Genomic DNA, 68,804 nt, shown 5'->3' on the forward strand with positions numbered 1-68,804 from the left:
TAAGGCAAGATTGATTGCGTCAACGGAAAGATCATGAGTACATATTTGACGAGAAAGGCACTATCACCACTAGGTGGATAAATCTGGGTTTTTATTTCTGAGAAATGATGATTGTTGTTTATGAATAAAGTCGTGTGTTATAAGTTTGTCAATTTTATCAACAAGATACGGAACAAATTCATCAACAGGTTTAATAATCGTTTCTAAATTACAGCGATCAGTATTCAACCACTGCTGAAATATAATTTCTTCTTTGTCATTTGATTCTAATATCAATGTAAGTTCCTCTTCAATGTGTTCATTACAAGCACACTTTTCACAAGCACGGAAAAAGCAATTTTCTGTTCTGGTGGAAATATCGCAAAGCATTTTTTGTATTATTTCATCTTGTGACACAATTCTTATACTGTTGAACATTAAATTTACATTTTCATGAATAGTACATATGCATACATTATGTATACCAGTAGAATCAAGTAAAATACAATGCTTTGGTCGCAACTGTGTAAATACTGTGAAACCAATATTCACAGTTTTGTACATATCTACAAAAATCATATAAGCCTCTTTGAGCGACATCATCAAAAGTCGTTTTTGAACTTGTTATTTTTTTTCCATTTCGAACCTCAGAAACAAAATCATTTGTTCCTGGCATTGGCCTGCTGATATCATTATCATCAAAAAATTCTCTTACTATTTGTTTTGTATCGTCATCAATACCATGCCCCCTTCTTTTTTCGGTGGTACAAAGAATACCCTGTTCATAAACAAGATCCTTCACCTGCCTCGCCATATACATTGGTGCGTTAAACTCTCTTGTGATTTTAATTACCGACCAAGACTTAGGAAGTACAGATAGTATTTTAATCTGTTCGCTTCTGTCAGTTGTAGGGTGATTGAACTTATCCTTTAACTGCATAATTATCTCGTCATACGCCTCCACTTTGCCAACATCCGTTGAATCTATTCCAAAGATATTTTTTCGAACTGCTTTCGTAATCTGCAATGATTTGTTTATGCGATATTCCATACTTCTCATGTTTCTAGATGAGATTGGCGATAAACTCAATGTTTCAGCAATGGTATTAAACTTCTCAATATTATGGGGACCCTGTAGTTGATCTGTTGACGGAATTGACTCCAATGATGGAATAGATGGTACCATATCTGTAAGATAAAAGTTAAGGTTAACAATATAATAATGAATACAGTGGAAAGTTAATGATAGTTATTTATGCAACGAGTTGCAAAAATGATTTTTTTTCGCACAAGTAGTACATTTATCCAACGAGGCTTGCCGGGTTGGATAAATACGAAGAATACTGAAAAATGTAGTTTTGCAACGAGCTGCAAAATGAGTTATATAAAAGAAGCTAACACGTTGAAGGCTTACTTACCCAGCTCATGTTCGATTTGTTGACCACTCGTTGACGGTTCTGGTTCTGGAACATCATGATGTTGCTGCCCACTAAATGATGGTTGCATAGTTTCGTCGTTTCCATCCGATCGGCGTTTTTTTCGTATTCGGGCTTCTGTTGTGACTTATCAATCCACGACATGACTCACAAATACTCATCGATTCGTCGATTTCATGTGTATATCCCATGGAATGAATTTTATCTATCAATCTTAATGACATGCCCCGTAGATTATGACGGTTGCACTTTGGATTGTTTATTTTTGCACTGCACAGTGTTCGAAATCGATGATTTTACGATCAAAATTAAATAACTTTTTTTAGGTTAGTTCTAGAGGTTTGGCGTGTTCTACAAAGTTTTTCTGCATGTTAAAAGGCGTCTTTTGGTAATAAATGATTAATCCCCCTAGAAGTGAGATAAAAAATTTATTTTTTCGAAATATTTTTTTAGAGGTTTGACGTCTTCGGCAAAGTTGTAGCCCATGATAAGAGAACAAAAATCGTAGAACATGTCAAAGCTCCATCTCTTACGGTTTTCAAGATATGGAGCGTTTTGTGCGAAGTACCCCTAAAACTAGTTTTTTCAGTGTAGCTTCAACAGATAAAATCCTACAGTTTTGTGACCTTCTACAAACTTGTTCAGGACGTCAAAATACACATTTCTTCCAAAGATATCAAGTCATTATATCTTAAGAGAAAAAAGTTATAGGCAAATTTATCATATTTTAAGGTGTACTTTCACCTTAAGTAACTATTTCCGGTGCAAAATGGCGCAGATGGCTCAATCGGTAGTTGAAAGATTAGACTTTTTACTACCACTTGGGGGTGGAAACCCTCGTGGGCAATAGTGGGAAAGGTGGTTTAAATACATGACAAAAACTAATTATTTTGCCTGTAATACAAGAAAAATAAATAAAAAATTAATAATTTAGGATCCCGCAGTAATTTTTACTGCATTGCGTAATTTCCAGCAATATTTTACAACATTTTTGAGCATGATTTATTTATTTATTTACTTAAATTAGCGACACTTTACGCCAAAGGTACATTCGTGTCGTTTTTCAGCATTGTTTTTACCTAACAGAATATTTTATTCATGCTTTTGAATTCATTTTGTTAACTATCTGATGATCAGGCAATTTCTGATAAAGTTACTTTAAAATTACCTATTTGAAGTTTTTTTGGGGCAATATTCAAATTATGTAGCGCTAGAAATAGGAAGAAGGAAATATTAAACAGTTTAAGATGTGCAACAAAACACAGAGTAGAATTTTTTTTCATCTATTTATATTTATATTTGTATTTATGCTTTTTCGGTAATCCACGAGTTTTACTTACACCTGGGAAGCAATTGAAATATATCAGATATAAGTCAATAAAATACAGGGTGTGAGAAATAATGCGATGTTTTTTTTTATTTCAAATATTATTTTTAATCTCTTGACGTTAACCAATTACATGTTTTGACGTCCCATCGTCTGCATCATGAGTTGATTGAAGTATTTTTCATATTTTTTACAGCACTTTTCACAAAAATCGAGTTGAAAATATTTTTTTTATCAAATTGATCATTTGATATAAAAAGATCTACTTTATTTTCACCAGAAAATCGTCAAAATATGTATTGAAGAATGTAAAATCACAACTACCTTAATAAGAACTGCAAAGGTATTTATCAAAACGCATTTGATATTCTAACCACCGTAGCCATTCAATTGTATGACTATTGGGTAGAGGGTAGGTAGTCATTCGTTTGGGCATAGATATGTTGTCATAAGTTTGAAGAAATTCAATACTTTTATTTAGAACTAGTTTTAGTTATAACTCTCGGGAACAATATTTTGTCCTTATGTTTTAATTTTTAGTGATAAAAACTCACTGGTTTTTGTAGAAACGTTGTAAAATATTGCCGGAAGAAACACAGTGCAGTAAAAATTACTGTGGGCTTCTTAATTATTTTTTTTAAATTTATTTTTCTTGTATTACAGGCAAAATAATTAGTTTTTGTCATGTATTTAAACCACCTTTCCCACTATTGCCCACGAGGGTTTCCACCCCCAAGTGGTAGTAAAAAGTCTAATCTTTCAACTACCGATTGAGCCATCTGCGCCATTTTGCACCGGAAATAGTTACTTAAGGTGAAAGTACACCTTAAAATATGATAAATTTGCCTATAACTTTTTTCTCTTAAGATATAATGACTTGATATCTTTGGAAGAAATGTGTATTTTGACGTCCTGAACAAGTTTGTAGAAGGTCACAAAACTGTAGGATTTCATCTGTTGAAGCTACACTGAAAAAAACTAGTTTTAGGGGTACTTCGCACAAAACGCTCCATATCTTGAAAACCGTAAGAGATGGAGCTTTGACATGTTCTACGATTTTTGTTCTCTTATCATGGGCTACAACTTTGCCGAAGACGTCAAACCTCTAAAAAAATATTTCGAAAAAATAAAATTTTTATCTCACTTCTAGGGGGATTAATCATTTATTACATTTTATCAAAAGACGCCTTTTAACATGCAGAAAAACTTTGTAGAACACGCCAAACCTCTAGAACTAACCTAAAAAAAGTTATTTAATTTTGATCGTAAAATCATCGATTTCGAACACTGTGCACTGCACTTGAATTTGTTGAATTTTGATTTATACGATTGATCCATTACTTTTCAGAACTGCCTTTAATAACCAAAGAGAAGTAACACGTTGAATGATACCGATTCATTTTCTTGTTTTGTTCATATTTACTTTAGGTACAACTCTTGATTTGTTTTTTTTTTCGATAAGGTAGTTCGAATCTAATAAATAGCCTTACCTAATATTAGGTAAGAACATGGGGTAGAAACGTTTGGGTAGAAATTACAGCAGAACGTATGAAATGCGTGTTCTAATTGTATATTGTTTTGTACTTCTAGAGTGCTGCTGCGTGAATATGGGTGCATTGCATTGTCGCATATGACCCAATAAGTTTCATTGCATTTTGAGATTACTAGATAACCTTCACTGGTTTAGTTTGTTTTTAAAAAAAGACACTGAAAAAATAATAATTTGGACATGAAAAAGTTTTTGTTAGAAAAACTTTTTTTCCTTAAAAGTGCCCATCTTGTGATGTATGGACGGTTGGTAGGGAACATAATTACCTGTCTTGAGACAAAATTTCATCAAAATCAAAAATGGTGTTTTTTTAAATCAACTTTGAATTTTTAGAAATGATTTTTTTCAGTGTAGGGCTCATTTTGGATTTTTTTCAGTATTTTTATCTTAAAATTTGACTTATTTTGTGATAATCACCCATACAACACTTTTTTGTAGGAGTAGTCATTTTTTGATTAAAAACATTTTTAAAAAATCCATAAAAAAAAGTTTAGCCCTTTTCAAAAGTCAGTCCAGATAAATTTTGAAGAAACTAAGTATGCAAAGTGGCTTATCTAGTCTTGGTGTACATACCCAGAAAGTTTCATTGTAATCTGAGAGGGTGCTGCCAACTCCGAATACGATTTGGGGCGAAATTCGTCAGTTTTGGTTTTAAAATAATAACAAATTTTGTTACAATTTTGTTATGGTTATTCAAATATAAGAATCCTTCCAACAAAATTATATCAAATTGTGTTATTTCTTACAACGGTTGTGATAATTTTGTTATTATCTTGTTAGGAGCTTATGGTCGGGGTGCCATGTTGTAGATGAGTGTGTGAAAGAACTAATTTTGATCTTGAATAGTAGTTTTCAGATCTTACAATTTTCGGTTGTTATAGATGAATGTGTGAAAGAACTGATTTTGATCTTGACTAGTAATTTTCAGATCTTTTGATTTCTGGATGTTGCACATGGAAATGTGAAGAGCTAAATTTGATCTTAAGCAGCGTTTTTCAAATTGTCCAATAATAAATGTTCGGTTGCAGCATATCAATACAGTTTCAACTTAAAATTGGCAAACTGAATACTAGGGTGCAAAATGTTCATAGTCATTGACTGAAAACAGCACGAATTTGAATGATTCTGCACTGAATATTCAAAACAAACAAATTCATTTTCGGTCTCCCTCTTCACACAGTCAGTCAATTCGTAGTCCTTGAATATGAAGCCGATCGAGAAACATCTTCATAATTTCCTACGTTTATGGCTACGATTCCTTCCAAAATTATTCCATATACACATAAGATCTGTGTAAAGCACCGCTAAATGTAATCGAAACGTTAACATTTTATCAGCAATTTAACATTTTGTAAGATGTTCACAAATATTCGTTGACTTTCATTCAGTTGACAAACGAGTATCGAGCAGCTGAATATGAATATGCAGGCAAGTGAATGAACATTGCCGCTCGGTGAACTTCATCTCGTCTGCTCGAAAATTTTGCGCCCTGCTAGTATGACACTCTTAGACCAATACCAAATATTTGACCACTTTTGACAATTAAATTTTGACCAAGGTGTACCGGGCAAACAAAAATATTTGTCACTCTCGAAAAAAACTAGGGGTGGGTAATGTCCGAGATAAAACCGCAATGTTGACGTAGGACAAAGGCTGGAACGGTCAAAACCAACACACGCTGTCAAAATTCGAATGGGTGGAGTGATGTGTTGTGCTGTAAAATTGTTATGTATGATCCCCTTCGCTGAACACATTCATTGACTAGTTCAAGCATTATTTTATTTTGAAGGTAAATGATCAATCAACCGTGAACCCAACATACAGAAGGTGGCCAAAACCGGAAGGATACGGAGGGCGGGATATGTTGCACGAATGCCATACAGCAGCCCTGAAAAGTTGGTGTTTGCTAACCATCTGGTTGACACAAGAAAGCGTGGAGCGCGGACAGTGCGTTGGGCGGACCAGGTGCAGCACTGGGGGCGACCGAGGATGCACTGAACGGAAACATCCTCCTTGGAACGAATGAATTATCATTCATACTCATCCAAAATAGAATACTCCTTCTTCCGTATGACGGCTCCACCCGAATGACGCATCTCCGCGTCTTCGAATGATCGTCAGTTACAGTCTAACAATTGCAATGCTTACAGAATGCTTCGTCATTCAAACATCGGATGCGTTTCAGCCGAACGAGGATCATCCGCATACTGGATGATGCTCGATTCACTCGTGCCCCATAACATAACGCGTATCATTCTGTTATCATATGCGTTTCTGAATAGAGACCATCTGTTGTTTGATTCTCTTCGAGTGGTCCTGGCGCGGGTATTGTTTCGTACTCTTGTTAGAAATTTTCGGTTTTGTCCGGCAGCCATTGTTAGCGTAACTTTGAAAATTAGGGGCAGTTCGTTTTTTTTTATTAATAAATTCGTTTTTGTGTATTAATATTATTCCCGTGTAATTGCCGCTATACTTAAGGGGAATCTTCATGGAAAACCCGGTAGAACCCGACTTTGGCGCACGTTTCGATTTTTTAAAAATTAATGGAAAGTGATATAAAAAATCTAAAAAAATCAGTTTTTAGCTAAGATCCTAAGGATTATGTTCGTAAAAAAATATTTGATTTTACTCAAAATTTGAAAAAGTTGGACTCTCGAGAACACCAACATTTTGACGTAGGACTACGTCTCTCTTTTCTATACCGGGTGTCATTCTAAATTTTCAGAAATCAGCCGCGTTACGTTTAAAGTGGAGATTTTGAGCGTTAATAGCTCAGCCATTTCTTGTTGAATTTTCAAAATTTTGGCACCAATCGATTGCAAATCTTTACACCAATTATGTCCAATAATAATATTTGCTGTTTTTCAATAACAAATTATTGAAAAATTGGGAAAAGTGAACCCATGTTTATTCCAGCCAATCACGATCGAGCACATTTTGGAGCACATTTTGGATGCTCCCGTCGAATATAAAAGCTACTGCTTCTTCGCATTTTCCCTCATTTGCCTTTGTCGTCTCGAGGTGAACGCATCGAACGAGAGCTGCCCACTTTCTTCGTTTGCGTTTTCGCTCATTATTCTTTGACGGCCGTGTTGGCTCGGCGTCGGTGGTTGTCGGCAAGGGTGCTGTTGCACATTCGCCTTCTAACCGTCTAACGCGGCAGACGAAGGAAAGAATACGTTTCATCGATTGCTCGGCGGTGGTGGCAGAGGCAGCAAAATCCACAGAAAGATCAGCGACATACGAATTTGCGAGTTGCGTCGCTGTCCTCGGGGCTCGGTCCTTTCGCCGATTGATTGGCGGTGGCGCATTGATGATAGCATCAGGAACATCCAGGGCAACAAGCGGCGGGCCAATTTTCGACGGCGTTCAGCATTCAGCACGGAGGAATCCAACACGCATTGCGTGGCATGATAAATTCATGTCATTTTTTGTCTAAAATCTTTCAATATTCAATCGGTTCTTTTCAGGACCATAGAAAATTATTCATCAAGAGTTGTGAATCAGATAATTATTTCATTCCATCATGGATCGGTAAAAGTGTGGTGCAACCGAAAAGTGAAAGATTGAATGCTTGGTGGCCCCGCAAGAATGATTATGCCGGCCACTAATGGTTCCATCCGGAATTTATCAACCCTATCCGAACAATTTTTCGTGAAACATCGATAAATTATAACGTTGTTCGAGTTAAAATGATCTTAACCTTACAATATTTTGATTACTTTATTCGTTAAATGGAAATTTTCTCATTTCTCGGTTGATTAACCGTTTCAAGCGTCTGGTGCATGCGGGGCGGGTCATGCAAATAAAATATACTGAAAAGCCAGCCGAATGGGAGGAGCTTCATCTGCTAATCTTGGGCATAAAAGCTGCTCCCTCTGATTTCTTTCGTCATTTTCGTTGGATCAGTCAAGCAGGGTGGATGTCACCTCCACACCTGAGCACTACCTATCGGCGACTCTCGGCTATCGTGCTGATAGCGTCATGAATCTTATCCACGGCAGAAAGCGGCCTACCAATTTTCGGTGGCATCCTGCAGGATTAGCACGGAGAAAACCAACACGCATTGCGTGGCAAGGCGGTTTCATGCCATTTTCTTCCTGAAATCGTTACTTTATCAAACGGTCCTTATCAGGATCATCAAAAAATGATTCTTCAAGAGTTGTAAATCAGATAATTTTACTCCATCAATCGAGAAAAGTGTGGTTCACCCGAAAAATGAATGATTGAATTCCGGCCACTAATGGTTCCACCCAGAATTCAGCAACGCATTACCCTATCAGAACTATTTTCCGTAAAACATTGTTTAACTCTACCAATTTTCGAATTAAAATGATCTAAATCATCCAATATTTTGTTTACTTTAATGCTTAATGAATTTTTTTTTCCATTTCTGGGTTGATTAATCGTTTGAAGCGTCAGAAGCAGGCGGGGCGGGCCATGCAAATGAAATATTCTGGAAAGCCAGCCGAATGGGAGGAGCTGCATCTGCTAATCTAGGGGTATAAAAGCTGTTCCCTCTAATTTCTTTCTGGATTCCGCCAGACTGAAAAAATGTCGAATGTCGGGTTAAAGTCGGGTCAATTTTTATCGAATGTTGGGCCACTGTTGGACCAACATCGATCAACTATTGGGTCTATGTTAGGTTTGGTGGCTAAAATCAAAATAGGTGAATGATAGGTTGATGTCGGGTTTGACGTCATCAACTATGGTAAAAGCTTTAAACCTACAACACCACAAATTTATGCTTCCTAGCTGGGGCTCAATTGAATGATGTGCCTTGACTGAGGCTGGAGCTGAAAATTAGTAAAAGCTCGAGATCAGTCTTACCCAACCAATCCCAATCAAGCATAGTTCTGTGAGGCGACACGACGAAACTTATATAAGTGGTGCACACACTCATTTCGATCATTTCATCGGCACACACAGCAGCGGACGGACAGCACCGAGCGGCAGCAAGATCCCAAAAAAGATCCGCTTCAACGGATGAGCAAGCGGGTGGCACCGCCCTCTGTCCAATGAAGCCTCGATTCTTTTCGGATCAATCGGTGGTGGCGGCATGGGTGGCAATGAATTATACCAAAATGGTTCTTTTAAGGGCCCCAAAGCTTCCGAAAGAGTTATTTGGAGCATTATTCAATTGTTTCTAAAAATTCAACTAATTCTAATTTTTATAGTTTAGTTTATCGATAAAGTTTAATTTTTATACTAAATATACACCGCTGTATATTTGGTATTTGAAATTCCAAATTTACTGTCAATGTCATTCCAATCGAGTAGGATACCTGTCAAATGCGCTTTAAGGTTGAAGGATTCGTCATTGACATAATCGTCATCATTGAAAGTTCGAAAGCAGTTTTCTCATTCTAAACTGAAATTTCTGCAGTGAAAATAAGTTCACTGTTCTCCAATCTTCAGCCGCAATACAGTGAATACATTTTCACTGCGGAAATTTCAGCTTTGTACGAGAAAACTGCTTTCGAATTTTCAATGATGACGATTATTTCAATGACGAATCCTTCAACTTTAAAGGCATTGCTCGGCAGCATCATCGTCATGATACAGGAATCATCATTACCAGCAACAATCGCCAGATTTCGAGTCTTTAGCATATAGTGATTTTACTCTGGCCGTTATTTTTGCTGAATAGATACACGTTTACTTCATCTGTGAGCCCCAAATTCTTTATTATGCGTTAAAAATTAGTCCTACGTCAACATTGCGGTTATGTCTCAGACATTACACACTCCTAGTTTTTGGTAGGAAAACCGCTCCCATGCCGCAAATTTTTGTGTTTGCACAACGATTTCTCCCGTAAAAAAAGGTAGGTAATAGAATCATATTAACTAAACATTGCGCATTAACATCAAAGTCTTTAATAATTTCAGGGGAAATTCGACACTCGGTCTAATCATGATTTGGATCACGGCTCACGGGCGATGGGCTCAGTCCGGAAAGACGACAATGGATCATCCTTTCTTGCTTGACATCGTTGGGCCTCGCGTTTGGCCATTTGTACAGCGACGGAACTTGGCATTATTCTCGGTATTATGTATTATAAAGCAAATAATTTACACCACGTGCATGTTATGTTTATTAATTTTTGTATTCCGCAAAGGAAATAAATAATACAATTGAATGAACATGCCTCTCGTTTCTCTGATCGTACGTCCTTTCAAATTTTTCTGTATAAAATCAAAACCATATTTAATTTCATTACAATTTCAATCTTGTTTCATTTACTCGACGAATGAAACACATTCGATACGAACAAGATCTTCAGCCGGATTTCAATGTCGTTGTCGTACTGACATCGAATGACAAGCATACGCTTGCTCACCATCCAATCGAATCGAAGCGTATGCTCGTCATCCGATTTTCGACTTATTTTCGTTAAGGGGCGCGACCGTATCAGTTGTCATATTCTTAAAGGATGGGGTGTTGGTTCAGTGTGGAGAGTGGCAGCCACAAACCGAGTATTGTGGCGTTACTATTGTTGATTATGTCCTATTATGTCTTGTCTTAAATGTGATGTTGAGCAAAACAATGTATGTAACTAAGGCCGTGGCGTTATTAAACCGGGTTTAGTGGTTAAGCAAAGGTGAAGAAATGTAAGAACAAGTTGATCCTGATTTATACCTGCTTTTTGTTGTTTTTGCTAAGATTGGTCCATTTTTTAAGCACTGGAGAAGAAATCAATTATTTAGCAAGGTGTTAGGGAGTCAAACATATCTTTGCTCGTAGTGCTACATTCAATTATTTCTATTCTTTATTAAGGCATACAGTTTCGTTCGAGTTATCAAATTAAGTCCTCCTTTCGATAAGCTCTAAAGTGACCCTGGTCAATGATAGCTAACAATTCGTCGATTTGTAGTCATCCTTCTTGGGCCACGTCTTCGTACGATTTTATTGCGTGCTTACCTGCAACAGTAATACAATTTGAATTAATACCCGAACACTTATCGTGTTGACGCAATCCTACTCATATCATTGGTGTCATACACAACTACGTAGGACGGTCGGTGCAATGCGGTCTGATACTTCCGGTGTGCCGTAACTTCGAAGCACTCTTGCTCTGTACTCACTTCATTGTAGTACACAAACATGGCGGTGTTGTTGAAGACTCGATCGGTTTTCTACGGATAGATAGCAGCATGTAGTTTACAGTAGGAGGAAGGCCAAACATGGGACGTACTTTAACACGACGATCATGATCTTTGAGTGCGTTCTCGTTCACTACAAATCCACCCGGAAGGAAAACCTCCACTAGGACAACTCCAGAAGTTACATAATCATCTATCTGTGTCTCTATGTAGCTCAAGCACACTTGCAGGTTTTGAATCTTGGAAGTGCTGGTATCGAGTACCTTTACATCCAGGTTAAATGAAGCCCTTTGTTTTTGGATGTTCAATTCGTATTGATAATGCACTTGAAGGAAACCAATACCGATACCTTCGATTTCAATTTCAAGCTTGCGTACGTCATTAGGTAAATCGTATAAATTGGGTATTAGAGCGTTCGAATGCTCCACTGTGAATTGTGCAAGCATATGGTCACTTTTCAAGCGAACCGTGTAATATGTTTCTCTCCTATCTAGATACACAGCTATTTTTCCAAGTGCTTTCAGTGCCGCAAAAGAGCTGGGAACGCCGGAAAACGCTCCAGTAGAGTATCGTTCCTTCAACCAATTCATGACCTGAATAGCATCATAGTGCATATTCTGTGCTAGAAAAGACAAAAGGGCGTATCCAGTAATTTCCACTTGTAACTCTCCCTCCCAGTAGAGTTTTTCGCCCTCTTTATGGGATTCTTCGACCAATTTATTTAAATAGTCCTGTCGTTTAGCATGCCCCGTCAAAGATAGAGCATAAGTGGCCAATGCTATGTCATATGTGTTTGTGAGTGAATGAAAGTTTTTAGCCAAACAGTTTGTTGCTTTCTCCACGAGTTCACCAAATTGGATAGCGGTTACATTATTCTCCTGGATGGCAGCAACTACGAACGCCGTGAGGGCAAAGGAAGATGAATTATTCTGGATAGGCTCGTAGATAATTTCTCCAACTTCTTCAAAGCATCCGTTTTGTTTTTGTTTTTCTTTTACCCAAGAAAAAGCATCTGTGATTATGGTTTGGTCAATTTCAATATGTTTGGTTGCCATGCTTAAAGCATTGGCAACTAGTGCCGTCAGAAAGATGCTTGGTTTCTTCTGTGGTAGATCCAATTGGCCAAATGCTCCGTTGGGATGTCTGTACTTCAGTTGTTTTGTGTATCCAGTGGATAGATAGTGTATGGCTTCTTGTTCTACGAGAGGATCCTTTCTGATTGTTTCCTTGATGTAATCCAGGACAACTACGTTGGGAATAATTGCCAAAAGATTTGAACTCGCGGTATCAGTTGGGATTGCGAATAAACTGCTCAAATTCTGTGCCATGTTTGTCATAAACGAAGCTGAAACAACTAAAACAATATTGCTTAGTTTTACACTGAATATTAAGGTATTTGCACAAAAGTTCACGCGGCCTATTGCTTAAGGAAACGACGCGCCGCGATTTTTGCTCACTTTCACTTGATTTTTATTTTTATGCATCCTCAAGCGCGGTGTGTCATTGGAACACAGCAAGGCCGCGTGAAATTTTGTATTCTCAAAATTTGACATTACTGACGTGACGAACTAACGTATTCTCGGCCGTTTTTCTTTTCGTCAAGGGTTTTTTTTTGAAACCGATTGCAGGGCTGTTACAGATGGCGCGGATTTTGCGTTTTTCACGGTTTTTGCGTTTCGCGCGGATTTCGCGCGTTTTTGCTAATTTCGGCGCGGATTTTGCGGAAATGGTTTTCAAATGCACTTACCGTCAAACGGGATTACTTGCAACACGATGACATACACTAAATGTGAATCATTTTCTAATAATAATGAAAACTAGTATGCCCTACTATTTCGGTTATAGCGATTATGTGTATCAAAGATCGATTTAGTATAAAAATTAGCTTTGAGTCTTTGTTTATGGTTTAGTTATACTGTTAAAACGGATTGCTCATTTTATGCCATAAAAAACTAGGGGTGGGTAATGTCTGAGACATAACCGCAATGTTGACGTAGGACAAAGGCTGGAATGAGGTTCCGACTTTTATATATTAAAATGGGCCCTTTAATTTGAAGTCTTAAATCAGCTGATTTTTCGTGTCATTGTTGTCCGACCTTCGTAAATAAATGCATAACGGATTTATCACATAAAAGGCCTACACAATGTATGCTGGCAAAATTCAATTCGGCGGAGTGATGTGTTGATTAAAGTTGTTACCTATGTGATCCATTTCACTGAACGCATTCATAAGATGTTTATTAGTTAAACCTTCCGTAACTCGCGCGGTTGGCCATCACTTGAGGGTTGAGTATTATTTTATTTTGAAGATATATGTTCAACCGTTATTTGAAAGAATTTTCATCGAAAGGAAAGAATGATTATAATATTGAAAGGCGTTAAGCCATAGCTTCCCAAACATCATATTGCGATCGCAACAATCATTAAAATAACTAAAATTGCCGCTATGAAATGAACAGATGGCGCAACCGTCGCCATGTGTATTTGACACAACTCAATTGCTGTTAACGAAATTTTAGATAATTTTGATTGCAGTTTCATGAAATATTCTAGATTTAACAATACGTTGTATAGTTACGCGAACAACAATTAGAGGCCGGCTATACTGTTGCTAAGTTTTCAGTCTGTCGCTTTTAATTATCCGATTCATAACTCTGGAGGAATAATTTTCACTGGTCCTGAAAAGGACCTTTTAAATAACAGGAGATTTCGGCAAGACAATTGAAAATTATCCGCACTGAATGCTGGAAGCCATCGAAAACTGCCATCGCTTACTGCCGTGGATGAGATACCTGGTTCTATCAGCTAAATAGCCGAGTCATCGCAGGATTGGTGCGCAGCTGCGGAGGTGACATCCGTTCCCTTTGACTGATCCAACGAAAATGACGGAAGAAAACAGAGGTCACTGCTTTTATTCCCCTTGATTAGTAGATTAGGCTCCTCCCATTTGGCTGGCTTTCCAGTTTATTTTGTTTGCATGACCCGCCCCGAATGCTCCAGACGCATCAAGCAACTAACCAACCGAGAAATGAGCAAATTTTCATTGAACGGATTGGATAATTTCGATTCACCACCAGCGGGTAACCAAACGATCAAGCGCAAACCGACATTCGGTTCTTCAGATTTGTGCTCTAGAAAATTCTAGGTGTGGCTTCGTCATATATTCACCTTCGAACATTTTCGAAAAATGTTTAAACTTAATTTTATTTAAACAATGTTTCACGCAAAATAGTTCGGATAGAATAATGCGTTGTAAAATTCCGGGTGGAACCATTAGGCCATTAGTGACCGGCTTCATCATTATTGCTGGGCCACCAAGTATTCAATCTTTCACTTCTCAATTGCACCACACTTTTCTCGTTCGATGGAATGAAATTAGCTGATTCACAAACTCTTAAGGAATAATTAACGGTGGTCCTGAACAAGACCGTTTGATTAATTGACGATTTTAGGAACGAAATGGCATGAATTCACCATGTCACGCAATGCGTGTTGGTTTTCTCCGTGCTGAATGATAAACGCCACCGAAAACTGGACCGCCGTGGATTACAATAATGACCAGTTTCACTATTGCTGGCAACGATGCTCTGTCTTTTGCTTTTTGGTTGCACTACTACATCTCGATCGATGTTGGAAATTATCCAAAACTCTTGAGGAATCATTTTCGATGGTCCTGAAAAGGACCGGTTTGAATAATGGACGATTTTGATGCATTCACCATGCCATGCAATGCGTGTTGGTTTTCGCTGCGGAGTGCGGAGAATGCTGGACGCCGTCGAAAATTGGCCCACCGCCGCTGCCATGGATGCGATTCCAAGTGCTATCATCAGCACGATAGCCGAGAGTAGTCGCTGGGTTGTTGTGCTGCTGCCTTGCTGGAGGTGACATCCACCTCCAACCTCCTTGACTGATCCAACGAAAATGACGAAAGAAAACAGAGAACACTGCTTTTATACCCCTAGATTGGCAGATGAAGCTCCTCCCATTCGGCTGGCTTTTCAGTTAATTTCGTTTGCATGACCCGCCCCTTATGCTCCAGACGCATCAAACGATTAATCAACCGAGAAATGAGAAAATTTCCATTGAACGGATAATGTAACCAAAATATTAGATGATTTAGATCATTTTAATTTGGAAAATGAATTGAAACATTTTCACGCAAAATGGTCCGGATATGATAATGCGTTGCCAAAGTCCGGGTGGAACAATTAGACGTCATAATTGTTGCTGGCTGAGTCACCAAGCATTCAAAATCATTCACTTTTCGGCTGTACTACTTACACTTTTCCCGTTCGTTGGAATGGAATTATTCGATTCACAGCTCTTGAAAAATCATTTTCGATGGTCCTTAAAAGGACCGTTTGGATAATGAATAATTTTAGGAAGAAAATTAAATGAATTCACTATGCCACTATGCGTGTTTGTTTTCTCCGCACTAAATGCTGAACGCCACCGAAAACTGGCCCGCCGCTTGCTGCCGCGCATGCGATTAATGACCGGCTTTGCTTTTACTGAGAAACGCCGCTCTGTCCTTGCATTGCACTACACCTTTCTCGATCGAGGGTGGAAATTCATCCAATTAACTCTTGAGAAATCTTTTTCGATGGCTCTGAAAAGAACCGTTTGAATAATGGACGATTTTGATGAATTTACAATGCCACGCAATTCGTGTTGGTTTTCTCCGCGCTCAACGCTAGACGCAATCGAAAACTGGCCCGCCGCTTGCTGTTGTGAATGAGATTCCTGGTGCTATCAGTACGATAGCCAAGTGTCGTCGCTGAGTCGATGTGCCGCTGCCCAGCTCGAGGTGTCACCTCGACGGTGGTCGAAATGGAACTGACGATCAGCTCTCGCATGATCGCATTCCTTCCTGCATCGTAGTTGCCCCCACGATGCGCACCAATCAGAGAGCGTTGGTATACTGAACGAGAAAATTTGTCCGCTACCCATATTTATAGATTTCAGCGATTTCAATGTCTAACTTTAAAACAACTTTTTAACTATTTATCAATGATTTTTAGGTTCACCGAATATTACAAATTGAACGCGGGAGTTTCATCTCTCGGATAACGGGATTTGTTTATCATTTCGTTCAGTGGGAAAGGTACTGTGAGCGTTTAAAATCTTTCACTCAAACGTAACGCTCTTGGTTTCATAAATTTTGAAATGACACCGGGTATAGAAAACAGAGACGTAGTCCTACGTCAAAACAAGTATGAAAATCGTGCTTGACCTCTCCCTTATGGTAAGTGCGATAAGTCTGATGACCCTGCTTGCAGTTAGGGTACCTAATAGTAAACTTATCTAAACGATAAAAGTTTGATAAACTTATCGAATAAGTAATGCAAAAAATCATTGTTATATTCGACAACCACTATGGGGTAACTTGCAACAGTTGAATTTGACGAAACCTTCTATTATTTATCTTCATTTCACGATATATTTGACAGAAATAACCGAAATGGATCATTTATTGATTACGTAACTCGTTCAGTTTCAAATGACAATTTATTTTTTTTTTGCACGTGACCTTCAAACAATGTGAGGAAATACCACATTTTGAAGTTTCATTCATGTTTCATCATGTTAAAAGTTCAATTTTTGTTCATGAACGCTGTAAAGCAATCACCAACATCAATTCTGAACCTAGATGGAGTAAATTATTTCAGTTTAATACCCATATTAGCGAGTTTGACATTTACAAAGTAGAATAGGTGTGTTTTAATCATGTTAATTTAGCTGAAATTGTCAAACACCACTTCAAACTGAAGGCTACTTGAAGATGACTCACTCTACCTTTTCAAGAAATGACAATAATCATTGTTGACATTTTGTAATGAGTGCTAAGTCACGAGAATCATATACATTTTGTGTTTGAGGGACGTGAGACCTGTTGCTAAAAGATATACTCTCGCTTGCAATAACTATCAATCCTTTCGTGAAAAATTATATGTCAATTGGTTAGTGTACATCTTTTCATGGTATGTTTCATGCATAGCATCAAAAATTTACAATACAACTAAAAACTAGAATGTTAGTGCTGCTTAATGATAGCTAACTTAGCTTCATGTCCTATGTTGCAAGTTACCCCACAGATGGGGAAACTTGCAACAATCATGTATTTCGCACCTCCTGATTAGGTGGCAACGTATTTTGGTAAACCAAGTGCTGCATAGTAATCTACTCGGGGTAATTAGCGTACACGATGCTTCACAGGATGTTTCAAATGTTTAGATTTTCAATGATATTGCTTCAAAGTCGAAAAGTGTCTCAAGTTACCCCATTTGACGGTACATCAAACATTTAGACAAGTAGCTCAACGAAACCAGAAAAAAAGGCTTTTAAATTAGTGTTATGGAATGTTGTGCTTAATTAAAATCAATGTTAATAGTCCCTAGCTTGGAGTGCTAAAGTTACACTGCAATAAACACATTTGTTAAACTGAGAAGATCCTCTACTGAATTTCTTAGTCAAAATATTGAGTCTTAATTGATTTCTGTCTTAACCCCGAAATCAATGTTTGGCTAAAATTTTGGATAGAATGGCTAGATTTCTGAAATAGTTGTTTCTTGGTGCTTCTTTTTTATGGAATTTGCAAAGAGATGTCTACCGGAAGTGTTAGAGAAACGTTTTGTTGAGTTTTGTAGTTAAATTTAACAGAATCTTGTAAAGAAAATCATTGGTTTTGTAGACTGTGTGTGTCGTAAGAAATCAAAATAAAAAAGTACAGGTAAGACGTCCTGGAGCTTTTTATGATTACATTCTTAGATAATTCCATGGGAAAGACTTTAAAAACTCTGGATAGAATAAATATTATTCATTAGAAATTTCTAGCGATTTTTTAAACATGCAAGAATTGCTTGGTTCATTATGGATCAGTTTCAAACTGACGGAATTGACGAAATTCCAGAATCAGTTATTACTACTTGCGAAACAATTTGTCTTGCTAAAACTATGATTTCCGATCGGAGCACCTGTTGTGAGGGGTACAGTTATCCAAGGGTTTCCTGGTAGATTTTTTTTCTGCAAAATACTCGAAAAAAATGTTGAAGCTTTCGAAACCCTTAAAATAAGAACATTTTGCTGAAATATCCATCCAATCCTAATTTCCAAGGGTGTGGTGTGACCAGAAACTCTTATCATAAATGATCCAATGAATTTATACTTTTTCAAGTATCTCTTGCTTAATGTTCAGAACATTGTATAAACATCGCCCAAAGGAATAAAATTTAGTGGTGACTGGTGATTCAATCAGAAATTTCACCAGTATTACTCCATTTGTTTCTGCAAAAAGTAATCCTTGAATTTCTTTAAAAGTTTTTCAAAATTCTCAAATAATCTTTTGGGATTTCAGGATTTTACTCATATGATTATTTCAAAAGTTCAAAAGCTGCCTTTTTATCGTAAAATAGTTGCACTGGTTGATAAGCAATCAAACAATTATTGATCCAAAACTTATTACTGTATTGCAATTAAAACAACAAGCCTGTTCGCAATATGTTTAAACTTTTGTTTGAAGTAGAAGTGCTTATACTAAGTCATGGATTAGTAATTAAAAATCAACTTATTAATCACTCTTAAAAAAATAGGGATTTACATGTGCCGTACTGCCTATGATCGCTTATCAGTCCCATATTTGCTGGGTTTCCTATTCATATGGGACAGTTATGCGATCATAGGCAGCGTTAACCATCAACGTACGTATGTAAACATTTCATGACTGAATGGCAAATTTGACTCAATTTTACATCCATCATGTATGTTTGAGTATGTTCTGATCAGATAGGTAGAAACAGTTTTACATTTATCGTCTTTCTCACAACTCGGTGATATAGCCGAGAGGTATAGTACATGCCCCTCAATCAGCGGACCAGAGTTCGAATCCAGTTCATTATTTTACTTACATATGTTTTATTTCTCGCTTCGGCTCTAGCGATTGCTAGCTCGACTTTATTTGTAATAAAAGACGTAAATTTGTGTCAAACGAGCCGCTCCTTTTATGTGCATCCAAGTGAACTTAAATTTACATGTCGAGTCAAGTACAAGACACTGAAGACGACCTTACAGTTGAGGTCGAAATACGTATCTGTCAAAGGATGCAAATTCTTAGTGGAATTCAAAGGAACCGTACTTAACCCGATTTTCTTTTATTTACAGATATTCCCCTAACAAGCCCAGGTTAATCATCATTAAATTTACATGTTTTTGCCTTTCTCGTACACCAAGGTGTACCGAAAGGCTATATGTTCACTCCAAAAACGAAAATTTGCTAGAGCCCCCGGAGGGGTCAAGTGTTATATACCAATCGACTCAGCTCGACGAGTTAAGATGATGTCTGTGTGTATGTATGTGTGTGTGTATGTATGTGTGTGCGTGTGTATGTGTGTGTGTGTACAAAAAGGTCACCTCATTTTTAGATAGTAAATATGAACCGATTTCAACGACCGATGGTTCATTCGACGGGGTACATTGTCCCATTGTTTCCTATTGAAAATGGTTCAGATCGGTCCAGCCGTTCCGGAGTTATGGCCATTTAGGTGTTCCGGACCGGTAGCCCAGGAAGAGGCCAGATATGAAAATGCAACAAACCCATGCATGCGACCCATCAAACCACGGCATTTTCGATTATCTGATGAACGGGATGAAGGAAAATAGTCTCTGACTATATCTGAACCGGTAGTGTTCCGGAACCGGTTCCGGGTGTCCCGCCGGAAGTGGCCAAATAAGAAAGTGAACATAACCCATGCATGCGACACGTCAAATAGCGGATTTTTCGATAACCAGTTGAATGGTAAGCAGGAAAATAGTTTCAGACCATGTTTGAACCGGTAGTGTTCCGGAACCGGTTCCGGATGTCCTGCTGGAAGTGGCCAATTCAAAATGTGTACCAAACCCAGGCATGCGACACATCAAAGAGCGGCTTTTCGATAACCAGATGAACGGTAAGCAGGAAAATAGTTTCAAACCTCGTTTAAACCGGTAGTGTTCCGGAACCGGTTCCGGATGTCCTGCCGGAATTGGGCAATTAAAAAAGTGAACCAAACCCAGGCATGTGACGCGTCAAACAGCGGCTTTTTCGATAACCAAATGAACGGTAAGCAGGAAAATAGTTTCAGACTATATCTGAACCGGTTGTGTTCCGGAACCGGTTCCAGCTGTCCCGCTGGAAGTGGTCAATTAAAAAAGTGAACCAAGCCCATGCATGTGACACATGGAAGAGCGGGGTTTTTCGATAACCAGATGAACGGTAAGCAAGAAAACAGTCTCATACCGTATCTAAACCGGTTGTGTTCCGGAACCGTTAAAAAACTAAACCAACCCCATGCATGCGAAACATCAAATCATCAAAAATGTTCGTTAACCAGTTACACGGGCAGCAAAAAAATAGTCTCTGACCACACTTAAGATTACCGGCAGTGTTGCAGAATCAGGGTTGGATCCATTGCTGAAATTACGCAGGTGAACAAATTCGATGCAAGCGATTAATATGTGTTAAAGAACAAAATCTTGATAAAAATTTAAGCGATCTTGTCAAATTACCGTAATCCGGGGTCAAATTGATCACTTTGAAACAACTTTTGCAGATAACATGATTGCCTGTTCAAATATTGCCATAAGAATATCTGTTAAACCAGTACCCTGTGGATCTCCATGGAACCATGTGACAGAATTTTGTTCAACAAATTAAAACTTTGAGTTAAATAACTCCAAATATCAAAATATTGGAAAAGCCGCTTTGGGGCGAAATTGATCAGTTTACAATTAAGCATCGGTTGAAATTGAAAATTTACTTCTCCGCTTAATTTTGCTCTTCTAAAACCGAATAACGCGTCTAAAATCTTACAACTTGTAAAATTAATACTTTAAATTCAAAATTAAATTTTGAAATATCCCTTCAAACGCCTAAAGGTAGGCAATTTCACATGAAATAAATGAATTTTATCACAATAAATGACTATTTCCTCATAAAATGAACTTTTTATAACTATTTCATGCTCTGATTAGCTGCATAACATCCCAACCAAGGCTCCACAAAAATGTTAAAAAAGAGAATCTACGGGAAGTCTTATAAGCAATTGATTGTTTTGTAGCAATGATTTCAGCTAAATGAAAAATACATTGCAAATTCCTTGAAAAAATTACGCAAAACTAACTTTTTTCTTAAAAATTAAAAGTCTACACTCATCTCTAGACATCTACGAATCAGATGACGTAAAAAGTTTAAGATCATTACGACGCTTAAGAGTTCCTAGTATGAAATTACAATGCACAATGGGTCCAGAGCCGTGTTTACGAAGACAAAAATGTTTGTGCTTAAACCATAAATTTTAGATACATGGTGTCTTTGGGAAACTTTCTTCTTATTTTTCGACCTTTTTTCTCATTATTGTGAAATTAGGGTGGTCCCTCTAGTTTCGCTGATCCAAACATCTGCTTTTTAATAGTTTTATGTACGTTCACAAAATGTTCTACAAAGTTGTTAAAGAACATATTTGGAGCAAGTTTGCCGAAGAAACCATTATTCTATCTCTTATGATTCCTAACTTATATTTTTTTAAAAGATTCATGTTAGGGTGATCCATGAATTTCAGTTTTCCTGAAATAACTTTTCATGCGTTCGTTTCTCGTGAATACTTTGTTCCGAGCACTTTTAGAGCTATCAACGACGCATATTTTTTCCAAAGAGCTCAAAGTTCTATCCTTCATAGTTAAAAAGATATTGGCATTTTTCTTCGAAAAATCACTTTTTTTCAAAATGTCATATCTCAAAAAGGAGCATATGGATTTTCAATATCCCGGTTGCATTGGAAAGATCGTACTCTGTTCTATTTATGGTGAAAAAACTGTAGGTACCTTTTTTGTTTAAAGCTTTTTATTGAATTTTGAAAATACGATTTTTTTCATGGAAAAGCAGTTGTAACTTTGAAAATCGATGAGATACAAACTTGGCGTCTTCGACAAAATTATGAGTTTTTGGCTGCTATAAAAGTGCCCAGAACAAAGTATTGCGAAAAAATCAACACATAAAATTATATTGAGTAAAAACAGATTTTCATATGGAAAGCGGAACAATTTCAGCAAACTCTACTAGTCTTTGTTAGATAGATCAAAGTAACCATGTCGAAAATGTTTAAATTTGCTTATAATCTATAATTCGTCAATGAACTCAACTTAAAATGTGACTTTGAGCTGATTTCCATCAATTTAATTTCAATTTCATCACTTCAATGTATGGATAGTGAAATTGTAAATCACTAGTATATGTTTATGTTAACGTAAAAGCCTATCAAAGTTACATGATTTACAATATCTTATCACCATTGTGCCTAAATGGGGATGACAGTACAAATAAACATTGGTTCTACAATGAAATGGATGACCATTTACCAAGCTACTTTGATCTATCTAACAAAGACGAGTTGAATTTGCTTGAAATGTGTCATTTTTCATATGAAAATCTGTTTTTACTCAATATAATTTTATGTGTTGATTTTTTCGCAATACTTTGTTCTGGGCACTTTTATAGCAGCCAAAATCTCAGAATTTTGTCGAAGACGCCAAGTTTGTATCTTATCAATTTTCAAAGTTACAACTGCTTTTCTATGAAAAAAATCGTATTTCAAAATTCAATAAAAAGCTTTAAACAAAAAAGGTACCTACAGTTTTTTTACCATAAATAGAACAAAGTACGATCTCTCCAATGCAACCGGGAGATTGAAAATCCATTTGCTCCTTTTTGAGATATGACATTTTGAAAAAAAGTGATTTTTCGAAGAAAAATGTCAATATCTTTTTAACTATGAAAGTTAGAACTTTGGGCTCTTTGGAAAAAATATGCGTCGTTGATAGCTCTAAAAGTGCTCGGAATAAAGTATTCACGAGAAACGAACGCATGAAAAGTTATTTCAGGAAAACTGAAATTCGTGGATCACCCTAACATGAATCTTTAAAAAATTATAAGTTCGGAACCATAAGAGATAGAATAATGGTTTCTTCGGCAAACTTGCTCCAAATAAGTTCTTTAACAACTTTGTAGAACATTTTGTGAACATACATAAAACTATTAAAAAGCAGATGTTTGGATCAGCGAAACTAGAGGGACCACCCTAATTTCACAATAATGAGAAAAAAGGTCGAAAAATAAGAAGAAAGTTTCCCAAAGACACCATGTATCTAAAACTTATGGTTTAGGCACAAACATTTTTGTCTTCGTAAACACGGCTCTGGACCCATTGTGCAATGTAGTACCCGAGTGATCAATTTCACCCCGCTGATCAATTTGACCCCGGTTTACGGTACATCATTTTAGATTCCTGAGGCGTCATTTTACAGTAGGATGGATCAACGTTGTATGGAAAAATTTAAATTTTATAGCACCAATCCCCTTCTGCGTCTAAAATTACTGCGAACAATTTTGATGCAACTGGTTGAGTCCTCGCGCTCTGTAACACGGTAGAAATTTGAATGGGCTTTAATAGGGGAAATTTCGATTGCTTGCACTTTTTCTTTGTCAAATTTTACATGAATCTTATAACTAATGATAATAAAATAAAGACTAAAGAGGACAGATCGGTGAAGTACTAGATTTGTAGTAATGAGCTGAATTTTAGTATGGTGAGAAGGTCAATTCTCCGTTTCTGCAATGAAATGGTGCAAAAAGCGTGGGTATTATGATTCCTTGTCAAATTTGATGCTGTTTGAGCAAAACTTTGGGTAACAGTGTTGTTGTTTTCTCCATTTCTTGCAACATAAACAACATAGTTATCGAAAGTTTTGCTCAAACAGCGTCAAATTCGGCAAGGAATCATAATACCCACGCATTTTGCACCGTTTTATTGCAGAAACAGACAACTGATCTTCTCACCATACTAAAATTCAGCTCATTACTACAAATCTAGTACTACACCGAACGTGCCCCAGTGCGCAGAAAAAAAATGCCGAAATGTCTTGATAATGATCAGCATCCAGTGCTAGTGAAGGTGGTCAAGCAGTCAACTGAGAGATTTGAAATTTTTTAGCTCGGCCTATACGTTTAACATAGCGTCGGAATATGAGCCATCAATAAGTTTCCAAATTCGATTATGGCTTTGATAAAATTCTTTTGCTTTTCTGAATAAGGCTGACACAAATTTTGATTTTCTCTTAAGTCCAGAGGGGTCCCCCCTTGGAAATTTTGGTCAGAATTCAACATCCTGAAGAAGTGCACAAATAAATAAACCAACAGATTTATCAATTTTAAAGTGAAATTAGATTCTTCCAGATTTTTTTTATCAAATCCGATGAGTTAAGGCGAAACTGGAAGCCTTTCCTCATTTTTTTTTGGTTTTTGATGTACTATTAAATAACGAAGCAATATTTTCAAAATCAGTATTCGTGCACATATAGAGTGTGGATCAGGGTTTCTTCTGATTTTTTTACGCGGCATAAAATGTTTTTCGTTTTTGCAGAAACCATGTTTGAACAAACTTTCACAAAAAATGGTTTCTGCAAAAACGAAAAACATTTTATGCCGCGTAACAAAATCAGAATATACCCTGATCCATACTCAACATGTGCACGAAAACCGATTTTGAAAATATTGCTTCGTTATTTAAAAAAAAATCAAAAACCAAAAAAAATAGGAAATGCTTCCAGTTTCGCCTTAAGCGGTTTTGCTTAATTTTTTTAAGAATTTTTTCATCAAATACATTTATTATTTAACAACTCCACCCCTCATTGACGAGTCAACGAGCACTGTGACAAAAGAAGAAAATGAGATTTATTCCGTTCTAGAGTATTCTCAGGATTCAGGAACACTTCAGCTTATGGCCGGAAAAAATGTTGAGTACATATTCGACGAGAAAGGCACTATCACCACTAGGTGGATTAACCTGGGTTTTTTCTAAGAGTGATTGATCAATTGATTTTCTCTTAAAAATTTTGGCTTTTAGTAAGTTTGAGTCATCAAAGCCATATGTTTTGTACTGGCGCGGATTTGATGACCTTGGCGCGGATTTCAAATGGTTTGGCGCGGATTTTGCGGTTTTCAAATCGACACTTTTGTAACAGCCCTGCGATTGAGCTCAGAGTTGGCTTCACATTTTTCCCAACCAAGCTGAATTATACGACCAAGTTTCAGGTAATTTGGCCTCATGACGAAGAGAACAAACCTGCCGAAAATACCCAAAGGCAACTTACGATTTATTTCTGCTTGAATGTTGACAGATCTCTGATCCGCAGCCCACGGAATATTGAGGAATACGTTAAACTTTTGCGATCTATACAAATCAAGGCTGATAAATTCTGTTTGCGAACGGGAGTGCAACCGGCTCTCTGGTGTTACACGAAGTATGTGATAAAGTTCATCAGTTTTCAAATAGCATGCGGCTTTGATCTTTATTGCGATATCTCCCAGTTTTTTGGCTTTAATCAGAAATGAAACGGATGTTGGTTGATCGTACGGCACCACAATTTCTTGTTTGCCTAGTATTTCTGAAACAATATAAGTTCCTTTGTTCAGTCATTTCAGCGATGTAACTGGGTCGAAAGTCAACAGGATGCAATGATAGTGTACTTCTTCGAGGAATCTATAGCCCAATTGGAGAGATAGCCTTCCCAAGTAACACACATGTTATATGAAAGTTAAGACAGCGCAAGTTTTGGTTGTATAGAAGTTTATTTTACGTTATTTCAACACAACGTTAGAATTACGTAAAATAAACTTCTATACAACCAAAACTTGCGCTGTCGTAACTCTATTATAACATGTGTGTTGCTTGGGTTAACTGTAAGAGTATGTTTTAATTTCGTCTCTCGATCAGCCGAAAATTTAATAGCTGTGTAGTGTCAAAAGCGATTGTCTCAATTTGGTAAGAATAACACTACGGCAACCTGTACCGGCGGAAGAAGTCCACCAAACAGGTGACCCCTAATTTATTATATGATGCGGCAAGATGCTTCCCTAGGAAAAATGAAACGCAATCTGTGGTATATATACCTGGACACCATCCACAGTATTTTGTCCATTCAGCGATAACTCGAGCATGGGAGTCCTCTTAGTTTTGATATACAGACTTCAATTTTTTACATTTTTTAGCCAAATCGATCAATTTGCAATTATGAGGTATATACATTTTCAACTTTTTGCAAAACTAGGGACGTGAACCTTAGCATCAAAACTTTCAAGAATTTAAATAAATAGGGTCTGGGACTATTTGGGCAGTAACACCTATTTTGGACACTTGCTGCTCTAACTCAGTCAATTTTGAACCGATAGACTTGATTTCTTAGACTCGTCGTTCAGTATCTAGCCATGTGCAAAAATTCAACTCAATCGGTTTAAAATTGACTGAGTTATAGCAGCAAGTGCCCAAAATAGGTGCTCCTGCCCAAATGGTCCCAAACCCTACATATCTATTGCATCAAACATCTGGGAACATCTGATCCCGCAATAAAGTGTATTAGAGAATTGAAAAAAAAAATAGAATTCTAGAACTCCATTAACGGAGATGCAAATCTATTATGGCTCCACCCAACAGCGTGATCTCGTGAGCTTTGGGTATTGTGCTGTGGTGTAAAATTCTAGATTATCTCTTATTTTTTATGTGTGGTTGAACATAGATTTATGAAGGTCTTATTAACCTTCTGCAATCTACTCGACTTAAAAGGGTATCTTGGAATTCTACTTACCGTCATAACCTAAAATTTCAAACTCGCCACACGGGTTGTATAAAGTCACGTTTGTCGGCAAAGAATCGATCAAAAAGTTAAACAAGGTCACTTGTATCCGGACAACTTCGAATCGTTTGATCGAGTACGGAAGGTTTGCAATAATGTAGAATGGCTTGGAAACAGTCAGCTTCACCGGAGCATTTATCAATCCCAAGCCTCGAGTAGGGCTCAGGGCAAATCCAGTCACAAACCAGGAAGTAATTGTCTTAGGGAGCACGTCAGATATGGTCAACTCCTTCTTATTGTTCATTGTGTAGGTCTTCCACAACCACGACTCAGGATAATCGGTCCCCAACAATGTGGGTTTAACACTCAACCGAGTGTGTCGTCTTGCATGGTGAGTAGAACGCTTCGAACGCTTTGATTCATCTAAAAAAAGTAGAATAATAAATTACCGACAATCTTTTATCAAAATTACTCACATTCTATCGTTTTAGAAAAAGAACAGCTGCTTTGTTTGCTCAAGGAAAACAACGATGCATTGTGGTGCGCATTGAAAAAAAAACATTTTTTTGACCTCTTGATTCAGAATATGTGCGGTTTAAAATATTTCATCTTGGGTTTTTCATTTTTCATACATTTCTCGCGTTTAGTATCACACAGGCGTATCTATTATGATCGATTTCTCTTCGTCGATTGTCTCTTCGGATTATTCCGGAAAATACGACCAACATTCGGATTGTCTCTCGGTGTATTTCGGTGAAGGACGACTAGGACTACACTACCATCTAAAACAACAAAAACAACCAAAAATGATTTGCAGGCCAACCTATTAGCCGAAGAGTAAATCGATCATTGCAGATGTGCCCTTATGATACTGAGCGCGCGATTTTTATATGAGATGATTTTTTTTTTTTATTTGTTCGTTTATTTGGGAGGCTCGGGCGCCACATGGGTATAACTGAGCCGAAATCTTTTGTTTTTACAATGATTTTACATTTTACAATTTATTACTGCCTTAAAACTATGTTAGTTTGGGAAGCCGAAGTACTCGCGGCTGTTTCGAGGTTAAGGATTGAGAAAAAAAAAATAAAATAAAATAAAATTGGAAAGGAGGGATTTAAGGGTTTAAAACTAAATTATTTGCTAACTTATACTAAAACATTGATGGGACAAATTGTCCATATCTGTAACGGAACCAAAAATAAAGGACTTTATCGGTAGAAAACGACAAGAAGAGGACAAACGGAAGGGGGTGACGACAGACAGGGGCGAACAACAAAACCAAAAGGCGGACAACGAAAACAAGGAACGTACTACATCAAACTCTGACATCAACACGTTTCAAAAACTGGTAAATCAGGTTCATGTTATCCAAATCAAGTCCTGCCAACACTTCTCTAACGGGTTTCTGTTGTTTTCCTCGGACCCGGAGAATTTCATGCAGCTCAGATCTGACCTCACGATACTCATTGCATCCCCACACGACATGTTCGATATCCTGGTAAGCCACGCCACAGACACAGAGATTGCTTTCTGAGAGTCCAATACGAAAGGTATGTGCGTTCAACAAATAGTGGTTGGACATCAACCGACACATCACACGAATGAAATCGCGGCCTAAATCCAACCCTTTGAACCATGGCTTCTTCGACACCTGTGGAATGATGGAGTGCAACCATCTACCCATCTCTCCATCTCTCCATTTGTGTTGCCAGCTGATCAAGGTCTCCTGACGGGCCAATGCAAAAAATTCGTCGAAGGCGATTTGACGCTCGTAAATATCGCCTTCGCTAGCGCCCACCTTAGCCAGAGAGTCCGCTTTCTCATTGCCCGGGATTGAGCAATGTGAAGGGACCCAAGCTATGGTGATGATGTATGAGCGTTTGGACAAAGCACTCAAGACTTGGCGTATTCCATTCAGGAAGTACGCTTAGTGCTTCATCGGTTTCATTGATCGAACAGCCTCCAGAGAGCTTAGACTGTCGGTAAAAATGAAGTAGTGCTCAGGTGAAAGAGTGCGAATGTACTCTAAGGTGTAGTATATAGCCGCTAGCTCAGCAATGTATACCGAACATGGCTTTTGAAGCATGAAGGTGGCGCTATGAAATTCGTTGTAGACACCGAATCCAGTCGAATCATCGGTTTTGGAACCATCTGTGAAGAACTGTCTGGCCCCGCTAACATGCCCGAACTTACTTGCAAAAATTTGTGGAATACCTATGGAACGATAAGATTCCGGTATACCGGTGATCTCATCCTTCATAGAGAGATCAAAATCCACAGAGGAGCTGTCGAAGTCTGAGAAGTTGTCACGATTGGTGTTAACCGGAGATGGGCTTACCTCCAGCGTCATGTACCAGTAGTACACACTCATAAAACGAGTTTGGGGATTCTGTTCGAGCAGCTTTTCGAAGTTTTCTATGACTAACGGATTCACAACCTCGCATCGGATGAGGAACCGGAATGACAACTCCGCAAAACGGTCTGTCAGAGGCTGTACACCAGCGAGTACCTCTAAACTCATAGTGTGAGTCGAGTTCATGCAACCTAACGCGATCCGAAGGCAACGGTACTGAACCCGTTGAAGCTTCAGCAAGTGTGTTTTCGCCGCGGATTGAAAACAGAAGCTACCGTATTCTAGAACCGATAGAATAGTTGTTTGGTACAGCCTGATCAGATCTTCCGGGTGTGCTCCCCACCATGTTCCGGTAATAGTTCGCATAAAGTTGATTCGTTTTTGGCATTTCTGTATCAGATACACAATGTGCTTCCCCCAGGTGCATTTGGAGTCAAACCAGATGTCGAGGTATTGTGAAGACATGCTATGAGTGATTGTCTTACCCATTAGAACGAGCGGAAACTTAGCCGGTTTGTGTTTTTTAGAAAAGACAACCATCTCAGTTTTCTCCGAAGAGAATTCGATACCCAGCTTCAGAGCCCAAGTAGACAAACTGTCCAAAGTATCCTGTAGTGGTCCTTGCAGATCGACTGCTATTGATCCCGTCACAGAAACAACACAGTCATCCGCAAGCTGTCTTAACGTGCAATTTTCCATGAGACAATCATCAATGTCTCTGACATAAAAATTGTAAAGAAGGGGGCTTAAACATGAACCCTGGAGGAGACCCATGTAGCTAATTCGTGAAACTGTCAAGTCGCCATGAGCAAAGCTCATCTGCTTCTCAAATAGCAAATTGTACAAAAAGTTGTTCATAATTGGTGAAAAGCCTCTTTCGTGCAGTTTGTCGGAAAGAACATCGACACAAACTGAATCAAAAGCCCCCTTGATATCCAAAAACACTGAGCCCATTTGCTGCTTTTGCGCAAAGGCAAGTTGAATTTCTGAAGAAAGCATCGCAAGACAGTCGTTCGTTCCTTTGCCTCTGCGGAAACGAAATTGTGTATCTGACAACATGCCATTCGATTCAACCCATTTGTCCAGTCGAAAGAGAATCATCTTCTCCAACAACTTCCGTAGACAAGACAACATCGCGATTGGACGGTACGAATTATGATCCGACGCGGGTTTACCGGGTTTTTGAATAGCTATCACTCTCACTTGCCTCCAATCATCCGGAATGATGTTGTTATCCAGGAACTGATTGAACAAGTTCAACAAGCGCCTCTTAGCCACGTCGGGGAGGTTTTTAAGCAAGTTGAACTTAATTCGATCCATTCCTGGAGCGGAATTGTTACATGAAAGAAGAACAAGTGAGAATTCAATCATCGAAAACGGTCTATCCATATCGTCTCTATCCTCGGAAACGTCACGAATTATTCGCTCCACGGGTACGGAATCTGGACAAACTTTTTTTGCGAACTTGAGAATCCACCGAGGAGAGCTTTCTCGATCCTCGTTAACCGACGACGCGTTACGCATTCTTCTCCCGACGTTCCAAAGAGTTCTCATCGAAGTCTCGCGCGACAAACCCTCGACGAACCGACGCCAGTAACCGCTTTTCTTCGCCTTGATCAAGTTCTTGAACTTGCTTTCAAGGGAAGCGAACCGCTTGAAATTTTCGACCGAACCGCGTTTCCGAAACGCTTTGAACGCAGCGGATTTCTCGCGATAGATTTCTGTACACTCGCTATCCCACCACGGATTTGGGGGTTTCCTGCGAACCGAAGGACCTGGCACTGGCCGACGTTGTGCCTGAAGCGCGCTACTGATGATCAGTTCTGATAGAAACTGATACTCTTCCCGCGGTGGAAGGACTTCTACCGATTGCTCACCGTCTATAATTGCTTCTGCGTACTTCTCCCAGTCAATGTGCTTGGTGAGACCGTAGGCGATGTCGATAGATGGAGGTTGATGTGACCCATTGGAAATAGAAACAACAATCGGCAGATGATCACTACCATGAGGATCCTGGATAACCTTCCATGTACACTCCAGCGATAGTGAGCTCGAACAGATTGAGAGGTCTAATCGGCTGTTTCTAGGGCTGCCATCTTGAGCTGGAGGTGCCACTCGTGTAACTTCTCCGGTATTCAAAATTGTCATGTTGAAGTCGTCGCAGAGGTCATATATCAACGTTGAACGGCTGTCATCGTACAGTTCCCCCCAGCCTGTACCATGGGAGTTGAAATCTCCCATGAGCAGCCGAGGCTCGGGCATAACCGAGCAGATGTGGGCGAGATCCCTGCGAGATATTGCAGTTCTCGGTGGAAGATATATGGAGGCAACACTGAGGGTTTTACCTCGGATAGTCACCTCACATGCGACGGCTTCAATGCCTGTCATCGGATGAAAATCGACTCTGTAAAATGAGTGCTGCTTCTTGATCCCTAGAAGCACCCCTCCGTACGAGTCAGATCGATCAAGGCGAATGATATTATAATCGGGAAAAGGTAAGGTTACATCAGGTGTCAGCCATGTTTCGGATAGTGCAAAAACATCGCATTGTAAATTGTTAACTAAAAATTTAAAAACGTCTAATTTCGGTGTAATACTACGACAGATCCAGTGTAGAACCGAAATCGTATCTTCGACCTCGGTGGTTAAATTAGCCATCGAAAGATACGATTGTCGCAAGGAGGGGCATTTTAGAAGCCAACTGCTTCAAAAGAGGGGTCACACAAGGAAGAAGTCCTTTTACAATGTTCTTCACGGAATCTGAAGCATTGAAGAAGCTGAGGATGATGTCTACGATGCCAGAGAGCGTAAACAATGGCGCACCCTGAGGTTGCTCCTGGTGCTCCGAATGCTGTCTTTCCGGTTGAGAATTCGAAAAACGTGGGGCATCTGGGATTTTAGATGTTCCCGGGAGTGATGGAAAGTCTCGTTCGTCCTGGATTTTGAATCCCGGAGGGGAACGTTTTGTGACTTTCTTACCACTCTTCAAATTTGTCATGGTGGGTTGGGGGTCGCTGCTAGGCAGATTCCGAGGTTTTTTGGTGGGTCTCTGGAGCCTCATCCGTTTCCTCGTTCACCCTTGAAAACAAAGGGAACCCCGTCCCCGACCTCAGAGTCAGATCCCTGATCATCGAGAGATAAAGACGAGTAGATGTTACGGGATTCAACGGTCGGGGCAGCTTTTTTCAGCATTTCGGCGTAGCTTCGCCGTGATTGCTGCTGCAACGATCGTTTTTGATGTTTTTTCTGCTGTATGTACCTTGGGCAATCAATCAGATCATGTGGACGGTCGCTGCCACAATAAACACACTTGGGCGGCGTTTTACACGCACCGTCCACATGTCTCTCCCCGCATGTTGCACAGCGAGGTTTATTGCTGCAGTACTGAGCGGTGTGGCCCAGCTGCTTGCAATTGATGCAATTCATTACCTTCGGTACATACAGCCTCACAGGTAGCCGAAGTTTGCCAATCACCAGCAGATCTGGTAATGCAGATCCGGAGAAGGTCACGCAAAATTCTTCAGATGGTGTGTAAACCTTCTTCTCGCCCTCCTGGGATACCGAATGCAGTTGCCGGCAATCCAGTATCTGGACAGGAGGTAGAGAAGGGTTATAGAAACGACCACAGCCTTGCATGATCGTTTCGCAGGTCAAAGATGCGTCGGCGACCTTCCCCGAAATCTCTATCGACGCGCTCGGAAGGTACACGAAGTACTCAAGAGTAAACAACTCGCAGGCCACAATCTCATTAGCGTGTTTTCGGTCGCCTACTGTCACCCGAAGCTTAGCTGTACCGACCATGTCAATGGAGACAACGGAAGAATATCGCTTAGTCAGATCCTTGCTGATTTGAACGGTGTTCAAACGTTTGCCTTTGGGTCGGAAGAAAACAACATATGGCCCGCCAAAGTCGGGAGGGTAGGCCTTGAGGCGGGGGGACGTCGAAACAGATTTACTGTTGGTGTCCATTTGAGAAGCACCAGGGTGAAGGGAATCAAAGGGGTTAGCATTTATATCGCCTTGTTGGCTCGAGCAGTCCGATGCCAATAACAAAGCTTCGTTGATGCGGTACGACGTACCCCCGCCATCGTCATCATCGCCCATTGTGGTAGTTAACTACCACCATGGGACACTCAAAAACCTTAAACTAACACTATCACTGAGACGAGAAATAATCAAAAAACAAGGGACAAAATTAACGCTACAGGAAAAGTGAGAAAAAACTAGGAGTGGGTAATGTCTGAGACATAACCGCAATGTTGACGTAGGACAAAGACTGGAACAAGATTCCGACTTTTATATTTCCATAATACAATGTTTCTTGTTATGATAATACAAATGGTGAACTGATGTGTTGAGTAAAGTTGTTGTGTGATCGCTTTCGCTGAACAAAGGCATTCATAACCCAACAAACAGTTTTGCTGTATAAGAGTAAAACAAATCACTCATAAGCTAACTTTAACTCAAGAAGCTGTTATTCAGCTGGTTCGGTTACTTGAAAAGATGTTGACTAGTTCAAGAGTTATTTAGTTTTGAAGAGAAATGGTCAAATTACTGTTCTACGAGAGAATTTTCATCGAGCGGATAAAATTATTAGATAATTGAACGGCGTTAGATAGATCTTTTCAACTAAAGTTTAACGTGAAACTTTTTCGACAATGAGCCATTTTACGAAGTGACAACAATGTTGATGATGATATTGGTTTTCACGGGTTATTTGACGCTACCTTCTGTCAAAATTCATTAATAAAATCGGCTCGTAAAATGGACTATACGTTGTTTTCATCCGGGAAGAACATATTAGTGGCCGACTTCACTATTGCTGAACTACCAAGCTTTCAGTCTGTCGCTTTTAATTATCCGAATCATAACTCATGAGGAATCATTTTCGCTGATCCTGGAAAAGACCGTTTATAAAACGGAAGATTTTGGCAAGACAATCGCATGAATTCATCACGCAATACGATTTTACCCATACTGAATGCGGCCGTTTGCTGTCGTGGATGAGATTCCTGGTGCTGCCACCACGATAACCGAGAGTCATCGCTGAGTTTGTGTGCTGCTGCCTAGCTGGGAGGTGACATCTCCCTTCTCCTTGACTGATCCAAGGAAAATGACGAAAGATAACAGAGGAAACAGCTGTTATGCCCCTAGATTAGCAGATGAAGCTCCTCCCATTCGGCGGGCTTTCCAGTTTATTCCATTTGTATGACCCGCCCATATTGTGTCAGACGCTTCAAACGACTAATCAACCGTTCTATGAGACAATTTTTAATCGAACGGATAAACTAATTGAAGTATTGAATAGTTAAGATAATTTTAATTCGATAAATATTAGAATGAAACAATGTTCCAGGCACATTTGTCTGAATAAGATAATGCGTTGCTAAATTTCGTGTAGAAAGATTAGTGATCGATTTTGCTGTTGCTGAGCCACCAAGCATTCAACCATTCACTTTTCGAATGCACTACACTTTTACCGATCGATGGAATATATCCGAAATTTATCCGATTCATAACTCTTAAGGAATAATTTTCTCTGGTCCTGAAAAGGTCCGTTCAAATAACGGTTGATTTTAGAAAGACAAAGGAAAATTATCCGCACTGAATGCGGGAAGCCATCGAAAACTGCCGCCACCTGCTGCCGTGAATGAGATTCCTGGTTCTATCAGATAGATAGCCGAGAGCCGTCGCTGGGCTGGTGCGCAGCTACCCAGCTGCGGAGGTAACTTCCATTGCCGGGCCCACCGCAGCCGTGATCAGTGGATGAGATTCCTGGTGCTATCAATCGTCGCAGTTGACGTGCTGCTGCCGTGGACGTGATATCCACCTCCACCCTCCCTGACTGATCCAATGAAAATGACGAAAGAAATCAGAGGGAACAGCTTTTATGCCCCTAGATTAGCAGATGAAGCTCCTCCCATTCGGCTGGCTTTCCAGTTTATTTCGATTGCATGACCCGCCCCGCATGCTTCGGACACTTCAAACAATTTTTAACCAAGAAATGAGAGAAATTTTCATTTAACAAATAAAGTAACAAAAAAATATAAAAATATTTAGATCATTTCAATTCGAAAAATGCTAGAATTAAACAAGGGATCGTCCTTAAATTACGGCACACAAAAACTAGTCATTTTCAACCCCATCTCATCCCTGTCACACTTTTTGTATGGGACCTCTGAAATTTTTGTATGGATCGTCACACTTTGCTGACCCCCCTCCCCCCTATTTAAACGTGACGTAATTTCTGGACGCTCCCCAATGTTTCACGAAAAATGGTTCTTATAGGACAATGCGTTGCTAAATTCTGGGTGGAACGATTAGTGGTCGGAATTCAATCTTTCATTTCTCGATTGAACCACACTTTTCTCGATTGATGGAATGAAATTATCTGATTTACAACTTTTGAGGAATTATTTTCGGTGGTCCTGAAAAGAACCGTTTGATTAATTGACGATTTTAGGAACGAAATGGCATGAAAACATCATGTCACGCAATGCGTGTTGGTGTTCTCCTTGCTAAATACTGGTACGCCGCTTTCTGCCATGGATGAGATTCCTGGTGCTATCCGCACGATAGCCGAGAGTTTTGCGGCTGGGTTGATGTGCCACTGTTCAGCTGTGGGGGTGACATCCACCCTCCCGCATAGAAAATTATGGTTTACGGTATCATTCATATCATAAGATTTTTATTCGTGGAATAATAATGATAGATGTAATAATAATTTAATGATTGAATGATGAACGTTGTTAAAATCTGATCATACAAGACTTTTCAAATGCCATAGTATGAATGATTACGATTCACTTTATGATTTATGAATGATTTTCAATAATTTAGTTTTGGCTAATTCCCTGTCTATAATTAATTTATTATAGTTAGCATGTAATATCGTAGGTAATCATAACGTTATTATGGTATCATGTGTATACCTACCTTGCATTAGTTACCCGATTTGACACCGCTGAGCAGAAATTATCTCTGATATTTAATCGACTTCCAAATTTCAACACTTTATCGCTGGTGCGTTCTTGCCGGGAATTTGTTGGCATCGCAGGTTGCAGGCGGTGCATTAGCGTGTGTATGTTGCAACGTCGTCGCACCATTCTTGGGTATCGACTCTCACTAGGTTGAGGGATGATTGTTTTGCCGGAAAGAATGTATTTTCAGGTGCAGATTAGCTGCCGTGGTCCATTCCAACAACAACAGCTTCAACATCGGATTTCCTCGCTTATTGCCACATAGTGTGGCCATGCCCTGATGGTCGTCCGGTAATCCTCCTTCTGGCATTTCTGTTTGAAAATGCTTCCCCGAAAAAACTTCACAACATTATCGTCTTTGAATAACCCGCGAGCACTAATTGTATTTGGCGTAATCAGTAAACACCGCGCGACGATCGACGGAGCAACCCCGGGATTCACAGTTCGAACACCAATCAACCACCGAAAAAAAAACACTTTGATAAACACAAACGATTCGGCGGTAGTCAAATGTGACAGAAGCGGCCGCCAGCGTCAAATGCGCAGGGGTGGATTTTTTTTGTCGATAATGCAGATGTGGTGAAATATTTCAGTTTTGCTTTAATTATTCCCTGTATCATATATTAAATTATAGAGTGATTATAGCATGAACGATATCACAAAATGTTTGTTCGTGTAAAAATGCGTTTTTGAATGGTAACGATACTTAACAACCCATTCGGTCTATCATAAAAAGTCCGAAAATTATATTTGCTATAATCCATATAATTTATGCTATCATAGGTTTACAATCCGTTGTACGATAAGATGTATAATTAAAAAATGATAACCTAAATCAGCACTGTATGATACCGGTTTATTCGGGCTGTCTGACTGATCCAACGAAAATGACGAAAGAAATCAGAGGGAACAGCTTTTATATCCCTAGATTGGCAGATGAAGCTCCTCCCATTCGGCTGGCTTTCCAGTTTATTTCGTTTGCATGTCCCGCCCCGCATGCAACAGACGCTTGAATCGGTTAATCAACCGAGAAATGAGAAAATTTTCATTTAACCAATAAAGCAATCAAAATATTGGAAGATTTAGATAATTTTAATTCGAAAAATGGTTAAATTAAACAATGTTTCACGAAAAATGCTCTGGATAGGATAAAGCGTTGCTAAATTCCTGGTGGAGTCATTAGTGGCCGGCATCATTATTGTTGCGGGGCCACCAAGCATACAATTTTCACAATTCGGTTGCACCGCACTTTTACCGAGCGATGGAATGAAATAATTATCTGATTCACAACTCTTGAGGAATAATTTTCTATGGTCCTGAAAAGAACCGTTTGAATATTAAACGATTTCAGACAGAAAATTGACATGAATTAATCATGCCACGCAATGCGTGTTAAATTTCTTCGTGCTGAATGCTGAACGCCGTCGAAAATTGGCCCGCCGCTTGCTGCCGTGGATGAGATTAGTGATCGCCCTCACTGTTGCTGAACCACCACCAAGAATTCAATCTTTCACTATTTGTTTTCACTACACTTTCTCGGTCGATGGAGGAAATTTATCCAATTAACTCTCTCGGAAGCATTTTCGAAGAAATTGAAATCAATTCATCATGCCACGCAATGCGTGTTGGATTTCTCCGTGCTGTTTGCTGGAAGCCGTCGAAAATTGGCCCGCCGCTTGCTGCCGTGGGTGCGATTCCGGATTTTGCTGCTGCCCCTGCCACCACCGTCGATCAATCTGATGTTCATACACTTCCTTGGTCTGCCGTGTTACGTTGAGCACATAGTGGGTAAGGTGCGATGCAAAGAGAAAAGAGATCGGATAAGCGTCGAAGCACACTCTGTGGAAACTATATGCAGAACGCATGAACCGTACATAGTAAATGAGTTGCGATGAGTGCGAAGATGCGATGGAGCTGCTTCGACGCATGTGAACGCAAGAGAACGCAAGAGAACGTTTGTCGGGTATGGATTTTATGATTGCGCTCGTTGTGTATGTAAAGGAATGCGGATTTAATGTTTTGGAAATGCTGGTAGGTAATATAAAATGCGTTAATAAGTTGTTGTTTTAAACATAACTCAATGCTTTTTCACATGACTTGCATTTGATGGACCAGACGTAATAAAAATTTATCATACTGTCTATCGATCGCCATGTAAAATAACATATTTCATTGCATATAAAATAGTATTCAATCAAATCGTTTAAGTTTTTTACAGCATCATTTTGTTATTATATGTGTATAAGAAAACAGTTTATTTTCTCTGTTCGGGATTTAAATCAAGTGATCAATGTTTGATATGGCCGTTTGGTCAGTGCATGTTATTCATGTGCAAGTTAGAAAGTTTAAGGTAATTAAGTTTATGGTATTTAACTTAATTGCTAAAAGGATTCTGATTGAATGGTTCTGTTTTTTTCTTTGTCAGGCAAAACTAGATCCCTTAACGAAAAAAGTATGACATCGATTTCGCTTGATACTCTTTTACCTATTATATATGATGACTATTGTGTACTTATTGAAGACATCTTTTCTCGTAGAAAATTTTGTAATAAAAAAACCTATACCCTTAAATAATACATACTTGCCGAATTTTTGTTTCTTTTTGCCTAGGTCAGCACAATCAGCACAATCAAGTAATGTTTTGATGCCGAAAATCAGTATAAAAGTCTCATATTGATTTTAATTGAAATCAACACTCAGATATCCCAGTCCGGAAAGTAAAAATATGTGTCTAATCTAATCTAATCTAATCTCAAACTAACGCAGCCATTACTTGAATGCATCCTGGAAAATGAAGGCTATCATTTTTCTTGTCTAACGGCCAGGCCAACTGCGCAGCATGTACCGCAGAGAAGATTTCAAGGGATAGAAAGATTTCAACATAGTCAATATTTGAAAACATTCTACACCTTGAAATCGAGGGGAAAGATGGAAGCGTGGACCTCCCGTACCAAACGCTTCCAGATAACGATATATATATTTAAACATGTTCGCATGTATTAATATGGTGATGTATACGGTGATTTGCTAAAAAATATTGATTAGTGCGCCAGGAATTGTGGTAAGATTCACTGAAAAGAGAATAAAGGATTAAGTAATGAATACTGAATAGGGCATAAGTGATACGCTCGTTACAGTTACTATTTTGTAAAACATGGTATTATTATAAAATTACCTGAATCCCCCTGAAACAAAAGATCTATTAGCAGTTAAGAACAATACATAAATTAAAGCATAAACATTACAAAAATACATCAAATTTTAGTCTGGTATGCTACCACTTTAGGCAGTAAAATAGCAAGATTAAAATTTGATGCAATGTGGTAGATCTTACACCGTAACGCACCGTTCTAAGGTGATCTACCCACGTTACGGGAACAGTCCGGAAAGTAAAAATATGTGTATACATGAAGACATTGTTCACGCGGATACAATTACATTTTATACATTCTTTTCTCAAATAAATAATTCAATAATCTCAATCTTGTACAGTTACACCAGATTTTTTTTCTGAACTGGTCGGTTTTTGCTATTGCAACAGGATCAAAACTACTAAGTTATAGCAAAAAAAAACGGCCCGCGCAAAACAATAAGAGGGTGCGTTTTATCTTTCCGCTCTTATAGATGAAACGATCATTTCACTACCCACATCCAAAGAAGCGCTTCAACATACAAACGACTTCATCGATCAAATCACGCGAGTCGTTGATGCGCACGAAATAGGCGAAAAAGGATGTGAAAACAACATGCGCACCCTCATTGAAAACCTCATGCACTATGGCCTATCAAGCATCCCTCTTCTCATCTCATAACTTATCGCATCCGATCGCATCTCACCTTACCCACTATGGTCACAGCCTTAGACGGTTAGAAGGTGAATGTGCAACAGTCCCCATGCCGAAAACCACCGCCACCGAGCCGACACGGCCGTCAAAGAAGAATGAGCGAAATCGCAAACGAAGAAAGTGGGCAGCTCTCGTTCGATGCGTTCACCTCGAGACGACAAAGACGAATGAGGGAAGATGCGAAGAAGCAGTAGCTTTTATATTCGACGGGAGCATCCAAAATGTGCTCGATCGTGATTGGCTGGAATAAACATGGGTTCACTTTTTCAAATTTTTCAATAGTTTGTTATTGAAAATCAGCAAATGTTAATATTGTACATAATTGGTGTAAAGATTTCCAATCGATTGGAGCCAAAATTTTGAAAATTCAACGAGAAATGGCTGAGTTATTAACGCTCAAAATCTCCACTTCAAACGTAACGCGGCCGATTTCTGAAAATTTAGAATGACACCCGGTATAGAAAAGAGAGACGTAGTCCTACGTCAAAACTGCTTATGTACCAAATTAAATCTAATCAAAGAGTCAGTGGAGAGGGGGGAACAACGAGAGGTAACTTTATGTACTTATCTTTGTGCACTTTGTTTAGCCACAGTCTCGACGACGACAGGTCCAAGCGATCGGATGGCCCGCACAGGGAGGAAGCGAGCTGCTGCTGAGCGCCCGTCGTTGGTGTGGCGGTTGAACGCTCTCTGCTCTTCTCTCGGTGGGCTGCTGCTGTCGACGACGATGAGCTTGGGTACTCACTGGAAGAAGCCGATCACGGCCGCGCGAGCGGCGATGTGTGCGGGGGGTGCTGCACTGCTGTGCTCGATAATCGGTCAATGCGCCACGTGATACAATTAAAACGTGAACTTTACTCAAACTTACCCCACGTCTCCACTAGACAGAAATGTCTTGCCATTTTGCTGCCAGAAAGAGAAAACGTAACAGAAATGATCAACACCGCTGCTTTCCATGCAAACAACGAGAGAACATTTCTGTCATGACACATCTGTCCAGCAAAATGGCAAGACATTTCTGTCTAGTGGAGACGTCGGGTAAACGAACTTTTGCGGCAAAAATTGTGGCCTAGCCAACCGCACTCGTCCCACTGGGGAAAATCACTTCAACACTTGATCACTCGGGAAACTAGCACTTTGGAAAATAGCCACCGAACTGGATAGTATCGGGAGACAAACCGGACGAACGAAATGTTGCGACTGTCTCGCACGAACGCTCGCCAAAGAGTCGAGATGAAATTCGCCTCAAAGAAACTTTTTTCGACATTTATACCGGAAAAATAGGAAAAAAAAATCAAAAATTAAAAAAAAAAACAAGATGAAATATTTGAAGCCGCACAGATACTGAAACTACAGGTCCAAAACTTCGATCCTAGCGAAAAGCAATTGGTGTACATTCACTTTTCATAATACTACCTTTTGGACATAGCGTCCACCGGATAGCGTGAAGTGTACTCGTCCAGAAAGTGGTATTGATGTGCGAGCTAGTGTGCGAGCGTGTCTGGACCTAGATGAGCCCATGAATAAGGCCAGCAGTGGCCGAAAGAGGTTCTTTCACAAAAACGGATATGTTAACTTTCCTAGGTTATCCTAGACCTCTAGTGTGGACAGTTTTGACGTAGGACTACGTCTCTGTTTTCTATACCCGGTGTCATTTCAAAATTTACGAAACCAAGAGCGTAACGTTTGAGTGAAAGATTTTAAACGCTCACAGTATCTTTCCCACTGTACGAAATGATAAACAAATCCCGTTTTTTGAGAGATGAAACTCCCGCGTTTAATTTGTAATATTCGGTGAACCTAATAATCATTGATAAATAGTTGAAAAGTTGTTTTAAAGTCAGACATTGAAATCGCTGAAATCTATAAATATGGGTAGCGGACAAATTTTCTCGTTCAGTCTACCAACGCTCTCTGATTGGTACGCATCGTGAGGGCAACTACGATGCAGGAAGGAATGCGAACATGCGAGAGCTGTTCGTCAGTTCCATTTCGACCACCGTCGAGGTGACACCTCGAGCTGGGCAGCGGCACATCGACTCAGCGACGACACTCGGCTATCGTACTGATAGCACCAGGAATCTCATTCACGGCAGCAAGCGGCGGGCCAGTTTTCGATGGCGTCTAGCGTTGAGCGCGGAGAAAACCAACACGAATTGCGTGGCATTGTAAATTCATCAAAATCGTCCATTATTCAAACGGTCCTTTTCAGGACCATCGAAAATTATTTCTCAAGAGTTAATTGGATGAATTTCCACCCTCGATCGAGAAAGGTGTAGTGCAAAGCAAGGACAGAGCGTCGTTTCTCAGCAAGAGTGAAGCCGGTCATTAATCGCATCCACGGCTACAAGCGGGGGGCAGCTTTCGACGGCGTTCAGCATTTAGTGCGGAAAAAACAAACACGCGCAGTGGCATAGTGAATTCATTTAATTTTCTTCCTAAAATTATTCATTATCCAAACGGTCCTTTTAAGGACCATCGAAAATGATTTTTCAAGAGCTGTGAATCGGATAATTTCATTCCAACGAACGGGAAAAGTGTAGTACAACCGAAAAGTGAATGATTGAATGCTTGATGACTCATCCAGCAACAATTATGATGCCTAATTGTTCCACCCGGACTTTGGCAACGCATTATCATAACCGGACCATTTTGCGTGAAAAATTTTTCAATTTTAACATCATTTTAATCTAAATCATCTAATATTTTGGTTACATTATCCGCTCAATGAAAATTTTCTCATTTCTCGGTTGATTAATCGTTTGATGCGTCTGGAGCATGAGGGGCGGGTCATGCAAACGAAATTAACTGAAAATCCTGCCGAATGGGAGGAGCTTCATATGCTAATCTAGGGGTATAAAAGCAGTGTTCTCTGTTTTCTTTCGTCATCATCATTCCAAGTTTGACTTTCACCAGTGATAGACGTGTTTGCAAAATCGGAAGCGGAAAATTATCCCAATCGAAATCAGAATCGTGTTCGCGTTCGAAATCGTGTTCCACGGTCGTCTCGATGACGCGTCGGCGCAAAGGTCGGACCGTAGGCGAGTCGGCCGACACTACCGCTAGCACCCCAGACCCGGGGCCGAAGAAAAAGTACCGCGATGATGACGAGCAGACAATCGTGGAAACCATTCTGTCTCGTAACCCGTACAGTACGGGTGGCACGGCAGTGAACGAAAGCGACCTAGGCGATTTTGGCGAAGGCATAGGTGATGACAACGAGGACGGTGACGAACTACAGCACCAGTACCAACAAGCGCCGCAGCAACAACGAACTGCGGCCCCGAAGGTGCCCCCGCTGATGGTAAAATCAGTCGATCTGGGCAGGCTGCAAGCTACGATGAAGGCGATCAATGTCAATGCGGCCTACAAGCTGTGCCGCGTTGGCATCAAGGTGGTTATCAGCTCCATGAAGGAATACCTGAAGGCGAAAACGTACCTGGAGAAGTCCAAAATGGAGTTCTACACCTTCGACATTCCATCGGAGAAGCCGTTCAAGGCTGTGATCCGTGGGTTGCCGAACAAGAAACCGGAAGAAATCAAAGCCGACCTGGAAAAGCGCTACAAGCTCAAACCCGTAGCCGTATTCCCAATGTCGCGTCACGACAAATCGAAGGTGTACAGGGACTGCTTGTTCCTGGTGCATTTCCAGACAGAAACTGTTACTCTCGGCGCCCTGAAGGCGGCTAGGGTCGTCCTCGACATCATCGTTTCCTGGGAGGCGTACCGTGGAGCAAATCGGGACGTTACCCAGTGCATGCGATGCCTGCAGTACGGACATGGAGCAAGAAACTGCCGAGTGAAGCCACGGTGTGCCGCTTGCACACTCCAACACGAAACCAAGGACTGCCCCATCGAGGAAGTTGCCGAATACAAGTGCGTAAATTGCGGCGAAAATCACCGTGCCACCGACCGGACGTGTGCCAAGCGCGAAGAATACAAGCAGATCCGAAGTAAATCAGTGAACCAAAACCAACCTCGTCGCCGTCGCCAGGTGGCTCCGCAGTTCAACACAGAAAGTTTTCCGAATCTCCCCCGCCAGACCGGCCAGCCAAGCCAGCGCTCCTCGGATCCGAGGCCCGCAAACCCAGGTGCATCGTATCGGGACATTCTGCGCCACGGTCCACCGCCCGGTTGGACGGTCCCCCAAGCTAGTCAACTCAAGCCAGTGGAGGATGAGGCTCCCTTGCTCACGCCAGAGCAGTTGATGCCCATCTTCCACGAAATGTGGACCAAACTACACCAGTGTCGCACACGTGCTGACCAAATCATCTGCCTCGGTGAGTTCATCATTCGCCATGGCTAATGATACGAAAATAGTACTCTGGAATGCCCACGCCGCCAAATGCAAGGCCGTGGAATTATTGGATTTTGCGAAGAAGGAGGAAGCTGACATCATCGCCTTAACCGAAACCCACCTGAAACCTGGAGACAAGTTTAGCCTGCCGGGATTCACCATCGTACGCCTGGACCGAACAACGGCTAGAGGAGGAGGAGTTGCAGTGGCTGTCAGGCAGCCAATCAAATTCGAAACCAAGCCCCACTACCAAACAACGGTAATCGAAGCCATCGGAATCGAGCTTCGAACTTCGAACGGCCCGCTGTTGGTGATCGCCGCCTACTGCCCCCAGCAGTGCTACGAAAACACAGGTAAGGCTCGGCAGTTTAAAAACGATCTTGTCAAGCTGACGCGGCACTGCAAGAAGTTCATCGTGGCGTGCGACTTGAACGCCAAGCACGAGTGCTGGGGAAACCACCGCCGTAACAAGAACGGGAACATGCTCTTCGACGAGTCCCAACTGGGCTATTTTGCTGTACACGCCCCACGTGAACCAACATTCGTGTCTCCGGCGGGCTCCCCGGCTTGCCTGGACTACTTCCTCACCAACACGGAGGTCTCCCTGCCGATCACCGTGAACGACCTGAGTTCTGACCACTTGCCCGTCCTCACACGGGTTGGTGGCGAAGCGCAGTGCGGCATCCGTCGCACGAGAAAAGATTACCATCGAGTCAACTGGGTGGAGTTCCAGCGGCGAGTCGACTCCAGAATCATCACGGATATGCAGCTGAATACCGTCGAGGACGTCGATCGAGCGGTCGGCAACCTGCAAGCGGCCATAGCGACAGCGGAAGATGAATGCGTCCCCAAGGTTGAAACAGTAAGTAGGTACCTAACACTTGACCCCGAAACCATCAGTATCATTAGAGCTAGGAACGTTTTTCGACGACAGTTTCAACGTACAGGTGATCCATTCAAAAAGTATCAGGCCGGTCATTTGACCAAAATTATTGCAAAACGAGTTCAGGAAATCAAAAACGATAGGTTCAGAAAAGACATAAGTAAGATGAATCCCCACGCAAAACCCTTCTGGAAAGTTGCCAAAGTGTTAAATTCAAAACCTCAGCAGGTTCCTCCCCTAAAATTAAATGATAAGCTACTTGTCTCGCCACTGGAAAAGTCGAACACAATAGGAACACACTTCAGCCAATCACATCTGATAGGAAGTACTATGGTCAGCCCGATGGAGCAAGATGTATCCAACACTCTATCCATCTTGAACAACACCCCGTGCTACGTCCCCGAAAACAAGAAGGTCTCGGTTGAAGAAGTCCAAGCCGCTCTCAAAGGTTCTAAAAATATGAAAGCGCCCGGCTTCGACTCGATTTTCAATCTAGTGCTAAAAAATCTAAGCCTGTCCACCCTGGCTCATATCACCGATATTTTCAACAAGTGCCTCGATCTGAACTACTTCCCATCCTGCTGGAAGATGGCGAAGATAGTTCCGATTTTAAAGCCCGGAAAGGACCCCACAAGTCCCAAAAGCTACAGGCCTATTAGCTTGCTGTCAGCTCTCAGTAACCTTTTTGAGCGACTTATCTTGAATCGTGTCCAAGACCATGTGAACAACAACAACATTCTGCCTCCGGAACAATTCGGCTTCCGCAAGGGGCACTCGACGGCTCACCAGTTGTTTCGGGTAGCCAATATCATCAAAAAGAACAAGTCCGTCGCTAAGTCCACAGTCATGGACCTTCTCGATGTTGAGAAGGCCTTTGACAACGTGTGGCACGACGGGCTAGTGTTCAAATTGTACCGGTACAACTTCCCAATCTACCTCATTAAAATAGTTCAACACTATCTGAAAAACCGGGAGTTTCGAGTGTCCCTCAATGGTCAGCTGTCCGACAACTTCCAGATCCCCGCTGGGGTCCCCCAAGGAAGTCTGCTTGGGCCGATTCTCTACAGTATCTATACTTCAGATGTACCCCAATTTCCGGACGGCTGCTACCTGTCTCTCTTTGCGGATGACACAGGCATCATGGTCAAGGGAAGACACACAAAAGCTGCAACTAAAAAGTTGCAAGAGTGCCTTAACTCCTTCCAGCAGTACGCATCCTGCTGGAAGATAAAACTAAATGCAACAAAGACGCAGGTAATAATCTTCCCCTATAGTCGCTCGCCCAGGCTTACCCCCTCTGAGAACTGCAAAATCCATATGGATGGTGTCCCGATCGAATGGTCCCTCGAAGTCGTTTACCTCGGGCTAACTCTAGATCGAATGCTCCTCTTCAGATCGCACATCGAGAAAACAAAAGCTAAATGTAACCAAATTGTAAGATCTTTGTATCCCCTTATTAACCGTAGGTCAAAACTATGTCTAAAAAACAAAATAGCTGTATACAAACAAATAATTTCCCCTGTAATTCAGTATGCGATGCCCGTCTGGCACACAACTGCAATGACCCACAGAAAATCACTCCAAAAATTACAAAATAGAACATTAAAAATGATCCTCAATGTACCCTTTAACACCAGAAATGCAATAGCCCACCAACTAACAAATACAAATACAATAGACGAACAAATTGCAACAACCTTTCTAAAATTTAGAGATAAAGCACTGCTATCGGAGCACGCACTAATTAACTCGCTGTTCCAGAACAATTAGGTTAAGATTTAGTTAGGTTAGTTTGTAAGTAGTTATGTAAGAAAAATCACAAAACAGTGCTTCAAAAGCAAAACATTTTCTATTTGTAATGTCAAGGGTCCAACTAGTCAGAAATGACCAAAGCTGAAATGATTATAGAATCAGTATCACTTAAAATGTATAACTTATAGACATGTAAAGAGAAATGGAAATAAACGAAATTTAAACTTAAAAAAAAAAAAAATTTCTTTCGTCATTTTCGTTGGATTAGTCAAGCGGGTTGGATGTGAATGTCACCTCCAGCAAGGCAGCAGCACAACAACCCAGCGACTGCTCTCGGCTATCGTGCTGATGATAGCATCTGGAATCGCATCCATTGCAGCGGAGCGGTGGGTCAATTTTCGACGGCGTCCAGCACTCTCCGCACTCCGCAGAGAAAACCAACACGCATTGCATGGCATGGTGAATGCATCAAAATCGTCCATTATTCAAACCGGTCCTTTTCAGGACCATCGAAAATGATTCCTCAAGAGTTAATTGGATAATTTCCAACATCGATCGAGATGTAGTAGTGCAACCAAAATGCAAAAGACAGAGCATCGTTGCCAGCAATAGTGAAACTGGACTTTATTCTAATCCACGGCAGCAAGCGGCGGTCCAGTTTTCGGTGGCGATTCAGCACGGAGAAAACCAACACGCATTGCGTGACATGGTGAATTCATGCCATTTCGTTCCTAAAATCGTCAATTAATCAAACGGTTTAGGACCACCGTAAATTATTCCTTAAGAGTTTGTGAACCAGCTAATTTTATTCCATTGAACGAGAAAAGTGTGGTGAAACTGAAAAGTGAAAGATTGAATACTTGGTGGCCCAGCAATAATGATGAAGCCGGTCACTAATGGCCTAATGGTTCCACCCGGAATTTAACATCGTATTATTCTATCCGGACTATTTTGCGTGAAACATTGTTTAATAATAATTAAGTTGAAACATTTTCCGAATCAAACTGATCGAAATTATCCAATATTTTGGTTACTCTATCCGTTCAATGAAAATTTTCTCATTTCTCGGTTGATTAGTTGCTTGATGCGTCAGGAGCATTCGGGGCGGGTAATGCAAACGAAATAACCTGGAAAGCCAGCCAAATGGGAGGAGCCTAATCTGCTAATCTAGGGGAATAAAAGCAGTGACTTCTGTTTTCTTCCGTCATTTTCGTTGGATCAGTCAAGGAGGGTGGAGGTGGATGTCACCTTCAAAGCTGGCAGTACATCAACTGCGACGATTCTCGGCCGATTACACAAGGAATTCCATCCACGGACCACGGCAGCAAGCGGCAGGCCAGTTTTCGACGGCGTCAAGCATTGAGCGCGGAGAAAACCAACACGCATTTCGTGGCATCAAAATCGTCCATTATTCATACGGGCCTTTTCAGGACCACCGAAAATGTTTCCTAAAGAGTTATAAATTGGATTGGATTCCTCCATCAATCGAGAAATGTTTAGTGCAACTCAAAAGTGAAAAATTGAGAGATTCGTTGCTCAGCAAAAGTGAAGCAAGATATTAATCTCATCCATGGCTGCAAGCTGCGGGTCAATATTCGATGGTGTCCAGCATTCAGCACTGAGAAAACCAAATCGCATTGCGTGGCATGATGAATTCATGTCATTTTCATTCTAAAATCGTCAATTGTTCCAACGGTTCTTCTCAGGGCCATCGAAAATGATTCCTCAAGAGTTGTGAATCGGATGTTATTCCATCGATCGGGAAAAATGTGATGTAATCGAAAAGTGAAAGATTGAATACTTAGTGGCTAAGCAACAACGATGAAGCCGGCCACTAATGGTTCCAACCGGATTTTAGCAACGCAATATCCATTTTTCGGGCAATTTTGCGTAAAACACAAAATTTAATTTTAATATTTTTCAAATTAAAATGAACTAAACCATTAAATATGTTGGTTACTTTATCCGTTCAATGAAAATTTACTACTACTTTTAGGGGCATAAAAGCTGTTCCCTCTGTTTTCTTTCGTCATTTTCCATGGATCAGTCAAGGAGAGTGGATATCACTTCCCAGCTAGGCAGCTGCACATCAACTCAGTAACGACTCTCGAATATGGTGCTGATAGCACCAGGAATCTCATCCACGGCAGCAAGCGACGTCAGTTTTCGATGGCTTTCAGCATTCAGTGCGGATAAAATAAACTCGCATTGCGTGTTGAATTCATGCAATTGTCTTGCCAAAATCTTCTGTTATTTAAACGATTCTTTTCAGGATCAGTGAAAATGATTCCTCAAGAGGTATCGGATAATTAAAAGCGACCGACAGAAGCCACTAATTGTTCTTTTCAGATGTAAACAACGTTTGTCGTATCCAGATTATTTTACTTTACGTGAAACTCCAATCAAAATGGTCTTTCTAGCGCCATTTAATATTCTAATAATTTTATCCGTTCAATGAAAATACTTTCGAAGAACGGTTGATTGATCATTTACCTTCAAAATAAATTAATTCTTGACCTTCAAAATAAATTAACTAGTCAATGAATGTGAACGAAGGGGATCATACATAACAATTTTACAACACAACGCATCACTCCACCCATTTGAATTTTGACAGCGTGTCTTGGTTTTGACCATTCCAGCCTTTGTCCTACGTCAACATTGCGGTTATATCTCGGACATTACCCACCCCTAGTTTTTTTTTCTCACCCACTCACTTAAACAAACACAAGAAAGAGAAAGATGAAAGAGAGGGCACTTGCATCCTCTTTTATCTCGCTCTTTTTTGTGTTTATCAAAGAGAATGTGCGAGAAAAAAATAATACTTCGCACGCTTGTAGACTCCAGGAGTATCTTTCGACATGGCACCATCACTATTCAATTTTCGAGAAAATTTTTCTTCGAATAAGTCATTGGAATTCCATCAGGGTGCCGTAAGGCGCTGTCCATCAACTACGTATGCTCGAACGAAAAAAAAAACGAAAATCTTTCAATTATTTCCCGCCTTTGATACTGTTTTTTTTTTCAATGTGTGGTGCTTCATCAGGCATGGCTGTTCCTTTTAAAAACGATACCACGTACGCTTTAAGTAGTACAAAGAATCTTTTTTGAAACTCTACAAGAGCTGCTCGTGGCTTATTCAAGTATAAATCTGGTAATACTTACCGTGAGTATTGAAACCAGTTCTGAAAAATAATCCTAAAGACTGTTGAATAAAAACAAATCAGTTTTCTGGAAAATAAGACTTAAGAGGAATATACGGACAAAAATGTCTTTCTAAAGACATTTGTGGCAGTTGTGCTTTCGATTTGGTCATAGTTTGTATCTTGATCAGGGTCTCAGTGCACTTAATGCTCTTAAGCTCCCAAATTAATCCTATTTGGAAGCAGGCGATTCGTGCTCACTTCCAACATGCATACAAAAATAAGAAGCAAGATCAACAGCACTTCAATCTTTTGTTTTGAGTAGGATGAAATCAGGAGCACTATGATTAATAAGGGAACCGATACCCCATGAACATTCAATAAAGCATCTGTTTGCCCATTATAAAATCTTACACCGATAGGGTCGAATTCGATGAGATCAGGAGTGTACTCATCTAGATCCTCAAAAACATGCGCCTTCGTTATTCCGAATCCTTCGTATCCCAATTGGAGAGCTCCTTGGTCGATTGCCTGCAAAGCTACATACGAATCTTTCTCCGCTTTGACGTGTAGTTCAACCACTTGATCTGGTTGAAATTTGTATTCTTCTGGTGATAGCTCGAACTAAAATTAAATGCATTATATTTTCTTTTGATTATTACTACTTATTGGACCCGACTCACTTCATTGGCAAAATAGTCCAGTTTAAAATGATCCATAACCAAGTGACCGGAATTAAGTGTGTAGACAACTAGTTTAGACTGTACCGTCATATCTACGGTAAGTTTAAAATTAATCATATGTGACATTTTTCTATAACAATACTCATATTTGGCCAACAAAATGTTTCCTCGGCTTGTAACAAGAAAATACAAATGAGATAACTCCACGTTCGATCTGATGATGAAGGACACAGTCGAGTCTTTTACATTTCTAAAAAAAAATCGAATAAATACTATTTCATAGCTTCGGGTAGTTCAATGGAAACCTTTTGAGCAAAGAAATTTGCAGGTATTGGGATGATGTAAATTCAAGGCCCTCTATCGTATGTATATTTTTGCATTCCCGGTTTTCTAAGCTTACCTAAGACAAAAGAAATGATTAGTAGGTATATGCACCGACTACAGCTCAAAGAATACTCACCGATATATCTACAGAGTCAGCTTCATCTGGCATGGCGAGTTCTAAAGATGTTACTCCGTGGTCGTCAAGCGTTACAGACCGTTCCACACCTGTATCGGTTTTGACTATTAAGGACTTGTGTTTTACTGGAACTCCATAGTGATCTTTGACAGATAACCTGCAGTGATATGGTACCCCAGGCCGGTAGTATTTCACAGCACTTATAAGCTCAATTTGATACGGACACATGAATACAGGAATTTCTTCGGTGAAGGACAACGCAAAATCTGACGGAATTATTCAGAACTCTGTTACATAAATCTCAAACCATTTCTTATTTCACTTACTGAAAACATTTTCCGTCAGCGATACGTTGGCCCGTACCATGACATAATCTTTGTCATACGGAGCATCGAGTTCGTCCTTCAGCATGAACCGAAAAGTACCGTTACCATCAAAACTCCTTCTATAACTGTGAGTGGCTACATGTAAATCATCATCAGTGAACAGTTGTACAAAAATCTCGCCTCGAACCGGACCTCCGAATGTGTAGTGCGATTCGACGTTCAAACTGATTTCTTTGTCAGATATTAGCAGAATGCACGAAGGTACTACTTTGACGACAAACTTAGGCATCACATATTCTCGGACCTCGAACTGCTGCAATTTCTCGTTGGTAATGACGCCCTAAAGAGAGTAGATTTATGCATTAGTTTCAATAAAATGTTGTTTTTTTTTCTCGATATTTTGTCCTTGTTTTTGAAGATTCTGTTGAATTGCAAGCATCCTTCTTTTGAAAAAAAAAATCCAGAGAAACTGAAGGAAGAGTTCCGGATGAATTTTATATCTCCGGGAATTAACTTCACCTTAAAGAATGACTAGTTCTACCTTCAAAACAGTGAAAAGTTGACGTTTATGCGCGATTTAGGATTTGAATCGAATAGCGGTGAAAGCGAGCGGAATTTGATCTATTTATTTTTGGCGTTTTTTTTTAGAACTAAAGCATTGTCCAGTTAGAATCCGGACGCAAAGGATAATTTATTGTGACGCTCTAAATGATCATAATCATATTTTTTTCACTGCATCTGATCATAAACAAGTCCTCTATTAATGGTGAAAATTTCATCAATTTTCTTGCTACGAGTAAAAAATTATTTCAGATTGAAAACATGCGAAGGAAAAAAATTTTGCACAAACACGCTAGTAATTTAGGGTGGTCAGGTACGACAGTCGCGAAAAATGTTAATATCTCCAAAACCATTATGTGTGATGTGCTCAGATGTTGTTAACCATGCCATGAGGAAGTGTCCAAGGAAGGTTGAAGTTTATGTTCATGGATAAATCTGCTTGGAATTCCAAGATTTGCCAGGAAGTTCGAGCTCTGGACATCGTTTTCTCACATCACGATTTTGACACCAAATGTGTACAAAGATGACAATCTCAAGAATCGCGTGCTGCTTTTCAAAAATGCACACAAGGGATCTGTAGAGGTTTGAGCTACATTGGGGAGCTATCACGACAGCCTGAGATGTGCAGTGGTGTCATCACTGTTGGATAGTGTTTATTAACGAAAAAACACTCAAATTTCGCTTCTTTGGAATTCACTGAATAGCCCTTAATTTCGCAAGAAGAGAAATATTTGGCAAAGTTTCTTTAGAATCCTAATCAGAGTGGTAGAGGGTCTCAGGACACTACAGAGATGAACCGATTGTTAAACAAATACACCGAAGGGGTTGATGTTAAAATTTACTACCATTGTGCAGATTTTTAAGGAAGTTATCACGGAAAAATGAGAAAACGTATTAAAAATAAAATAAAATAATTTCAATGATATTTTTCCATGAAACTACAGTAAATTATCTTTGTATTGAGGGCTTAACCTTTTCTGTTTGTTATTCCACCTCTGAGATATATGTGATTATCTGCGTCCGGATTCTAACTGGACAATGCCTTATTATACATTTGGACCAAAAAAATGGATCACCGCTGAAAACGTTCTTACTGAAAAGATATACATATCAATATACAACCGCAAAGTGTTGTATAATGTTCTACATAGTAGGCCTTTGTGACACACTAACACGTGACGTAAACTTACCTATTAAGGCAAAACTGGAAGCATTTAATCATTTTTGGTTATAGATTTTTTATTCAAAAACGAAGCAAAATTTTCAAAATCAGTTTTCGTACACTTGTAGAGGAAAGATCAATATTTTTTTTTTGAAATTTTTTTCAAAAATGTTTTTTTTTTGCAAAACTGCAAAACATCTTACTTAAAAAAAAATCTAAAGCTACCTTGATCTATCCTCTATATGTATGTGTACGAAAACCGATTTTAAAAATATTGCTCCATTATTAAATTAAAAAAAAACAAAAACTTAAAAATGTGGAAATGCTTCCAGTTTCGCCTTGTTTTATTAGAATCATATTTCTATCCCTTTTGAAAGCCATTATTCATTAGATTATAGTGAAGAAAATGTATTATCATTATCAAAATACATTATTAAGTTAAGCAATTAACTTATCAATTATTTTACCTTAATCAATGATGGGCTCTCAAAGAGAATAGCAACAGGATCCTAGTGCAGCTTTCATTTAACCCAATTTTGAATTACACGGAAATTGTTCATTCGTATAGATTTTGGAAAAACATATAAGTTTTGGCAAAGTTTTTGTGCTCTAAATTTCGTATGAAATTTGTGATAAGTATTAACGAATCAATTTCAACTCTTTACCTTTTAATAGAGTATAAGAACGCATGGATTAAATGGAAGATGACTGGGATATGATAGGAAAACTTTTCTATATTTTTGAGGTGATGACCATACACTTTTGCTCGGGTGTGTATTAGACCTGTGCGCCGCCACGTCACGCCGCCGCCGACACTTTTTGTCCCACGCCGACGCCGATCCAGGTGTCGGCGGCGCGCCATACGCCGCTGTTTGTCACGCCGCCGATTTTCATTTTTCACGCCGGTGATCAGTGCACGAACAAAATTAAGTTTATATATAGTTGAGATAAACAAATCTCACGATCACTAGCATAAGAGTTCGATTACAATAATTGATTTCTCAACTTTTGGAACACACATTCACATCTCTCCAGACGCTTCTTCAGAGAATCTTCCAGAAGGATTAAGTGATGCCTTCTGGAGATCCACCTAGTATTCCTCCAGAAAAATCTTCAGGGATGCCTCCAGGATGATTTTTTTTTTCAGGAAGATCTCGACAGCCAGTACCTTCAAAAATTATTTCAGGAGAATTCAGGGATGCCTACTAAAGATACATCAGAGATTCATCCAGAAGATCCTTCAGGAATTCTCATTGGAGATCCTTCAGAGATTAGTCTGAGAGTTCCTTCATGGATTGCTTCAGAAGTTCCTTCAGAAATTCCTACTGGAGTATCTCTAGAATCTAGTCCAGGATTTTCTTCAGAGATATCTTCAGGAGATCCATCTAAAATTCCTGGAATTTGTTCAAGAATCCCTCCTGAAATGCCACCGGGGATTCCTCTTGGAATTACTTCGGAATGCCTCTCGAAAAATTTGCAGAGATTCTTTCAGGAGTTCTTAAAGGATTGCTCCAGAAGTTCCGTCGGTGATCTCTCCAGGAGTGCGCTCAGGGGTCTCCCTAATAGCTCCAGGAGGATTCAGGGATGCCTCCATGTGTTCATTAGGAATTCCTTCAGAAGTTCCCTAAACGAAGTTCGTTGAGGTATCCTTGCAAAAGTCACTTTTATTATTCTTTCAGGAGAATTCATAAATGCCACCTGAAGATCCATCAAGAATCCCGTGAGAAGTTTCTTCAGGAATTCCTACAGAAGGTCTTTAGAAATTAGTCTAGGAGTTCTTGCAGAGATTCCTTCTGAAGTACCATTAGAAATTCCTACAGCGTTCTCTCCGGGAGTTCCATCATAGATTCCTCCAGGAGTTTCAGGGATTCTTGCAGATGTTTCTTCAGAGATTCCTGCTGAATTTCTTCAGGGATTCCTACAGAAGTTCCTTCAGAAATCATTACAGAAGTTCCTTCAGAGAATCTTATACGAAGATCCAGGAGAACTCAGGATTTATCCCAGAAGTTTATTCAGCGATTCCTATATAAGAGTTCCTTCCAAGTGTTCTTCAGGATATCCTTAGGGGATTGTTCGAGAAGGTTCTTCAGGAATTCTTCCAGAAGTTCTTCCAGGGGTCGCTCCTGGGGTTCTTTCAGAGTGTAGATTGAGATTAAGATTTTTTTCAGGAAGACCCACGGATGCTTTCAGGAGTTACATCAGGGATTTCTCCAGAAGCTTATTCAGGAGTTCCTGCAGAAGTTCCTTCAGGGAATCTTGTAGGAGGCCATTCAATAATTCCCTTAGGATTATAATCAGGATAATCTCCAGGATATTCTTGAGGGATCTTTCATGGAGTTTCTACAAAAATTCCTCAAGGATTTCCTTCTGGAATTCTTTAGAGAATACCTACTGCAAATTCTTCCCCCTACCCGGAGAGCTTCGCTGAAAATCCTTCGAGGATTCCGCTTGGAAATTCTGTGGATATTTCTACCGGAATTCCTTCGAGCATTCCCCTGGAATCCCTTCAGGGATTTCTCCTGTAATTTCTTCAGGGTTTCCTCCTAGACTTCCTTCAGGGGTTCCCCTGGACTTCCTTCGAGGATTCCTCCTGGCTTTTCCCTGGAATTCTTTCGGGGATCCCTCTTGGAATTCCTCCGGAGATTCTCCCTACATTTTCTTTCGGGGTTTCCTTCTAGACTTCCTTCGAGGATTCTTCCTGAAATTCTTTCCTTCTAATACTCCGTCAAATTTGTTTGGTGGTTCCTCTGAGAAGTCTTTCAGAGACTCCACCTGGAATTCCTCCAGGGATTTCTCCTGCACTTCACTCAGGGATTCCTCTTGGATTTCCTTCGGGGATTCCTCCTAGAATTCATTCTGGAATGTCTCATGGAATTCCTTTTAGGGATTCCTTTTGGAATTCCTTCGGGTATTCCTCCTAGACATCTTTCATGGATTCCTCCTGAAATTCTTTCGGGGTTTTCTCCTGATATTCTAACGTGAATTTCTCCAGAAATTTCTACAGGGTTTCCTTCTGGAATTTCTTTGATGATTCCTCTTAGAATTCCTTCAGAGTCTTCCCGGATTTGCTTAAGTGATTCCTCATGGAATTCCTTTAGGAGTCCTTCTGGAATTCTTTTGAGATTTCCTTCTCGAATGGCTTCAGTGATTTCTCCTAGAAATTTCTTCAGGAATTCTTCCTGGAATTCCTTTGGAAATCCTTCGAGTATTCCGTTTGGAATGTCTTCGGAGATTTCTCCCAGAATTCCTTTAGGGGTTCCCCCTGGGATTCCTGCAGGGATTTTTCCTTTCATTTCTTCGGGGATTTTTCTAGGAATTGCTTCAGGAATTCTTCCAGGAATCCCGTCGGATATTCCTGATGGACCTCCTTCAGAGATTTCTCCTGGACTTCCTTCGAGGAATCCTCCTGGAATTCCTTTAGGTATTCCTCCTGGAATTAACTCGAAGATTCCTCTTTAAATTCCTTCGGGGATTCCTTCTAGATTTTCTTAGGGGATTTCAACTGAAATTTCTTTGGGGATTCCTCCTGATATTCCGTCGGGGACTCCTCCTGAAATGTCTACGGGAATTCCTCTTCGATTTTTCGGAGATTTCACCAGGAATTCTTTCGGGGTTTCCTCTTGGGATTCCTGCGAGAACTCCCGGAACTCCTTCGAAGAAGACCTCTGGAATTCCTGCTGGGATTTCTTCTGTAATTTCTTCATGGATTCATTCTAGACTTCTTTCGCGGATTATGCAACATATCTTCCTGGAATTCCTTCGGTGATTCTTCCTAAAATTCTTTCGAGAATTTCTCCTGTCGGGGATTTTCCTTGGAATTCCTCCTAGAGTAATTTCGGGGATTCCTTTTAGAATTCCTTCGGGGGTTTCTTTTGAGGGGTTCTTCCTTCGAGGGTTCTTCCTAAAATTCCTTCGGAGATTTCTCCTGATATTTTGTCGGGGATTCCTTCTCGATTTCCTTCAGAGATTCCATCTTGAAGTTCCTATGGTGATTCCTCTTCGAATTTCTTCGGAGATTCCTCCTAGAATTCCTCAGGGGATTCGTCTTAGAATTCTTCCGGGGATTCTTCCTAGAATTCCTTCGGAGGTTCCTGCTGGAATACCTCATGGAAGGAATTCGAGGATTTCCCATGGAATTCTTCCGGAAATTCCTCCTAGTATTCTCTCAGGGATTTCTGCTGGAATTCCTTCAGAGATTCCTACTCAATATTTTCGTTGATTCCTCCTTGAAATCCTTTGAAGATTCCTTCTCAAAATTCTTTAAAAAATTTCCGCTAGAATTCCATCGGAGATTCCACCTGGATTTTTTTTTTAAATTCCTGCTGTAATTCCCTTGGGAGTCCTGCTTTAATTCATTTGGGGAATCCTCCAGGAATTTCTTTCGAAGATTCTTGACTTGAAATTTTGTGCACGGCTAGATACTATACGAATCTCATCGCGTTCCAAAAATTGTGTCAATTGGTTCAGAATTGGCTGAGGTATAGCAGAAAAGTGCCCAAAATAGGACCCCTGCCGAGATGGTTCCACTTCCCTAGTACTAAGCCAATTATAAATTTGAAAAATGTCAACAACATAAAAACAAATATGTATGTACAAATCATTTCGGCTCATTTATGCCCATCTTAATGGCTAGTTTCCACTTCGTACGTACTGTGCAAAAAGATAGGACAAGTAATGGTCAAGTAATGATTCCGCTTCAAAATTACTTGTGCAGTTCGCAGATGGCAAGTAAGGAAAAAAGTGTAACACTTGTAACGCTTCCCGTGCGAATCAAATGGAGCTGTCACTTTTCCTTGCGGAAAAATAGTTCGCGATGTTATTCCGTAAGGAAAAGTAACATTTCTCCCCATACTGGATCAGTTGTCAAAATTACTTGTGGAAAAAGGTGGAATTTTACTTGAGCGCTCTCCTTGGGATCTGGAAACTTAGCTTAACAAACATTTTAGCTGTACAGGAGTGGAACAAAAATAACTATTGAGCAAATTTTAGTTTAAGAAACTTTTATTCAACTTGTTCTGTTCCTTGGGATGTGGCGCCTGAGCCTTCCAAATAAACGAATAAATAAAAAAAAATCGCAACAGGTCTAATCACGCAGTGACGAACCTGAACAGAAATAAAAAAGGTATTCATTCTTACGTAATAGTTTATGCCATCAATGGTCATGAAAAAGCTCAGACTACATTCTAGAGCGTAAGACAACTTCTTAGCTTTGCCAATGTTGAAATTATGGTCAAATTTTGGTCACGCCGCCACCGCTGAAAGCTGCCACCGGCGTGACGCCGATGACGCCGCCGCCGCCGGTCAAAAATGGCCCTCACGCCGCCGCCGAGCAAAATATAGTCGGCGCACAGGTCTAGTGTGTATATATTTCTTTCTATTAGAATTGAGCACCTTTACTTCGATTTATGACGTAGGACTGTTTTCTACACCCGGTGTCATTTCAAAATTTCTGAAACAAAGAACGTTACGTTTGAGTGAAAAATTTTAAATGCTGACAGTTCATTTCCTCTGAGCGAATTGCTATAGAAGTCTTGTTATGTGAGATATTCAACTCCCACGTTTCATTTGTATCAATCGGTGAACCAGAAACTTCTTGGTAAATAGTTGAAAATTTGTTTTTTTTGTGAACCTACCCATCACGCATTTAGAAGCGTACGATTATTTATGTAATTGATAAAGTAATTCTTACATCATTTGCGGTGACCTTAATGGCCCACTTGCCCAGCGCTGGAGTGGACGACATCCTGTGACTGGCTGCGAAAATTCCCTTGTAAAGCACAGCTTGCGTCCACTGTCTCCGGGATTCCCCATTGCTGTCTTCCAAATCGATCTGAATACTGTCGATATGATTGACCGGTTTCGTCGCCATGTCGAGTACGACCACCCGAAATCTTACTATATCGCCCGGCTTGTAGATGGGTTTGTCGGTAAGGATAAATATTGAAAGTGTCTTCCGTGCAACACTTAGCGTGGCTTCTTGGCGCACATTTATATTTCCGCCGTTGTTGACCGCCAAAAAGGTACATTCACTTTCAATGTTAACTCCATTTGGAACCATTAAAGAATAACGCTCAATACTCTGTTTCTTGAGAGTTTTACTTAACCGAGATGGAGTTCCATCGTCACAAGTTAAGGTGAGATTCACGCTCACATCTGAACTGTGTGGATTGGCCAAGGCAACAATATAGGGTTGATTTGGCCGGATGTATTTCGGCCCAAAGGAGATCACACTGAAATGCAGAGAATCAAGGATTTCTACGAGATCGACAACGCACTGTGACGTATCCTTCTGTTAGCACTTACCTAGCATCCTGGCAGTTTGCTATGGCAAAAACACTACATACTAAAATGATCAACGTGTTCATCGTAATTTCACTGCGACGATCGTCACTATTTTAATTCGCACTTCAGAATACCGAACGTATCGAAATCTGCCACAAAACTGGGGAAAAAATAAAACGTAGACGATTTTGTCTTATGCTTTGCCGTTACTATCGGGCTGAGGGAATCCCGCGTAAACTAAAACAAAAACTCTAAACTTATCAGCATGGCCGTGCCTAGTGTAAATACAATGTAGCGATTTTTCGGGTTTTACCTATCAGTTGGTTGTTAGAATAATCGCTTTTTCACAGCGTTACGGTTCAAAACGCTTCTTTAATCCACAGCCTATGGGAATTACTAAAAAAAGTAAAACCGCTGGCAAAGCCGCAAAAATTAATGTTTTTCAATCAAATTTTGAGGTTCAATTTACTTTAAGTTGAAGGAAAGCCAAAAACTTGGAACCATATGGACAGCTTTATTCCGATATGCATCTGGCTCAGGCGTGGTAACAATTGCATAAAGTCCCTTTTAGCAAGGCCCCATCAGTTAGAATTAATATGATTTTATCTGAAAAGCGATTATAGCTCCATGTATTCTTAAAGGGGTTTACAAAACAGATTATATAACTGCTAAAGCCATGATTATTTGGTTATTGAAATGTTTCATGGAATTACGAATGAAATAATCAAATTTGGCCTTGGTAATCGCGACGCACAATCATGATAGGGAAGTGGAACCATCTCGACAGGGCTCCTATTTTGGGCACTTTTCTGCTAAAACTCAGCCAAAGTTTAACCAATTAACACAATTTTTGGAACGCGGAGAGATACGTATAGTATCTAGCCGTGTACAAAATTTATGGACAGCACCCTACCCATCATGCATTTAGATACGTCCAGTTGCTTAAGTAGTTGATAAAGTAACGCTTACATCATTTGTGGTAACCTTAACGATCCACTTTCCTAGTGCGAAAGTGGACTACAGCCTGTGACTACCTGTGAAACCAAATTTCAAATCAATTGGTTTGGAATTGGGGCTGCAAAACGGTGAGTCGATAGCTCTGGTCTTCACAAGTTCCTACCTCATGCTTCCACGGGTCGATCGACGACAAAGACGGCCAGCTAAGAGTTGTGTGCTTAGCTGGTAGTGCAGCCTGGGCACTGTTGTCCTTCTGACTTCAGCTAGATTGAGGAGGTACGATCCGAGCGTCTGTTCACCAAGGAGGTGCGGCTCAAACAGCATCTGTTCTGGCATCCAGCGGCTGAGTAAGAAACGCTTCACCACGCCCAGCTAGATCCAAGGTGGTAGCCCCATCAGCGTGGTCGTCCCAGTGTTGGTTGGGACGTTAAACAGAACTGGCACGATGGCCCTCCGGCGAGACAGGAATGTTGGCGTAGGCCCAAGAAGCCACACGTAAAAATCCCCATTGCGAAAAACATAGGAGAAAGTACGACTCGGCAAAGACCCACGCGACGAAATAAGGACTACGATTGGAAACTTGGAACATGGAATTGCAAGTCACTAGGTTTCGCAGGATGTGACAGGATAATCTACGACGAACTACATCCCCGCAACTTCGACATCGTGGCGTTGCAGGAACTTTGTTGGACTAGACAGAAAGTGTGGAAAAGCGGGAATCGAGCGGCTACCTTCTACCAAAGCTGTGGCACCACCAATGAACTGGGAACAGGACTTATAGTGTTGGGCAATGCGATAACGTTTGATCGGGTGGCAACAGATCAACACAAGGATATGCATGTTGAGAGCTAGGGGCCGTTTCTTCAACCACAACATCATCAACGTCCACTGCCCACACGAAGGGATGACGAGAAAGAAGCGTTTTACGCGCAGTTAGAGCAAACATACGATGGTTGCTCGCCGCGTGACGTGAAAATCGTTGTCGGCGGCATGAACGCGCAGGTAGGAAGGGAGGAAATGTACAGACCGGTAATCGGGCGAAACAGCCTGCACGCCGTATCGAATGATAACGGCCAGCGATGCGTAAACTTTGCAGCCTCCCGTGGTATGGTAGTCTGAAGCACCTTCTTCCCCCGCAAAGATATCCGCAAAGCCACCTAGAGATCACCCGCCCATCAAACAGAAAACCAAATCGACCACGTTCTAATCGACGGTAAATTCTTTTCGGATATAACCAACGTCCGCACATACCGCAGTGCGAATATAGATTCGGATCACTACTTAGTCGCTGTATGCATGCGCTCAAAACTTTCAACATCGAGCAACTTCGTAACGTAGAAGTGGCTCAAGACTACGCGCAGCAGTTAGCAGTGGCCCTACCAACGGAAGAGCAGCTTGGCGCAGCTACACTTGAAGATGGCTGGAGGGACATTCGATCCGCCATAGGTAGTACCTCGGCTACAGCACTAGTACGACGGCGAATGTGAACAGTTGAAAAACGAGAAGAATGCAGCATGGGCGAGAATGCTGCAACACCGTACGAGAGCGAATGAGGCACGTTACAAACAGGCGCGGAACAGGCAGAACTCAGTCTTCCGGATGAAGAAACGCCAGCAGGAAGAACGAGATCGCGAAGCGATGGAAGAGCTGTACCGCGCTAAGGACACACGAAAGTTCTACGAGAAGCTGAACCGCTCGCGCAGAGGCTTTGTGCCACAAGCCGACATGTGCCGAGATAATCACGGGAATATTCTCACGAGCGAGCGTGAGGTGGTCGAGAGGTGGCGGCAGCATTACGATGAGCACCTCAATGGCGACGTTGCAAGTACCGAAGGTGGCGTGGTAACAGATCTAGGAGTATGTGCACAGGACAGAAGACTTCCGGCCCCTGACCTCCAAGAGATTGAGGAGGAGGTTGGCCGGTTGAAAACAACAAAGCCGCTGGAGCAGATCAACTAGCAAGCGAGCTTCTAAAATGCGGTGGAGAAGCACTGGAGAGAGCATTACATTGGGTCATTACCAAGATTTGGGAGGAGGAAGTATTACCGGAGGAATGGATGGAAGGTATCGTGTGTCCCATCTAGAAAAAGGGCGACAAGTTGGATTGCGGGAACTACCGCGCGATCACACTACTGAGCGCTGCCTACAAGATACTCTCTCAAATTTTATGCCGCCGTCTATCACCGATTGCAAGAGAGTGTAACGTTTTGACGTTTTTTTTATCTTTTTAAGCAAAATAAAGTTGGGATTCAGGTAAATTGAATTGTTACATTATTTGAATATTTGAAATTGTTTTTATTATTATTATTGTTGATGATTATTTTAGTTAATTTGTAGCTTTTGACGTTTTTATCTTTTCAAGTGAAATCCAATTGGAATTTCTTCAACTTTGAATTTGAACATTTGAGAATATCGTTCGTGTATGGTTTGTGTCCTGACTAAGTTATGTAACGTATATATAAGAAACGTAGCTTATAAGATATTTTGATGGCGCGGAATATTATTCGCGGCCATCTGAGATCAGTTGGCGCGACTTTTAATAATACTTTACTAATCGAATAGAATTCATGTTGAAAAGAGGCAGTTTCTTGGACGAAGCGCAACTTCGACTCTGCCATTTCGCTGCGAGATCGGCTGGAGAGCAGAAGTGCGCGAATTAAGAAAAAGTTTAGTTCCGTTTGATTTGATTTTGAGTTTTATGTTGAATTTCTGCATTTTTGGTAAAAAGTTTAGTGAGTGAGTTTATTGCAAATAGTGTTAAACGTTTCCTTTTGTTTTTTTTTTTTGTATATAGAGGACTGAGGTCCGTTTTTATTCGCGTATTCTGCCAGTTTTATTGTGTTTTTATATAAATATCGAAAAAAGCGCTGTGGCGCTTTTTTCGTACGGCTGGATTTTTGTGCGTTCTACGGCGGTCATCATCGCCGAAATGCAGTTCCGTTGGCGGAGTGAACCGCCATTCTAGTTCGAGGATCGTGACCCGTGTGCCCAGCTAAGGCCCGCCTGTAAAGGGTAGCCAAACGGAGGCGAGAGTGAAGTCGCTCGATCTTTCTTGTAGCGAAGTTCTCCCGTCGGTCGCTAATCGCCGAAGGTAAGGTCCCGTCCGTCATTTCCCGTGGACCGGAGCACGAGAGTCGGTTCGTCTTTGCGTGTCGTCAAATGCACGCCACGAACCAGATCCGAAATCGGAAGATAGGAAGCGTAGCATTCCCCGCTCGGCCATAGCAGGAATCTTAGTACGCGAAGCCGGGTCGCTGGGCTCTGTTGCCTTCCTGTCGACCGGAAGAGGATCTTCCCGGGATTCGATAACTCTCGGAGTTAAAATCGGAAGCTTCCGTCCAGCCGCCACTCCCTCCGCACCGATACTTCGGCCATACCGCGCACGGGTCCATTCGTGTTCGTCCCCGGACACGCCGATGGCCGATATCAAGCCACCGCCATCGCCGAAGCCTTCTATCGCCATCTTCGAGTCAGCGAAGCTTCATTCCCGCCAGCATCGAGGTTCATCGAGTAAAACCTGCGCAGGTACGTCATTTTGTGTTCATAGCCATGAAACTTTTCCTTTCCGTACGTTTTTGTATATGTCCAACCCGAATGAATGTTTATAGTTTCTTCTAAATAAATTGTGTAATTTTAAAGTTTAATTAGGTTTGAATTCCATTGCGTTTACTTCGGTTTTTTTAAAATAAATTTACTCACTATGTTTTATCACGTGTATTCCGTTTAGTTTGGTTGTTTTTTATTCGGTTTTCCCTAAGATTTTGTGGTATTTTGATAGAGATTGAGTTTGGGTTTCGTCTTTAAAGAAGTTCTGCCGATTTTCCGTAAACCGTTACAAAATCCTCTGAGATACTAGTCTCTTGCAAAAGTCGGGCAAATCAAACACGACCGGTGGTCTCTCTTTGAGAGTGGCGCGTAAGCCGCCGAGTATTAATAAATCTCTAGAGAAAATTAGTGAACGGTTACATTGGCGCCCAACGTTAAAAACTTCAGATTTCTAACCTAAATAGATTTTTTTGCTTGGGTTTTTGTAGTTTTGTTTCGATTTTGTTACTCTTATTTCCTTTTTAGTTTAAATTTGGTTTAATTTGTATTTTTCTAGATAATTTTTATTTTTTTAAGTTGATTTTTTGGTATTGCTTACGTTTTTGGATTGAATTGAGTTTGATTTAGTCTTTTTCTTAGTTTTTTTTTATAGTTTTCGTTGATTTTTTTTCAATATTTTAGTTTGAGTTTCGATAAATTTTCAGTTTTTTTAGTTGATTTACGTTCAGTTGAATCTAATTTGACGCAAAGTTGTTCTTTAAGCATAAATTGCATGTAAGTTATTATTTTTTGACGCGATTGTAAATTTTTAATTTTTTATGAAATTATGTTTGAGTTTAGTAGCATTCGATGATTTTATAGAGTTTTGAAGCAATTTTTGTTAAATTCTAGAGCAAAATCCTTTGGAATATCTGAACTATTGTAAATAATTGATAAAAATGTATTGAAAAACGCTTTTGACGTTTTTCTCTTTTTAAGCAAAATTACCGATGAATTCGATAATTTTGAAATAGATTTGCTTGTGTTTTTGTTTTTGAGACGTGTTTGGAAGACTGCGTTAAGCAAGTCAACCAAATATTCATCGCTTAATTTTTTGGGTTAGCGAAAAGACTTACGTAACTAGTTTAGTATATCGCTTAAAATATGTTAGGTTTAAATCTAGATTAGTGAATAAATAGAAGGACTCACCCGTTGAATTGGTATTGCGCGAAGATAACCGTCGTTATCGTCTGAAGAAACTCCCCTCGTCGGGAAAACATCTCGCCATTTTTGTTGCATCTCGGTCGATTTTCGGGAATCAGCTAGCGGCGAGGAATGGCTGGTTTCTCATCGGTGTTCCGGAGCTCACATACGTCGGTCTAAATTCCCGCGCTGGCTAGAGGGTCGTCGTCATCCGCAAGGAACAGGCACATCTCTAGCAGTATTAAGAAGTTTTTCACCGCGCGGTTGCATCTTTCAAATTCCCTCGCTGGCTAGGAGATCATCTAGAATCAACGGATTCAGGAACATTCCTAGCGTTCCATACAACCGTGTAATTTCTTTCCCGTTCCGTCTCGATTTAATTCCGGTGTGGCCGTCGTGCAATCTGTAAAAATTAGAAATGAATTAGAACGGTAAACAATAGTAATTAGGAATTGGTTCGTTAATATTTTGGTTGTCGATTTTTGAACTCCAATATCCGTCAAATACTGGTGCTCTACGGAAAGAAATCGTTAGTTCTTTCTGCAAATTGGTCTTGGGTTTATTCCCCAGACGACAACCATAATAAAAATCAATTACCGCGACGGGTATGGAAACTAAGTCCGTTAGCGATGTTTACGATCGATGCTTCGCGTAATAATAAGACCCGCCATCTTAAATTAATATGTAATTTCAATTTTACTTTACCTTTTTTTCACCGTTTTCCATCTTCCCTAACGAAGTCCCTCGACGAATACCTGGAAATAAAACCATAAAGCAATTAATTCTTAAGTTTAATTATGAAAATTATTATATACTCCCCCGGTTCATTCGATGCTTCCGTAGTTTTGTTTTTGCGTTTCGAGATCGCGACGGTACAACCGATACTGACCGTTGTTTTTGTTTTGGTTTCTTTTTCCGTTCCTTTTCGTCTCGCGTCGATGACAGCGCGAACGTCACTCGCGTTGACAGTACGTTTTGTTACAGTTGGTAGTAGAACTCGCATGCAAGATTTTATGCTGTCAGTTTACATTGGATGTTTACATAGAGCTGTTCGATATTTTTTGCAGATTCTGAGTTTTGTCAAATTAAGTTTGATATTTGGAATTTATTTCTGCTTACGTTTATGCAGCGTTCGATTGCAAAAGAGTCAAACAGAGTTTTGATGTGCAATCAGCTGCGGTTTAGTTCCGTTACGTTAAGGAGAGTCAGGGAGGAGGTCAGACGCAATGGGCTGATGGACTCTGACGATCCGAGTTTAAGCAGTTTGGTTTGCGATTATGCCAACAAGAGTGTTGATAATGCAACCAACTGTAGTTCCGTTACGTTAAGGAGAATCAGGGAGGAGGTCAGACGTAATGAGCTGATGGACTCTGATGATCCGAGTTTAAACAGTAAGATTTGCGAATGCGTCAACGAGGGTGTTGATGATGCAATCAACTGTAGTTAAGATCACGGTTATGTAAGTTTTTTGACATTGTGTAGTTCCCATTGTGGTAATCTTTCAAGGAGTAACGGTTATGTAAGTTGTTTGACAGTGGAGAATTACCTTTGTGGTAGTCGTGTTCGAGTCTTCCGTGTTGTAAATTGCTCTATGACCATCAATGTAAACTGGCCATAAGTTTTGTGTTTTCCGTTAAGTTTGATTCAACTCTGTAGTTTTTTTTAGTATTTTGTGAGTAATGAAAATTTGATCAGTTTCTCTGATCAAATTTTCATAAAACTGGGTGGTGTGATGTAACGTTTTGACGTTTTTTTTATCTTTTTAAGCAAAATAAAGTTGGGATTCAGGTAAATTGAATTGTTACATTATTTGAATATTTGAAATTGTTTTTATTATTATTATTGTTGATGATTATTTTAGTTAATTTGTAGCTTTTGACGTTTTTATCTTTTCAAGTGAAATCCAATTGGAATTTCTTCAACTTTGAATTTGAACATTTGAGAATATCGTTCGTGTATGGTTTGTGTCCTGACTAAGTTATGTAACGTATATATAAGAAACGTAGCTTATAAGATATTTTGATGGCGCGGAATATTATTCGCGGCCATCTGAGATCAGTTGGCGCGACTTTTAATAATACTTTACTAATCGAATAGAATTCATGTTGAAAAGAGGCAGTTTCTTGGACGAAGCGCAACTTCGACTCTGCCATTTCGCTGCGAGATCGGCTGGAGAGCAGAAGTGCGCGAATTAAGAAAAAGTTTAGTTCCGTTTGATTTGATTTTGAGTTTTATGTTGAATTTCTGCATTTTTGGTAAAAAGTTTAGTGAGTGAGTTTATTGCAAATAGTGTTAAACGTTTCCTTTTGTTTTTTTTTTTGTATATAGAGGACTGAGGTCCGTTTTTATTCGCGTATTCTGCCAGTTTTATTGTGTTTTTATATAAATATCGAAAAAAGCGCTATGGCGCTTTTTTCGTACGGCTGGATTTTTGTGCGTTCTACGGCGGTCATCATCGCCGAAATGCAGTTCCGTTGGCGGAGTGAACCGCCATTCTAGTTCGAGGATCGTGACCCGTGTGCCCAGCTAAGGCCCGCCTGTAAAGGGTAGCCAAACGGAGGCGAGAGTGAAGTCGCTCGATCTTTCTTGTAGCGAAGTTCTCCCGTCGGTCGCTAATCGCCGAAGGTAAGGTCCCGTCCGTCATTTCCCGTGGACCGGAGCACGAGAGTCGGTTCGTCTTTGCGTGTCGTCAAATGCACGCCACGAACCAGATCCGAAATCGGAAGATAGGAAGCGTAGCATTCCCCGCTCGGCCATAGCAGGAATCTTAGTACGCGAAGCCGGGTCGCTGGGCTCTGTTGCCTTCCTGTCGACCGGAAGAGGATCTTCCCGGGATTCGATAACTCTCGGAGTTAAAATCGGAAGCTTCCGTCCAGCCGCCACTCCCTCCGCACCGATACTTCGGCCATACCGCGCACGGGTCCATTCGTGTTCGTCCCCGGACACGCCGATGGCCGATATCAAGCCACCGCCATCGCCGAAGCCTTCTATCGCCATCTTCGAGTCAGCGAAGCTTCATTCCCGCCAGCATCGAGGTTCATCGAGTAAAACCTGCGCAGGTACGTCATTTTGTGTTCATAGCCATGAAACTTTTCCTTTCCGTACGTTTTTGTATATGTCCAACCCGAATGAATGTTTATAGTTTCTTCTAAATAAATTGTGTAATTTTAAAGTTTAATTAGGTTTGAATTCCATTGCGTTTACTTCGGTTTTTTTAAAATAAATTTACTCACTATGTTTTATCACGTGTATTCCGTTTAGTTTGGTTGTTTTTTATTCGGTTTTCCCTAAGATTTTGTGGTATTTTGATAGAGATTGAGTTTGGGTTTCGTCTTTAAAGA

At 40.3% G+C, this 68,804-nt stretch overlaps 1 protein-coding gene across 1 annotated transcript; it reads right to left on the reverse strand.

Annotated features, from left to right (window-relative positions):
- Positions 1-10,477: 10,477 nt before the first annotated feature.
- LOC109415050 (thioester-containing protein 1 allele S3-like) lies at positions 10,478-60,177 on the reverse strand. Its single transcript, XM_029877332.2, has 13 exons — positions 59,800-60,177; positions 59,186-59,726; positions 51,774-52,113; positions 51,448-51,713; positions 51,293-51,387; positions 50,988-51,237; positions 50,719-50,928; positions 50,327-50,366; positions 27,064-27,474; positions 25,573-25,866; positions 11,487-12,748; positions 11,274-11,427; positions 10,478-11,212 (listed from the first exon to the last, which is right to left on the reverse strand). The coding sequence occupies exons 1-13, from the start codon at positions 59,859-59,861 to the stop codon at positions 11,166-11,168; spliced, it is 3,972 nt and encodes a 1,323-aa protein (XP_029733192.2). The 5' UTR covers positions 59,862-60,177; the 3' UTR covers positions 10,478-11,165.
- Between the last annotated feature and the right edge of the window lie 8,627 nt (positions 60,178-68,804).

This window comes from Aedes albopictus, chromosome 3, assembly GCF_035046485.1.
Source record: "Aedes albopictus strain Foshan chromosome 3, AalbF5, whole genome shotgun sequence".
Taxonomy (NCBI): Eukaryota; Metazoa; Arthropoda; class Insecta; order Diptera; family Culicidae; genus Aedes; species Aedes albopictus.

Coding starts and splice junctions, on each gene's coding strand:
- LOC109415050 (XM_029877332.2), bottom strand. CDS start 59,861: ATGAACACGTTGATCATTTTAGTATGTAGTGTTTTTGCCATAGCAAAC. Junction 12,749..25,572: donor CATTCAAGCAGAAATAAATC/GTAAGTTGCCTT, acceptor ATATTGTTTTAG/TTGTTTCAGCTTCGTTTATG. Junction 11,428..11,486: donor ATCATGATCGTCGTGTTAAA/GTACGTCCCATG, acceptor ATCTATCCGTAG/AAAACCGATCGAGTCTTCAA.